Source organism: Genypterus blacodes, unplaced genomic scaffold (assembly GCF_046128005.1).
Source record: "Genypterus blacodes isolate CSIRO-AG114 ecotype Tasmania unplaced genomic scaffold, CSIRO-AGI_Gbla_v1 ptg000133l_1, whole genome shotgun sequence".
Lineage (NCBI taxonomy): Eukaryota > Metazoa > Chordata > Actinopteri > Ophidiiformes > Ophidiidae > Genypterus > Genypterus blacodes.
Window position 1 is genome coordinate 2,200,006 of NW_027466935.1, and position 71,428 is coordinate 2,271,433.

General features: G+C 44.1%; 4 protein-coding genes across 6 annotated transcripts in view; 2 read left to right on the forward strand and 2 right to left on the reverse strand.

Moving 5' to 3' along the window:
* The window catches only part of bmp10l (bone morphogenetic protein 10, like), a 2,010-nt gene extending 539 nt beyond the window's left edge, over nt 1-1,471 (forward strand). The window contains exon 2 of the mRNA XM_076164228.1: nt 414-1,471. Within this exon, the coding sequence (XP_076020343.1) occupies nt 414-1,471 (1,058 nt within the window). The remainder of the gene's footprint in view (nt 1-413) is intronic.
* A 2,749-nt stretch (nt 1,472-4,220) lies between these two features.
* smad4a (SMAD family member 4a) lies at nt 4,221-9,817 on the forward strand. Of its 3 annotated transcripts, none has more exons than XM_076163740.1 (11): nt 4,221-4,581; nt 5,099-5,452; nt 5,564-5,738; nt 5,857-5,886; nt 5,980-6,183; nt 6,410-6,517; nt 6,656-6,706; nt 6,818-7,001; nt 7,125-7,293; nt 7,476-7,614; nt 8,595-9,817. In XM_076163740.1, exons 2-11 carry the CDS (start codon nt 5,213-5,215, stop codon nt 8,804-8,806), a joined length of 1,512 nt encoding a protein of 503 aa, XP_076019855.1. In that variant the 5' UTR covers nt 4,221-4,581; nt 5,099-5,212; the 3' UTR covers nt 8,807-9,817. The 3 variants fall into 3 exon arrangements, with proteins under 3 accessions (XP_076019855.1, XP_076019856.1, XP_076019857.1); XM_076163741.1 differs by lacking the exon at nt 4,221-4,581 and adding an exon at nt 4,588-4,794; XM_076163742.1 differs by lacking the exon at nt 4,221-4,581 and adding an exon at nt 4,811-5,018.
* A 5,098-nt stretch (nt 9,818-14,915) lies between these two features.
* Nucleotides 14,916-27,970, reverse strand: rfx3 (regulatory factor X, 3 (influences HLA class II expression)). The gene is made up of 17 exons (XM_076163738.1): nt 27,853-27,970; nt 23,378-23,490; nt 23,201-23,289; nt 21,212-21,476; nt 20,023-20,097; nt 19,551-19,732; nt 19,308-19,427; nt 19,016-19,140; nt 18,316-18,431; nt 16,944-17,059; nt 16,663-16,817; nt 16,471-16,568; nt 16,196-16,345; nt 15,840-16,048; nt 15,597-15,750; nt 15,395-15,437; nt 14,916-15,223 (listed from the first exon to the last, which is right to left on the reverse strand). Exons 2-17 carry the CDS (start codon nt 23,483-23,485, stop codon nt 14,943-14,945), a joined length of 2,286 nt encoding a protein of 761 aa, XP_076019853.1. The 5' UTR covers nt 23,486-23,490; nt 27,853-27,970; the 3' UTR covers nt 14,916-14,942.
* A 1,883-nt stretch (nt 27,971-29,853) lies between these two features.
* glis3 (GLIS family zinc finger 3) lies at nt 29,854-42,642 on the reverse strand. The gene is made up of 11 exons (XM_076163565.1): nt 42,434-42,642; nt 41,562-42,024; nt 41,009-41,165; nt 39,773-40,892; nt 35,314-35,475; nt 35,100-35,210; nt 34,177-34,318; nt 33,951-34,023; nt 31,637-31,794; nt 30,891-31,061; nt 29,854-30,777 (listed from the first exon to the last, which is right to left on the reverse strand). Exons 2-11 carry the CDS (start codon nt 41,911-41,913, stop codon nt 30,656-30,658), a joined length of 2,568 nt encoding a protein of 855 aa, XP_076019680.1. The 5' UTR covers nt 41,914-42,024; nt 42,434-42,642; the 3' UTR covers nt 29,854-30,655.
* Between the last annotated feature and the right edge of the window lie 28,786 nt (nt 42,643-71,428).

The window sequence follows — 71,428 nt, forward strand, 5'->3', positions numbered from 1 at the left end:
TCTTAAAGCTGTAATGGCACCATTTTCTTATGAAGCCAAATTTGTTTTTTAAAAGCGTAATTTGGAACTTTTGTTTAGTAATACTTCATGAATATTTATCTATACTTCAGCAGCCATTTTTAAGCAAAAAGTTTAGGTTGTTAGATTTAATTTTTCTTGCTGCAGACTTTATGGATTATTATTTATTAAGAGTTTACAAACTACTGTCATTACCATTAATACTGAAGTTGATCTTATTGTTTATTGCTATAAACAGTGATAAACAAATGATTACCATTAATAAAGCCACAAACCCTTGATCAAATACAAGTGATGGCATAATAACAATACATAACATGTGCTCTCAAGTTTTCTTCATACAAACTTGTATGAAACAAAGAGGAAACCCTCACTTATATATATTTTAATTTCAGATTCCTCCCTCTACATTGTGACGGCCAGTGGTGTGAGGATACACCAGTTACTGTTCAACATCTCCATGCCCCACCATGAGCACATAACAATAGCGGAGCTCCGCCTCTACACCCTGGTCCAGAAAGCCCTAAGACCAAATGCTGGCCTTAACTGCAAGGTGACAATCTACAAATTACACGAGGGTACACTGTGGACAAATGAGGTGGGGGAGGAAGAGAGAAGGGGGGCCAGAGAGGAGGTGGTGGTGGAGACGAAGGATATGGAGCAAGTGGTGACAAAGCATATTCATGCCAAAGATAACAGCTGGGTGTCGTTTGACCTGACTCATGTGGTTACACTCTGGCGGAAGTCAGGGTGTGCAACTCAGAGATTGGAGGTTCACATTTCAAATCCAGGGACAGGAGAGGAAGAGGCCACACAAGAGGTCACAGAGGAAGGTGAACGTTTGGCTGGTGTTGACGTCGACAGGAGCTTGGAGGGGAAACACAACGCCGTGATAATCGTATTCTCAGACGATCAGAGTAGAAATCACAAACAGGATAAGCAAGAACTCAGCCAGAAGATTGAACATGAGAATGACCTTCTGGAAAACATGGGGCGGAGCCAGCAGGCTTTCTGGGAGCGCGTCAATCACAACACTGGCCGTGTTCACCATGAAGAGCTGGACAAACAGTCCCTCGCGCAACTGCAGTCCAACCTTATCTATGACACGCCTCCCCGAATCCGTCGCAATGTTAAGAGTGAGCTGTGCAAGAGGACCCCACTCTTTGTGGATTTTAAAGACATTGGCTGGGATACATGGATCATCCAGCCCTTGGGCTATGAAGCCTACGAGTGCAATGGCGTGTGCAACCCACCCATGACCTCTGAGGTCTCACCTACCAAACACGCCATAGTCCAGACTCTGCTGAGTGTGAAGAACCCAGAGAGAGCGTCGCGCGCCTGCTGTGTACCAACTAAGTTAGAGCCCATCTCACTGCTCTATCATGAAAACGAAGTGATCACCTTCAACCACAAGTATGAGGGAATGGTGGTGGCAGAGTGTGGCTGCAGATAGTCCTGAAACTGATGCAATTAGACAGGGTTAAATAAGGCCAGAGACTGTGGACTTCATCTCTCTCTCTCTCTCTCTCTCTCTCTCTCTCTCTCTCTCTCTCTCTCTCTCTCTCTCTCTCTCTCTCTCTCTCTCTACTATGTCTATGTATGGACTTAGTTGTGAAAAGAGATCACGTATCTGTGCTATGTGATGTAAATTTGCATTTGTATAGAGGTAAATGTTCAGTTATGGGGTTACAATGCTATTTAGCGTAGAACAAGGCTTTCAAGGTAATGCCAATTATTTAACAACCTTTTATTATATTTGTACTCCAACTTGGATTTTTCGGCGTGTGTTTTCAGAATGTGTTAAATGATGATGCAGGTCACAGTCTTGCACATGCAGCGTTTGCAAGCATATGGCCGATTGTACAGAGCAATAGAGGCGACGTAGTGAAAAGAATGTAAGTTGTGATACCAAACATTTGCACAAATGCATTTTTGTAAAAGGCGCAGTGCAATCTGTGAGAGATGAAGGCAGGTCCATATTATTAGGGACATCTGAAGTATTCATTTACACAGCACTGATATTACTTAAATAGTGACAAACTTCTGATTTAAATAGTTTGTATACGTGTGTGTGGGCTCTGTTGATGCAAAACTGGGATGTATCTTTAGGATAAGTTACAGATCTATTTTTACATACAGACTGGAAAATGCAAACATGATTTCGTATCAGCTGTTTATCCAGGCAAGCAAAAGTGGAAAGGGTTAAATTCTTCCAAAGCAAATGGAAAACAAAACTCAGTGTGAAGAGTAAATAACATCTCTGTCAGCCAAACTGCATGTGAAGTATGTGACATTGTATACATGCTGCTGATGTGTATCATTTGTTCATGACACACTGGCATAGACGCCACGGTGATGATTGCGATACATTTGTTGTTATTTGCACAACAATCTTGCAGGACTTTAGACCGCTTTAGCTTCATGGTATCTTGATCTGTTCTGGGTATTTCAGTAGCCAACTTCACCTCTTACCTACGTTTGGAATCAACTGCAATGACACCTTTCTTTGATACAGTTTTCATTAAACTTGTGTCTTGTTTTGATTCTGACACCAACTTTAATGTTACTATAGTTACAAAAATAAAATATCTGGAAACGACCTTTGAACTCTTGTTTTGTTATAAGGTAATCTCGCTGCTCTCCAGCGCTTAATCCCCCGTCTCTCTGCCGCCACATGCCTGTCGAGCCTCTCTATGCCCGTGTCCATGCCACAGTGATAACAAGGTGTCAGAGCCTGGAGTCTTGTAGACCGTCACTCAGGATGAGACGCCACTCCAAGTGGGCAGCTTTTGCGAGAAGGTGGTGTCAGATTCCTGGTCTCCAACACCAACACGCACTATTGACAATCCTGCCATCAGGTTGCTCGGTGCCCTCCCATTTCCTTTTTCTGACATGTTGACGCTCTTATCAAGGCCATAGCAACAGCGCGAAATGGAAAAGAAAATCATGTCACATCATCACCTAGCTTCTGCTGGAACAGTCGGAAGCAGATAACGATGATTGTCACACTGGAACTTTCTTAATAGGATCCTCGCTCGGCTCAGATTTGCAACGGCCAACTGTATGTGTCTCGCCTGTCAGCTAGGAGTTAACAAATTGATGACTCATCATGGAGCTTATGGAGCTTAGAAATGTTCGATATAAATGAAACATTTGCACAGACTGTGATATTATTTTTGAAAAGCTGACTTCAGTGGCCACATGGTGTGTTTCTGTGTAAGCTCAGCTGGTTAGCAGGGGGGGTCAGAGACTAATACACACACATGTAGTACACTTAACATGTTAAATCACTTTAGTAACATGCATGTGTACTGTAACTGTATACATTTCCTGAAAAATATATTAGATAAATTAGAAAGTTGTCATGTTTCAGCAAATACAAATACAATTTTTATTTGTGTGTGACCTTGTCCTGTACAAGTGTGTGAGCTGTAACCCTCTATGTAATTAAGATATTTATCAGTCTGGGTATTATTACTTTCAGGGTAGATCAATTTTACATAAAACTCATAAGCTTCCTACCTAAATAAATTATCTATCTGTCTCCAAAAGTCAATTGTATGTCAAATAAACACCTGAATACATTTGTGTGTTGGCTGAGAGGTCAGAGGAGGCCGGCCTGCATTCATACACAGAGTTTGCTGGGAGGCTTGTTGTTGTCATCAGCAACGATTATCCTAAGACTCAGACTTCTGGGACACAGGTGTTGTGCATATGTCCCTAATCATGTTGACCCAAGTAATCAATCAAAACCACATTATTAAGTTATGGATCTCCATGTAAACTGCTCTCTTGAATCCATCCAAACCTGGAAATGCATAAGTATCTCCTCTGAGTGTGTGAGACAGTGAGAGAGATAGTTCAGCACACACACACACACACACTCGACTGCACACATTGAACAAAAACACACATTTTGTACTACCGAATAAGAACATAACTATCTCAACTGTGTTTGTGTCTGTGTGAAAGAGATAGTTCAGTACACACACACGCACACGCACACACTCGATGAACAAAAACACACATATTCCTACTACCGAATAACAACTTAAGTATCTCGTCGTTGTCGTTATCTTTACGTAAAACTTTACGTAAAACCAGCGTATTTAGTCTCAAACAGACTTCGTTGTTATTTTTGACTCGTAGTAAAAATAAAGCCGCAAAGTCTCTGTTACGATTCCCCGTGCGCATGCGCAGTAGCAGCGTGGTGGGTGGGGAGGAATCTCTTGTTTATTTTCATGGCCAGCTAACCTGCAGCCGTGTTGTTGTTGTTCGCTTGTGTTACACTTTCTACCGAGGCGGAGGCTCACACGTCGATGCGTTCACGCCGGCAGCTAACATGCAATCACGTCTCCTCCTCGGCTAGTTGATCAGGCTTGCTTAATGGTCTATTTTGGCGTTAGCGAGCGAGCCTTAGCTGCTAGCTCTTTTGCTAACTAGCTAGCCTAAGTAACAATAACATTTCCGAACATTAGGGAGCGTGCAAATATTTTGGGAGTCGTCCAAGATTGCGCAGTCATCATCGCTGTTTCTAGCGTTACTGCGCGAAAAAAAATCACAGTGAGTATATGAGCCCGTGTGTGTTTGTTTCAGGTCATGTTAGGTGGCGGAGGTGTCCTCATTTAGCGAGCTGATGGTTTTTACCTTAAGATCAGGGAGGATGGACTCCACCAGAACCAACTGGGCAACATCGGCCACTTAAAGGCTTAATAATAACATGATTTCTGCATCGATTTTTGTTAACGTCCGTCAACTAGAGCGACAGATAACCAGGTAAGCTCAGTTCAGCGTAGATGAATGGCGGTGTAGTAACCGTGGCGTTGCTATTGTGCTTACGCAAGTAACGTTTCTATCCTCAATTACACGTTGAATTACTTAACATGTAAATTTTTTTAATCTTATTTTCTTTAAGTAAATGTTAATGCACTTTTTTTAATTGATTGTGATATTGTTGTTAATATGAGCTGAGCCTTTGTGTGAACGCAGCAGAAATAATGGTAGGACAGGAGGTTACACACTGAATTCATAGCTCAGCCTCTGAACTCAGCCGACTGACTGCTGCTTCTGTGTGTTTCAGGTTGGAGAGGCTTTGCTACATTCAGTATCGACAGCAGTGTGGCGTTAACACTCTATCTGGTAAAGACACAGAGGATATATAGCTGCAAGGGGGGGGGGGAGCTCCAGAATCAGGATGTCAATCACGAACACTCCCACTAGTAATGATGCCTGCCTGAGCATCGTGCACAGCCTGATGTGCCACAGACAGGGAGGAGAGAGTGAGAGCTTTGCCAAGCGAGCCATCGAAAGCCTGGTGAAGAAGCTGAAGGAGAAAAAAGACGAGCTGGATTCTCTTATCACTGCCATCACTACCAATGGAGCTCATCCCAGCAAGTGTGTGACCATACAGCGAACTCTGGATGGACGCCTGCAGGTACAGTGACTCACACAACTGGTAGAGAGACGAGAAGAGAAGATAAAATGGCCTACCAACTTGGAGATAAATGGATTTCTCTCTCATCACGTCGTCCTCTTTGTGTTTTAGGTTGCCGGGCGTAAAGGTTTCCCTCATGTCGTCTACGCCCGGCTGTGGCGGTGGCCTGATCTGCACAAGAACGAGTTAAAGCACGTGAAATACTGCCAGTACGCCTTTGACCTGAAGTGTGATAACGTCTGCGTCAACCCGTATCACTATGAGAGGGTCGTCTCCCCGGGCATCGGTGAGCAGACACCGCAGCTTTGTTTCGTCAGACGGGGTTAAAAATAGTCCCGTCTGTAATCACTTTCATAGATAATATTGATCAACCTTGGCTTTTGTTTTTGTGACTATCTCTGCAGACTTATCAGGGCTGACGCTCTCGGGCTCAGGTAAGGACGCGCCGCAGATCGTCTCTTTGTTTTGTTCTGCTGGTTGATAAAGACGTCCGCCTGTCTCATCGGTGTCTTGTCGTCTCCCGCCAGGCCCGCTTATGGTCAAGGACGAGTACGACTTTGACAACCAGCAGTCCCACTCCAGCTCCGAAAGCCACCTCCAGACCATCCAGCACCCCCCGTCCAGACCGGGCGCGCCGGACGGCTTCATCCCCCCGGCCCTGCTTCCCCCGTCGGACGGCAGCAGCTCGGCCTCCACCTCGGCTTTCTCCACAATCACCGCTGGACCCTCAAGTGAGACCGGACACAATCCTTCATTCCCCTTATTACCCTTCATTCAGAATGTAAACAAACACTCGGATATGTGCTTATCTTTGGTCCGTCAGCGTTAAAAGGATGATTTAATGGCAAAGATTCTAAATACTGGATTGCTTCTGTTAATGTGATTGACATGAATTGGACCGGTGTGCAAGCTTACTGGATTTTGGCAGCGAACCTGTTTTTAATTCATCATTCCCAGATCCTCCCCCTAACTGGAGCCGGAACAGCAACTTCCCCCCCTCGGTGCCGCAGCATCAGAATGGGCACCTACAGCACCACCCCGCCATGCCGCACACAGGCCATTACTGTGAGTGGATCCGGTCTATTGATCATATACTTTCCCTTATATCATAAATCATACTTTCAATATATTCACTTGTCTCCGCTCTTGCCAAGATGATGTCCTGTAAAGTGTGTGATTTTTACAAGTTTTTTCTTCTCGCAGGGCCTGTTACCAATGAAATCGCTTTCCAACCGCCCATATCCAATCATCCTGGTGAGGATCCAGATGTGCATTGTTGACAAATTGCACATTTATTCCTCATAAACCTAAGCTGTTCTGTTGGAGCCTTTTTTAAACTGAGGTTCCCTGTCGTTGTTGTTTTAGCTCCAGAATACTGGTGCTCTATCGCTTATTTTGAGATGGACGTCCAGGTCGGGGAGACATTTAAGGTGCCGTCTACGTGCCCCGTTGTGACGGTGGACGGGTATGTTGATCCCTCAGGAGGGGATCGATTTTGCTTGGGCCAGCTGAGCAACGTCCACAGGACAGAGAACATAGAGAGAGCCAGGTACTCTGCCCCATAGAGTAAGATCATCCCGTTCATGCTCGACGTATGTCTCCAAGTGTGATTTGAACAATAGCATAGTGAGTATCCTTCTTCTTCTCCTCATTCTCACCCCGCTGTCTTCAGGCTCCACATTGGCAAAGGCGTTCAGCTGGAGTGTAAAGGCGAAGGAGACGTGTGGGTGCGCTGTCTGAGCGATCACGCCGTCTTTGTGCAGAGCTACTACCTGGATCGAGAGGCGGGACGTGCCCCCGGAGACGCCGTGCACAAGATTTACCCCAGTGCTTACATCAAGGTGAGATCACAACACCGGCTCGGGTTCACATCCCCACCAATCAAACCAATCATTACAGAGCATTTTAGAAATAAATATGTATGACTGGAAAGGTTTCCTTGTATTAAAGCCTGTGACGCATGGAGAGGATGTGTTTTGGAACGTTTCCGCTCTGATGCTCTTGTGCCCCCCCCGCCCGCCAGGTGTTCGACCTGCGTCAGTGCCACAGGCAGATGCAGCAGCAGGCGGCGACAGCTCAGGCCGCCGCCGCGGCTCAGGCAGCCGCAGTGGCCGGAAACATTCCAGGTCCCGGCTCAGTGGGAGGCATCGCCCCGGCCATCAGTGAGTGTTCCCATCATACCTCTTACTACTGCGCTCGGGTTGAATACTATCATCGTCCTCACAGGCATATTCATTCCAAATTTAGCTTACCAGAATATGGCAGACTTGAGTGTTGATTTAGTTTCTTTTTGACAGACTAGAGAGATGCGTCATTGTTCTGGAGGCATTTAAATGAATGTGTCACAATGCTTTCTAACAGTGGATGAATCGCTGAGCAGCACAAACATGAATTGCAGCCGACACTTTCAGTTCATTCTGTCCGGTGGCGCTTTACGTTTGAAAGTGGTCACTTAGCCTCTATTGCAGTAACATTTTGCAGGTACAGAATGCATCTAAACAGCTGCCCTTTGTCCCCTCTGTTTTGTTGTTGTTGTGAATGAAGAGAGGTTGTACAAAGAGCCACTAAGCGCCTCTGCGTGTCCAAACGTCAGGCACAGTCACGGTGCATAATCGCTGCGATTTCAAATGTGTCACAGCAGTTAGAAGTGTTTCTGTTTTTAAGATGAACCGCCCTAAAAGCAAAATATTGAGGCAAAAAGTCAACGACAAAATGAAGAAGGGTGCAATTTATTTGTCAAAGCAATCATGCAATGAAGATGTTGTTGCTTTCATGTCAAATTACAGTCCTCTTGTGTGACATGTTTGGTGGGAGAAATTCTGATTTGTTTTCAGTCTCCTTTTGACACAAACACACAAAACACAAACTAACAGCAATCTGGTTGGTGCGATGTCATTTGACTACGCAAATATAGTGTTTAAGAGCGTTCTGGTGGCTCAGTGGCATAAACACACGCCATGTGAATCTGACATGCTTGCTTCTCGGTTGTCTCACACTTCATTCCCCTTTTTGCTTTCAAATCTCCCGTTAAATATCACAAAACGGTATATGAATGTAGATCAGTTTTAGTTAGAGCTTGTTTGAAGTGCATGTCTTTGACCTTCGGCACCACATCAATCTCCATCCTGCCCCCCCACCCTAGGTTTGTCGGCGGCCGCAGGCATCGGCGTGGACGACCTGCGCCGGCTGTGCATCCTGCGCATGAGCTTCGTCAAAGGCTGGGGGCCCGACTACCCGCGACAGAGCATCAAAGAGACGCCCTGCTGGATCGAGATCCACCTACACAGGGCCCTGCAGCTGCTGGACGAGGTGCTACACACCATGCCTATAGCCGACCCCCAGCCTCTCGACTGAGGCGACGGACACGGACTGCACCAGAAAAAAACAAAACACAGAAAAAGGGACAAAAAAAGAATAAAACTGTCTTTACAGGCCTGGAGAGGAAATGACTGAGTCATACTGAGACTCCCCGTCGTCAGCATTAGGTGCTTATGTGTTGCAGCGGTTAAATGCACGGCCAAAGCGTTCAGATGAATACCCACACTCGTATTATATCTGAGCGTTTGTCCTATATTAAACCATTAATCAGGTATTTCAATGAACCGCAGTGCTGCACACGTCAGTGAGTTGTTTGAATTGCCCCATTATCACCGTGGGGGGGCTCTCACACCTGATTCAAAGCCGCCACTTGTGTCGAGGCCAAATAGCAGGTGTGGAGGAGTTCTGCAGTCAGTGTGTGCTGTACTGGTCGGCTCCATCACCTCTCCCCCTCTCCCCGGGCTCCGCCCCCACAGATCAGGACTTTTATGTGAAATCACCTCATTTAGTATTTCCTGTACTCGTACCATGTAATCTTGAATTTTTTCAGCACCTTGCTGTTTTTCCTTTTTTCTTTCTATTCCTCCTTTGAATAGTTGTTTTTAACGACCTAATGAGCATTTCAAAAGCCCCTTTTTAAAAGACGGCAGTCTTTTCATGTGATTGTGATCACAAAATGTTCTTTGCTGAGGCATTTATCAGAAGATTTATATGAAGAAACGATGAAGAGAAATGCCCCGTGCATCTGCCAGATAGACGTTTTAATTAATTTTTTTTTCTACTTGGATATCCGTATAGTGTCCATTAGCACTATTCATTTTCTGAATCTCTTTACATATTATGTCTTGTTTCGTAGTCTCATGTGTGATTGCCTGTCGTATTCATATTATCATGTAGTGTAGAAGAAACTTTTTCATATATATATATCTATATATAGCAAACGGCACTGGTGAGATCTGAGGAAAATGTGGTCGGAGAAGCTTCACTGTCACTTAGATACTTAGAGAAAGAGAGGAGGTGTGAGGGGAAGTGTAAGCCATATCAATGCCCTTCCGGAATAGAGAGAAAATAAGAAATCGGACTTCTGCCATTTCAGTGTTTATACGTGCGTCACCTGTAAAAGCAGTTTTTGTTTTTAGTCTATCAACCGTCTGATTTTTAGTTTTTGCTCGGCCCTGTTGATCAAATGGGATTTTGGTATTTGAATCTCTTGTCTTGTTGCAGTATTTTCTACACTTTTTGCTACTTTTACAGTCATGAACATTATTTAAGGAAAAGTCAATGCTGTCAAAACCGTTCAGGAAATGCAACTTCTTACTCATCTTTATTACGATAACGTCATTCATTTTGCATCCAGACTGAGTTTGAATGATATTGGTGTTTATATGTATGACTATGGTTGAATAAAATTAAATGGGCACTATGAAATGTAGTTGTTGCTTTTGGGATAAAAAGACAGACAAAAAAAGACGCAGAGCTTGAACAAGAAAAAGTTTATTACTGCAAAGACGAGTCACAAATCTTAAGAAAACAACACTAAGAAGCTAGCCTGAGCTGAGGTCTGAAATATTCAGAAAACCAAACTACATGTGTCTTTAATAGTTTCTATATTCATCAATACGACACACTAAATGATAATGTCTTTATAAATATAAAAGTCCCCCAATTGTCCTCATTTTTTATGTAAAATTCACAATACAAATCACCCTACACGCATTGGTTTGCTTGCCAAATGCAGAAGATACAGTATATGAAGAGAACTGAACGGCACACAAAAAGAAAGTCACATGAAATTTGAGTGTATATATATTAGATACTATACATTATCCAAAAAGAGGAAAAAAAGAAGAGCACAAAAGCACTTTTAGCAAACGTATCTGATAAAATGTTCACCAAAAAAAACAATTAGGACACAAATAAATATACTTTTCAGTTTTTGATATATACATAACATGTTTTCATCTAGGGTGAAGAAAAAGAAAGACCTTCCCCAAATGCCACTGCCAAATGCTTGTGCTTGCATCAGAGCGTGCTACAGATGGCCACGACTCACGAGACTGTCAAATGGCACTTGAAACAATCCAGTTACGAATCTCAAACGGAAACGACGGCGTTCAGAAAACATCATAAGACCAAATAAAATCCCCTCCCCCAAAAAATGACTCTCGGCAAATGCTCCTTTGTCCTATACAGCCAAAACCTCCAGCAGGTGATCTATCACGTGTAAACTAGTCTGGTTAGGTGGGAGGAGGAGGGGGTGGTGGTCTGCGGCATTGAGTCGGTGGGGGGGAAACGGCTTCCATCCGTCTGAGGAGAAGGATCTTTTCAAGGTGTCTTCTTGGTGGCGTTTTTGCTGTGACAGCCTCAATCTGTAGCCACACCAGAGACCAACAGTCACTCAGGCCGTCTGCTCTGGCCAGGCTGGAATCAAAGGCACTCTGGGGTCTGCTATGGGTCATTGAAGCTGCCATACTGTCCAGCTGGAGAGGCATTTCTTAGCTTGTGTTTGTGTTTTTTTTTGTGTTTTCTTTTTTGATAAAGTTTTCTGTATGTCTTGGATAGAAACGGGCTTGTATGCAAAGGACTGTTACAAAAAACGAAGAGAGAGATAAAATACAATAGTGTTGGCAGCATTTACTTCAGTCCAGTGATGACCAGGCAGGCTTTGAGATGCAGAAAGCTAAATCGCCGTGGATACAACAAGGGAGGCCGGGAGGGAGAAAGGAGAGCACATAGGAGGCGTGCGAGACCAGAAAGCACTTATGATCCTAAAGCACATAATTAAGCATTAAAGGAAACATTTAATAAAAACAAAAAAAAGCCACTTTCACTCCAGGCACAACGTAACACGAGTAACATCTACAGTGTTGTAAGAGAGCTGAGATCCATATTTAACTTGGTGAGAAGAAATGGGCCGAAAAACTGCTAAAGGCGAGAAAACCCTGCAAAACAGTCATTCATAAGCGGTGCACAGAACTCAGAGATTTACAGCATATTTGCAATTTCTCCGTCACAGAGTAAACCGAGAGCCTCGCAGCCTCTTGGGGACAGGCCAGCTGATTTCTCTCTCTCTTCCTGCACTTGAAAAAAGGAAGGAAACGTTCTTTTTTCCTTCCCCCTTTCATTCATTTTTCTTTCCTCTTCTTCTTCTTTCATTGCTTTCTGACTCACCACAGTCACAGTCACACAGGCTTTCAGCGACCACACCCGTCCCCGTTGTCGTGAGGCCTTTTCTTGGGAGAAGTTGAACGGCGGCCACAGAGGTGCGGCCGAGTCACGTGTCTCGTTTGCCTCTCGAGTCCAAGTCCAAATCAAGTCTGAGATTCAAAACTTTGGTCCCGATTAAGTCATAATGTGCTCTGTAGCAACTGGGACACGGGTCAAATCAATCAGAATTTAAAACGATGACATTTTGAGACTTCACACAGACTTGTGACCCTTGACTTGGGACTCGCAGAATGAAGGCAAAAATGACTTTGTGACTCGGTTCCACCTCTGTGATCCGCTCTCCATATATTGTATATTCAGGTTTTGAACTGGTGGGGCCAGGAGGGTCGGGGAAAGCCTGGGGGAATTAAACCATCAGCCTTTTTCCAGGTGCAATCGATCGGATTCATTTACGTTTGACTACACAGGCACTCACTGGAGATTATGAACAAAATTCCCCTGTAAAACAAAATGAATGACGTGTGACCGAGCCTGAAGTAGTGACGGTCGTTACAATGAACAAATCAAACGTCAGCAGTCTCTCACATGAAGCAACCTACACACATACACACACACACACACACAAACAAACACAACTTTTCAAATAAACAAATCATCTTCCAGTCTTTCTCTTCTGTACAGTGGTATGATTCAAATATCCATCGCCTCTTACAACAACGAATGACAAATTTGAAGATACAGGTGCATAAGAGAAGCATCTATCATCGGAACAACAAAAACACAATAAATATCAATAAATAAATATTTATGCAGAGAGAGTGAGTCAGACGCACCTCCAAGAGAGCAAACCCAAATGAGAAAACAACTCATTAGTACCAAAGTGTTCCTATTTAGAGGATTAATCTCAAAGTCTTCACAACATAGAAGGCTATAACAGTTCAAGTATAGATGCTGTCTAATGAATCAGAAGTTAGTCCCCGTGCCTTTGCAATTTCACAGTCTATGAGCTAATTACAGAGGAGCTACCAAAAGAAACAATCACATAGAAACAATCAGATCAACCACATAGAAAGCAACAAATATATGTAGTGTTTCATTTATATATACTATATATATATTTATCTCTTTGAATATCAGAAAATATCTACTTTTGGTCCACTGTACAAACGTGATCTTTCAGCAGGGAACGAAAGGATGAAGCGTTTTATGGGATCCAACGGGGAAATGAAAACAGAGGTTTAGAGAAAAGCAATGCAGGTTTTTCTCTGTGGCATTGAGATTTGTGCAGTACAGTGGTGTGTGTGCAATAAGGTTTGGTGACTGTGCTGCACGAGTCAAAGGGGGGGCTGGCACCACTGGTTTGAGGTAGGGCGACTGATGGATGTGTTCCAACACACGCACACGTACAAGCACACGTACACGCAGACACACACACACACGGTTAACACAGGCAGATACACTTGTACACACGTGCACATCGAAAAAAGACACAGAGTGCAGAAACCCACGCGCAGCCGCACGTTTCACCGACCGCGCTTCACCCCGACGGCTAAAGACAAAATAATGCGAGAATTAGGCCTCAAGAGGGCAGCGGAGTGTGAGAGCAAAGGGAGGCGAGGCGAGAGAGGGACGGCGGGTTAAGCTGAAGCCGAGCTGATCCGGAGCCCATCGACAGATGTGTCTGTGCCTCTGCATCCGTTGGCCTCAACACTGATGAGCCAGCCCAAATCCAGCCGCGAGTCACCAGAAGAGCCCAAATCTGTGGCTGGGGAGAGGGGGGGGCAACACAGAGGGTCTGGGGGAGAGGGCGGGCTCTCTGGACCGCACAGTCTGGACTACAAGGACAGCTGCATTTTAAGGAATAAGGCACTATGATAAAGCCGAGGTACATTAAATCCCTGACATTCCTTTCTGCTCTGCAACATGGCACTGTGGGACAGGAAACGGCATGTCGAGCGGCCAAAATGGCTCCATCTCCTAGTTTCCTCTTGTTAAGTTTGTTTGTTATTTTTTGGTCCTTGGTGAACTAATAGAAATCCCAAATACAGACGAGAAACTGCAAACACACAGAGAGGAACAGAGTCCAGTTAAGTAGTTTTTCAAGATTATCGCGTTAACCACATAACAGAGCGTCTACAAAAGAAATGAACAAAGGCAAGCAGGACGTTATGCACGAGGGTGCATAGGGAAACTAGCCGAGTAAGTGGTTTAGCACAGCCTGTCATCTCAATCTCATCTCTATTTACACGAGTAGCAGCACAGACGATTCTTCACGGGGGGGAGAGGGGGGTGGGTTCTTACTCTGTGTGGCTAAAAGCTGTTAGTGGTTCAGTGGCTACGGCGTAAATCATCCAAACAGACGGGACAAAAACCGTCCCGTCATTCTTGTTTTTTTTTTTTTAAACCTCATACATACATTAGAAAGTCAATCCCTTTGTTTGTTAGCTACATACAATACTGAAAATAACTTGTTCAGCGAGAAGTCTATCAGCAGTGGGAACGCATGTTGGCATAAATCATACTCAACTAAAAAGAAGGGAGAGCCGGAGAAACGGAACAAAACACAATAGCACCATGAGTTTTGGGTAATACCAATTGAAAGTACAGCAAAACTATGTACACAAGACGACGCCGTCTTAGGTCCGGAGTCATTTTTTGAAAAAACTTTGCTCCAACTGGGACTAGTGACATGGATTTGAGCTTTTAGACATCAGTAGTGAAATAAAATTTCCCTTTCATGTGAAACCTGTCTGTACACACAAACAGAGAGGGAAATGGTTAAAACGGGTCGAACCACTCCTTCTCCTCCGGGGGCCGCCCACCCGTCAGCTGCCACGTCATAGTAAAGCACAGACGTTTGGGGATGACGCCTCACCCAGACCAATCTCGCCTAAAGTATCACCATTTGACGCCACTGACCGGACCGGAGGGAGAGAGTGGGAGGAGAGAAAGGTAGAGGGGGGTGGGGGAGGGGGCAGGCCAAGGGGGGATTATGGGCTGACGCTCAAACGGAGGCGTAGGTGTTGCCAGTGGCGCTGCAGTGGCGTATGGTGGGCGTGCCGGCAGAGGGGGCTAAGATGTGCTCGGCGTGGTCCTGAGGGGACTGGGGCAGCGAGTGGAGGACGCCTGGCTGGACGACCCCCACCACGGGGTGAGATCCGTCCTCCAGCGCCCCGACCTGGATCACCTGGATCACCTCGTGCTCCGACTTCTCCCGCTTGGCGAGTGGCTCCCCGGACTCCTCCATGTCATCCTCTAAGTCGCTGTCCAAGCCGCTTGTCTCATCTGAACCACAGGGAACAGCAGAGGTGTGAACAAACACCACGAGAGGCTTCAGCCTCATATTAATAGTAATATGAATATTTATAGCTTCGCACTGGATTTGTAACCAAACACTCAACAGCCAGATTGACCTCAGATTACAATTTAGAGTCCTTTGCGTTTTGTGCTACATACCTTTGTCAATGTTGGCGAGGGACAGAGTGTTGAGGCTGTCGAACTGGAAACAGAAAAATATGAATTAAGGGAGCCATTAGGGGTTCAGGGTAAAGCCAAAATATTCCAATTCTTACAAAAATGGACCAAACAGGCTTCATTCCTCATTCAATGTTTATGCCATATTTCACAGTTGTTCAACGCAGAAATGCCACTATCATACCTCTCCCATGACACCGATGGGTGTCTCTCCAGTAGCCTGGGCCACGCGATGCTCCACCAGGTAAAACATATACTCGTCATAGAGCAGGCGGATTAGGTGGAAAGAGCCGAAGCTGGCGGCGCTGCGCAGGGTCAAGTCCCTGATCACCATGGAACTGGAAACCACAAAACAAAACCACACACTGTTAGAAAGCTTTGATGATGATAACTCCACTTGTGTCAGTCAGTGAGTTCCTGTGCGCACCTGTAGAAGGACCACTTGAGCAGGAACTGTCGGGCGGCCCTGGGGAAACTGGGCCGGTGCTCGTAGGGCTTGAGCACCTGAGTGACCACGTTGTCCAGCCAGGCTGCCCACTGCTCCAGAGAGCTTTGCTGCTGTAATGTGGCCTTGAAGTCCTGCTCCAAGTGTTGAACCATTCCCTCCTCGCACTGGCACACCCATGACGCCTGCTCCTGTACAGCAGCAAGAAGAAAGAAGAAAAGAGAAGAAAAATAGGATGTGATGGATAATGATGGGTGGATAACAGAAATGCTACGGCCCAGTTTTAGCGACGAACCACCATGAAATGAACGATATTAAGTACAGAAAGCTCCTCTGACCTGTACATTTGCAAAGTCAACGCGGTTGAGATCACTCAGCATTTGGTTGATCTGTGAGGTGTTCTGCAGCACAGCACGTGCCGCCTGGGCCAGGTGGTTCAGAGATGTGTATCTGCGTAGTGTTTGCGCAAAGGCACTAACAGCGGCAATCTGGGGAAGAAAAGCATAGAAATGTATACCGAGAGCCTGTTTGAACTATTTGAATGTATTAATTATGTCTGTGGTTAAAAAGATTTCAGAGACAAAAGGCCTGGGGGAATGTTGCAGTGTTGCACCTTGGTCTGGATCATTCTTTGTGGAACGGCATTCATGGCATTATTTAGCCAACCTTCCAGGCTTTTGGCAAAGTTGCGGATGGCTTGAGTCAAGGCACCTGCACAGGACAAGACAGACGTGGATTGTGACGGTTGTGATGGTATGAACACAAATGAGTACACCTGAGTTGTCGTCGTGTAAGCGAGTCTCACTGGGAATGGGTCTCAGGACATCAGGGATGAGGATCTCAACAAGGGCCTGGTACATTAGATGGTCACAAGTACTCATCCATTTGAGTACAGCCTCGTTTCTGCACAGCGCCAGCAGCTGAGAACGCGGCAACCGTGCTTCAATTTCACTCACACCGCTGTGGGATGAACAAAACACACTTTCAAAGATGCACCCACATCTATCAAGTTATTCTTAAATCTATACTTTTAAATGTGTTAGGGGTAAATATCAGATTCCCCCATGCTGGTCAGCTTGATCTCACCTGTTTTCTGTTACAGTGGCTCCCTCTACAGAGTCGGGAGGAGAATAACGCCAGAATGTCTGCCACAGCTTCTCAATTAGACTGAACTGGAGATTGACGACCACATCCAGGATAGCCTAAAACATAAGAAAAAGACCGGGGGCATGAATCCACTTCGCTGGAATTGAATTGAATTTTAATTCCCACAAGAGAGGAGACAGGGAGCGTGGAAGAGAGGGATTAGAAAGGTTTATCTGAGATATAAACGTGGATTCACAGGAGTTCACATATTTTCTTAATCTGAGAAGTTAATAGTTAATGAGAGAAAATTACTTTTAAGAATTTAAGAATACATTATGAATTTAATGTAAACTTTGTGCTTCGTCTTTGTAACGCGCGATTTGAACATCTACCACGTGGGGGCGTAGTTTATCTCTTTGCTTATACACCTGCTAGGTTTACTACCTGTAGAAGAAGTAGATGATCCAAAAAGAAGCGATCGCCAGTGTGGGAGTGTGATTCCCTCAAAGCAGCAGAAACGAAGTGAGTAACCGAAGTAATATTGTTTTAAACATGTCAAAGCAAACGTCAGACCCTGTTAAACCGCTTTGGCGTCATAGAAAACCTGCCACACAAGACTATTTGAGGCCGTAGAAGCAGAAACAAGCTAGTCAGAGTGCGTCGCTCACATTCACTGACTGAAAGCCCATTTTAAAACAAACAAACAAACAAACAAACAAACAAACAAAACCAATTCGTGTTAGAAATAAGGCAAATTGCAATTGAACCAGCAGACTTTGTCAATAGATGACCAAGCAGCTAGAAGTCTGTGTTTGGTTTCCCTACATTTCACACACTATTAACCCAATATGACTTCCAAGCCTCAAAAGAATAATTTCAGTCTCTACATAAATTGAAAAAAGACAGAATGGGCCTATAAACGGTGTCTGCTTGGCTTCATGTATGTTGCCTCTGTTCAGTGACATTAACTGCTGCTATTGACATGTCTTGATCTAATCTTATCTCTATTCCTGGCTCTTATACACACTATAGATTTGCCCCAAGCTGAGAAATGACCTCCACAGCCCTCCACAGCTCTACTCAGCCCTCCACAGCCCTACAAAGCTCTACACAGAAGGTAAGTGGGTTGGATTTATATTCTAAAATGCTGCTGGTGAACGTCAGAATGTCTGGAATAGACCCATTGATTACGACGTCTCCGTGAATGCCACAGTATTGACGGGCGCGATGTCTGTCTGCGATCACCGAAGAAGGCCTTGCATCTCTGCCCTGCTGGAAAACGCACTCATGCGCCCGCAGTGTTACCGCGGCACTGACAGTTGTTTTTTTTTTGGCGATAGATAGGAAAGCGAAGCGTGATTAGAGCTCTGACCTCACAGTGCTCTCTGTAGAGGGACTGGAGAGCTTTCACATCCTCGGGGCTGATGTTCTCTGTATTGCTCTGTCCCAGGTCCAGCTCTATGAAGTCAGGGATTGCCCGTGATGCATCTATAGGGGGTTAGAAACAAGTAGAGGTCAGGAAAAAAGTTAAATAGCTGTGAAGTTGTGCTGCATACTTCAGTTTTTGCAGAAGGATCCAAACTAAAAAAGAATCATTGAAATATATTGAATCTATGCCGTGACCTTAAATGACCTAATTCTTCCAAATAGTTTTGAAAGCTGTTTCATCACTTCCATGGCATATTACAACTTCTTGACTCAATCCAACCAAAAAGTTACATCGGCAAAATCACTCGATATTTAAGCACAATAATACTGCAAGAAAATGCAAATCTAATGTGCTGGAGGTGTTTCAGACTAAGATTTTCTGCTGTGTGGCCTCCAGGAGAGCAAAGCCCCCTGGGACATGAGGCGTCACATAGTGTTTCACAGCGGACTTGTGACTTGTATGCTTGTGAGGAGGCCACAGGTGCTCCTCTCCATTTGATTTAGTTACCTAGTGAGGGTAAGCATTCCCAATGACTTTACTACGACACGAGCTCAATCTCAAACTGGTGTGTTTCTTTTACATTTGTTATGATTATTCACATTTCTAGCTATCTAGCAATCAGGTTTGGCAAAAGTGTAAAGACCTAGGAACTGCTGGTGGTGCTGGCTCTGTGCGATGACCGTCTGCTCCGCTGCGCTCGGTTGGTGCTGCCCTCCGCTCGGGTAGTTCTCCCCAGAGCTGCAGTCAAACTTCTGCACCGGCTTGAACCTGCAATCAAATGACTTCCCTCAGCATGCTTGTTAAAAACGTTGCATGGAAGTGTGTGTGTGTGTGTGTGTGTGTGTGTGTGTGTGTGTGTGTGTGTGTGTGTGTGTGTGTGTGTGTGTGTGTGTGTGTGTGTGTGTGTGTGTGTGTGTGTGTGTGTGTGTGTGTACCTCTGTTTCTGCTGAACAGGTTGCTGTCTGAGAGCCATATACTGCATGTCCTCTTGTAGTCTATTGAGAGGGGAATCTGGTTTCACTCGTATACCATAGTAATGATATTTGGAGTTCCCTCTGCAAGATGGAGGAAAAAGTGGACAGCCATGTAAGTTCTGAGGTGTCGAATCTTTATGCTGTTGTTAAGTCAGGCAACATTGCCGGCCCAAAGAGGATTGTGTAGTCTCAGCAGGACTGTACCTTGTGCCAAGGCGTCTTGTACGGAGTCCCATGAAGATGGAGCGGATGAGTTTGCCAAAAGATGCTGCATTGACAGGGTCCAGTTTCTGCTCCTGGCAGTGGCGCAGGTAATGATTGTAGAGAGTGGATCGTGGCAGACTTACACCCTCTGCTGTCTCGTAATTGTCCAACAGCCACTGGAGCTACAAGGAAACATGCTGATTCACACACCGCGTCCAGAAAAACTCTATGGTAACACCTCCAACCAGCGGTCGCAATCATACTGCCACCACACTGCAGCTCTGCAGAGGCACGACTAAAGCAGCCGATGAATTAAAGCAGTAATAACCATAATTGAAACAAGCACCAAACCAGCAGGCACCAGACTCAACTGAGATGTACAAACAGCTTAAAGTGGCTGAACAGCGAGAAAGAGCAAAGTTAAGCAGAAAGTGAGGTAAAGCACAGTCAAGCATTTATAAAAGCAACTTACATGGCTGTTGAGCAGCGAGCTTCTCTGACTGGATAAACCCTCAGATTTTTGGAGCGTCTCAATCGCCATTTCAATCTGACAAACCACGAAGCACAGGACAACAAAATGTAAGAGAGAGGGGAAAGAAAACCAAACTGTGGAAGAATAAAGTGCTGTAAAATAACACAATACTGGCAGCGAGCAAAACATAAAAAAGGGAGTGTAGGAGAGCTCCCGAAGCAAAGCACCACTAAACCCCAAGCACAGCAGAAGTACAAGGAAAAGACGCTACTGCCGCAGGGCCTCAGACCGGGCTGACAAACGGGAACAACTTAAAGAATAAATACCTGGCAGAACCCCAGCTTTTTTCGCTACTACAGCTCCACAAATATGTTAACGTTCAAAAAGCAGGACCTCCCCATTCATGAAATCAAATAAAGATGGTTTAAGGGAGCCGCAGCACTCTCACACATTTGGATCTTAAAGCTGATTCGCTGGCAGCAATCTAATAGACAGATTTGACACCGGTAAAGACCGTCCAAGTCCGTACGGAAGGGTCCAAGTTCAACTCTGCTTCCGATTACAACTCGGGAATAGAAAGAAATGCTTTTGTATTTGTAGTGAAGTGTTGAGCTGCGATTGTATTGTATTTACCTTTTGTATTCCCCTTGGTGAAATTAACATATTCTCCGCATATATGCAGCTTTAAACACGCGCAGCTTCGGTGCTCTTTAAATGGCTCGTGTGTGTGATTGTACCAGTGTGAGTCCTCTGCTGAGTGTGTGGATCTCTCCCAAGGCCGCCGTGTTTACACCCAAGGTAAAACCTGACTGAAGGTTTCTGTGCCTGCCACCACAGCCTCAGAATAGGAATAAGCAAGTACACGGCGGAGACACGACATCATCTGCTCTTCTGCTATTTAACTCATTTCTACTTTTTATTCTTTATACAGCGTTCATCTCCTCATTAAAAGCCACAATACTCTGCTTCTTCAGATGAATGCCATAAAAGAGTGTATAAGCATCACCTATTCATCAGCAAAAGCTTTTCCACGGTCCTTAATTGATCTTTAAAAGCGCTCAGCCGTGAGTCATCTTTGCACAGTGTAGCAGTAAATCAGTCAGGCAGTCAAATGTGACCATATGTATGTTAAATACCAATGAAAGACACAAAGGACTGTCTAATATAGTAACAAGAGGGGGTTCCGTACACTCACAGTGGCCGGGGACGCTCGCGCCGTCTGGGTGGCGGGGTGGGGTCCAGCGTTGTCCATGAGGTAGGCCCCGGAACTGCTGCTGATGACCTGGCCCCCCGCCAAGCCCATGCTCATCCCTCCGTTGCCCCCTCCTCCGTTGTTGGTCATGCCATGCGATGTCACTACGGTGGACACTTGCGACGAGCTGCCCTGCGTGTCAAAGTAGCTCCCCCCGCTATTCTGGCTGTACAGCTGCGGCTCCGAGTACGAGTAGGTTCTTCTGTTCAGAGGAGAGGTCAGGGGTGTTAGTCTGTGAGCCCCAAAGCAACTGGTTAGACATGAGAGAAGAAGAAGGAGTGGACATAGCTGCCATTTCCTTGTTGGTTTTGTGGATTACAGTAGATGTGTTTGTCCAATTACAGTTTCAGGACACGTCTGAGTCTTACAGCAGTAATAGACAGAGGCGATTATTTCTCACCCTGCGGCAGAATGTGACACAACAGGTATGAGGACAAGCGGTACCGTCGACTGTTTAAACAGTGACGACTACAGTAGATGCATGGAAACCACCTGTTTTCAACTGCCACACCACGCAAATCAGGGAGAAGAAACTCCGTAACCAAGATTAGAGTCGGAATTTAAAAAAACCCAAACATCTCGTGGGAATTATGGGCACATTTGTCTTGAATCTTTGACCCATCAGGCTGCCGGGGGAGGGTGACACTACCATCAATGAGCCTTTAACACATCGGCTGGTGAGACTGGGCAACGTTCCCAGCAAAGAGAGACAAAAATAACACAGAGGGCCACTACATGAGTAAGAGATGAACACTGAAGTAGCTCATTAGACCATGAATTGTCAGCAGTGTTTTCCAGGCAGTGATCTAATGCTGTCCAAAGTAAAATATTAGCACAGAAATCAGTTTTTTATTGTTTTTTTATAGCTTATTTTTCCCTTTTGTATGTATCTGCGTACTATTTCTAGTTCCCCACGTCTCTAAGAATTAATTTCAATGTTAAAACCTCGTAATTTACCTCCCAAACTAACTGTGACTATTTCCTGGCTGTGCCTTGTCCACACAAGAAGTCAGAGAACACACACGCTTGATAATACCATAAATGAGCTCAATACAAAATGACTTTGCTGACTTCCAAAAGGCGTGCTGATTTGAAATGGAAGACGGAGTGGAAGGTGTTGTGCGTGTGTGTTCTTAAAATAGATTGTTGCGAGTGTTAGCAACGAAATTACTGACATTATTATAAACCTTTAATCATAAATGGTGATGAATGATAGTGGTTTATTACGTTAAGCCTCAAATTAACTTTCTCAGGTCTCTTTTAATCAAGTCAATCTTTATTTAAACAAATGATCCCTTTAATTAAATTTTCCTTCAGTATTTTTATCTTCTCCGTGCCGTCTTTCAAGAGCACGCTTCTTCAAAGATCGTTGAGTTTATCTGAAAGTTTACTTGTTGCAAAATATATGTATTTATCGTGAACATTAGAATCACAATGTGCAGTATCCAGTCAGGTAAACACGTAATTGAGAATTGAGTATTAGTCATGGGAGTAGCTATTTGGAGTATGCAAGTCTCTGAACGGTCTGTCTAAGCGCTCTGTCAGGCAATATCCTTTACAAGAGTGTTTCCACCAGCAGCTGAGGTCACATTGTGTGTATTTGTGTGTGTGTCACAGTAGGACAAACACATCTCGGGCTTGTTAGCGGAGTGTGTGCGCCTAACCCCATTCCTCAGACCCCGGGGACCCTGGCGCAGCCTCGCCACTTAACAGACGGACCTACTTCTGGTCATGTTCAGGTGACTGAGCACAATCAAGCACAAAATCGCACACCCGCCCCAAAAAGACGCGCATCCCCACCGGCATCATGTGCTTGTGACATGAATGGTGCTTTGAAGAGGAGAAAGACGGGGCTGCAGGGATGAAGCGCTAATGCTGGTGAAGAGGCGTCAGAGCAGAGCAGAGCTGGTAAACAGACTGACTCACATGTTGCCATTGGTGTAGACGCCACTGTTTTCCTCCACATACTGCACCTGTGCTGGGTAAACATGCTGAACCTGTTGAACAGTCTGGGCCTGGGAAGACAAATTGGGAGAGTTTCAACATAATATTCCGCTCTTAACTTAACTTTACACTCAGTCACACAAAGAGGCTGAGGGGTACCTGCTGCTGGACAGGCACCTGCTGGGTGGAGCCGGTAGGCTGGACAGGCACAGTGGTCTGGAGAGGGACAGTGGAGGTGGAGTCAGCGCCTGCTTCGGGGGTCTGCATGGCGCCTGGAGAGCACAGATGGAGAGACGCTGTAAAGCTGCCGCAGTGTCCCAACAGGAGACGCAATGTCACATGGCTAGTGGACATGAAATAGTTAAGGTGGACCGGTCCATTGTCAGAGGTGATGAAAGAACTACTCAGAGAAGTGTGTCGAAGATTCATACCATGATTTTATAGACAGAATATTTACCTATATTATAGTGTAAACCACATTAATATTTGGTTAATCCAACAGACAAACGATCCATGAGCAACATAATATTGTAGACATAATACATGTTTTTGTGACAGGCTCGTCTGTCTGGCCCAAATCGGAGCTGCTAAAGCCGCTCTAGAGCAATTCCACCCCCGACACCTGTTTCTGCCTTGTGGTACTCAATGTACTGAGAGACTCATGCATCAGGAACACGTGGTCTTGTCTCCCTGATCACAGCTATAAAACCAGTTAATATTTAACAAACTCCAAATAGATGCTGTTTCTCTCTTTGCTCAGTCAGTGGCCACTTTTACAGCTTTTGCTTGACTTCAGATAGGCCTTCCCGAATCAATACTGCTGCCTGGCAAGTTCACTCATTTACAAGTGTCTTTACCTAATAACAATGTCCAGCACCGCGTCGTTACTACTGCTAATGAAGCTGAATTGTGCATTTGCGATTGAAGACTTGTTATTAACTATTTTAGGATTCACTTTAACAACAGGGATTGCGTTTGTGAAACTTCTGGTTGTTTTAATGACACTACGGTTATCAGCAACCATTTGTGCTTTGTCTGGTAGGGCTACCACCTCCTCTTCCTCCTCCTCCTCCTCCTCCTCATCATCGCAGTTTCCATGAACAAGCCTCTCTTGGTTAATTAAGCTGAGTCTCCTAACAACTGTGAGTCTCTCAAGGGAAAACCTGTCCCTTCCCTTTATCTTCAATATCATACAGGCTTTACTGTTAGGCTGAGGTTGAGAGGTGGTGCTTCATATTTTTGGTTAAATAGCATTAAATTGGACTGTAAAGCCAAGTCGGGCCACCCTGTTGTACAGAGAGCAAAGGGGGAAATAAGAAAATGAGCATTTGTGTTACATATACAAGGACATTGATATTAATCACACAATTACTTCTGCCTCCATCGTGACTATTTGGAACATCTTGCTGCGGCTTTAACACACCGGCTAGTAGAAAACTAAATCAATAGCCTGTTGAAATATTTATACACTGTGCGATTTTCAAAAGACACTATAAATAAAGATACATTTGGCGAAAGGGGTTTCACATGTCCCAAAAAATAGAAGCATAAAGTGTAAAAGCCACTGGACGCAGGCGACCACGCTGGTACAAATGTAATGACACGGCTCCGCGAGCTTCAAAAAGGACTCATGGAGATGGAAGAATGTACAGCAGACTTGTATACCACAGTGCAGCGTGAAAGCTCAAGTACACGGCCCCAAACTGAGTCAACCTCATCGAGGAATGAAAAAAGAAAAGCCCCTGCATCACAACACACTCTTAATGCATCACCCCAACCCCCTATACACACACACACACACACACACACGCGCACACACACACACACACACACACACACACACACACACACACACACACACACACACACACACACACACACACACACACACACACACACACACACACACACACACACACACACACACACACACACACACACACACCTCCTGCCTCACCATTCAGGCACTCCCTTGTGGCCCACTTAAACGCTGTGCTCCACTGAGCAAGTGCAAGCCCTACAAAGACACAGGAGGAACAAAAGCCACCAAGGAGGGCAACATTTTGCCTTGCATTTTCTCCCCTCAGTTCTACTTGCTAAAATTACATGTGGAAAATAAAGTAAAGTAAAGCATGTTCGGCGTGTGGGCTCCCGCAAAACACAATTACTAGAGAATGGCAGGCGTACTGCAGGCATAGATGGTGACGTACCAGGTAAAGACAGTGTCCTCACAGGTTGAAACATACGCCAAACACATGCTCAGGTGCGGGCAGATCAAAGGTAAAATAGGTTAAAGGGGGGATGTAACTGTGAGCTGAAGTGGGGGGAGCAAAGTACGTCTTCAAGACGAGGAAAGCAGTTTATGAGGAAAAATTAATGAAAACTCATTGATTTGGTTGACATGTCACCATGTTGATTTAAATGCCAAAGTCATTACATCAGAGTCTAGGCTTTATTGTTAAATCAATAATATCAAAATGAAAGCCAAGTTCAAGCAAAAAAGCTACTTTACCACAGACTCCTGAAAGCATCACTGAAACTACTACAGCCCCTGCAAAATGTACCCCTAAAATCAGCAGATGTAGATTTAATTATTACTCAAAAGATGATGACCTTTAAGTCGCCTCTTACATTAACAATATACATCATTTCTAGCAAGCTGGGGTGAATAACAACCCAAACATGCAGTATTCTGCTAAGCCATGAAAATGGATGAGTGAATAATTGAATTAATCAGCCCCTCTTTAAGTGATTGGAAATGCAACAGGATCCAGGGGGCAGGTGGCATGGTACTATTTCTGCCCGAGCAGACTACAGGTAAGTGGTAACATGATCTGATAACTAGCAGTTCCCAACATTGGTGTTTGTGTGTGTGTGTTTGTTGAATATGTAACATATGCTGAGGTGACTAGATGGGAATAAAATGCAAAAAAAACCAAAGATCAATATATTTCAGATTTGTTTCATTCAGCTTGTAAAATGTGCAATTGTCCACTTTGAATTGGTTTGAATTGTTCCAGCAAATCATCTTATGCAACAGACTTGCATCGCAATGGAGATGGATTTAGAAAGAAAAGGATGTTTGAGGTAATGGTGGTCGAGACTGAGTTTATTTACTGAATAACGCACGCACAGATACGCGCACGCACGCGCACACGCACACACACACACACACACACACACACACACACACACACACACACACACACACACACACACACACACACACACACACACACACACACACACACACAGGTCTGAATGGTCCGGATGATGAGCGCTTGTCCGTCCGCCCACCTGTCAACACGCACCTGTGTTCTCTCCTAACGGGAATCACAGGCGGCAGCTGCGCAGGAGACAAAGTAGATCCAAGAATGACTGTGATGCAACGTGAAGTAATCAAGCGTTATTATCATTGACCCGCCCACGGGATTCACAAACAGGGGGACGATCATTTTCTTTACCAACACACTCACACATGTGTCGCTGAATCAAAGTTTTTCCTACATCCATTTTTCACAATACATTGACTTACTACAAAGCAACCCCCCCGCCCCCCCATACACACACACACACACACACACACAGACACACAAACCAGTAGTGTCATGCTGGCTTGAAAACACCTCTCGCTCTCTTTCATGCACCCATACACGCACGCACGCGCGCGCATGCGAAATCAACGCAACATCACGTATTAAAAACACAATCAAAACGTTTTATAGCCATAGTTCGTTTATTCTGCATTCGGTCAAACGTGGATGATAAATGTGGTGAATAAACGCTTATAAACAAGCTCAGTTTGCTATAACCGTGCAGAAATTTGAATATCGAAACCAAACTAAAACGGCTAATAATGTTTAAACATTTGCATCCCGGCAGGTGTTATGTTAGAAGTGAGCAGTAGAAAGAGAAGTTATCTTTGTGATGTGATGTCTGTGATCACAACCTTATGATTCCACAAAGAGGGCAGATGGGCAGCTAGCGCAGCTCCCCGCTTAAGACAAAAGGGAAAGTAATGGCTTAGCTTTCGTCAATAGCGATTACTGTGTGAGAAATCAAGCAACAACACTTTCCATTTCAGATCGCACTTATTGGGTTCATGTTCCGAACATGGTGCGAACGTCCCGAAATTCAAAACTTGCATTATAAACGCAACATTAGCCCCCCAAAAAGATACAACCATCGCGCATTGTGAGAAGGCAACGCTGGCGTTAGCAACCTAGCAACAACAGACACCTGCTCCTGCTCCAGCTGACCAGCTAGCATCAGTGACTAGCACAGACCTGTGTTGCTAACACTCGGGCGTCGGTGTGTGTTAAACAGATACACAATGAAGCGTTATTCTATCAGAGTGACCGTATCTGGGTTACTTTAGTGTGAGCGGCTCCTCCACAGCTGTGTGTGCGTGCGTGTGTGCGTGTGTGTGTCTACAGGCGGCGTTAGCTAGCAGGCTAACACGTTACAAAGAAACACCCAGGCTAGCAAAGTGCCCAGCCGTCCACCGAGCCTGGATCCAAGCAAGCAGGCAGAAATAAACTCACACATTACGGCTTCACCGACACACAAATACACCCCGCACAGAGGAAGAGACTTTAGATAGAGGCGAAAAAAATAATAAAAGGTTTCCAAACCTGGGCTGTGGACTGGTTGATGAGGATGAGGATGGTGGAGGAGGTGGTAATGATGGAGAGAGAGGTTGTTGTTGGTGGGTTACAGTCGCCAGGACTACGGTGACTATGGCGCTGCCTCACCGGGCAACAGTTGCTATAAAACTCAACCTAACCTGCCTGGTGGGAGGAGATTAAAGCCCCTCCAAGCTGCCTGTGGGCTACAAGAAATAAGAATAAAACCTAAGCGCGTCTCTGAATAGGAAAACAATCTGCAGCCTCGGTTCATTTCCCCAATTGTCCTCTTCAGTCAACTTCCAATTTAAACTGTGGCTAAATTATGAAGTGTTTTTTCCCTTATAATAACCGCATATATATGACGTATATACGCATATTAAGCGAAGTCTCCATCACAACAAGCTTTCTTATTTGACAGTTCAAGACTCACAAAGCATTATGTATATCACATAACTAAATAACCTTCAAAAGCAGAAGAATCAATGGGAATTAAAATCCCCCATACAAGCAAATTCACACTTAAGCTATATTGATGATGAGATAATATTAGGTACTTTTTGGTGGTCATTTTTGATAATCAATGTTATTTCCTTGGTTTAGTGTTACTCCAGTACCACACATATGTCTTATTCGAGTTGTGTTCAATGCCTCAAGGTTTTTTGTATCAACACTTTCTTACACTGTATCAAGGACGCCAACCAATTCATGAATGTACATTTTCTGTTAACTGTTATGTTGAATATTAGGTTTGATGCATCAAAAGAGATACCAGGCTATAATGGCTATAACCCCCAAAAAAGCTGTCAGAGAGCTGCTGTATATCAATGAACCCCGGTGCTATAACGTTAGGGTCATTGCTGTATTAAACATAATATCTTTGCTGGTGGTTCAATTATCTGACCTTCATAGCACAAGGAGGACTGGAAGCATGGATAACTTTCCCAATGAAAATGCCCAATCGCCCAAACAAAGCCAGAATTTCCAAAAGGCTTCCAGTCACCTGTATCCACATCACTTTTTTTGTTAGCAGTACAAAACAGATGCTTTTAGTAAAAGCTGTTGTTGTTGCCTAGCGACTACTAAAACTCCATCTTAAGCATGATACTCTTTCCTAAAACAACAATTCACAGCTAACAGTTTGTCCTTTCTATTTAAAAACAAGGACAATCCACTGCTGTGACGACTTTCATACCTGCCGGACATATGGAGTCTTTTTTATACTGTCCAAGTCCATTTCAGAGTTAAATTGGGTATTTGATAATTGATTTTCAGTGTTTAAATTGATCCATGTTTTCACTGCAAAGTAATAACTTATTTTCCCGTCTGTGTTATAATAACTTCATAAGGTTGCCTCAGACATATGGTCACCAGCATTCATGTCTAGTGCATAGATCTTGTAGATATTAGAGTCTGATGTACAGGTCCATTTGTTAAAGCATTCAGTTACCCAGAAGAAAGACTTACAGGGGGTGATGCCAGCAAGACCATTTGCTGCTTTATGTTTTGGAGCTGTAAATACAGTCTCTCAAAAACTAGCAGGCTTTGCCCTTGCATTCCTCTTTTCACTGTCACATTTGAAAGAAGTTGATGTTGATATCATGCAGATCTTTATATTTTAGTATGAACTATGATCCGGATGCTGGCAGTGCAGTTTGTTGCTTTATTTTTTAGAACTGCTAATACAGTATACCAGCCAGTCAAAGCAAATAATGCACTGCACTGGGAATCCTCTTCTCATATGGCCAGCAGCTTTTTCTTGCACTATAACTTTCAATTACTAATGCGTCCTCACATATGTTTGACAGGCTGTACGTAAATGGAAGGTATATGTCAGGTGCATGTTGATATCATTACTTGTAGGCGTGGCGAGTGTGACAAAGTAAATGAAGCAACCACGATCTGAACTACAGAGAGAACTACAGAGAGGTCTAGCATATTTTCCCTTTGTTGAGAAAGACATGATGCAACACACACAGCACACAAGATATGATGTTTTAGAAACAGGGCTGCAAGTGATTTACTTCTTGATGCATCCTATATACAGTATATACCATATTCTTTACATTACTGCTGACCATTGACTGAATGTAGCTTAAAAGTCCAGTAGATACTTGAAACCTGTTTGTGTTAAATCTATCAGGACCATCATGTTTACCCTTACTTTTCCTCATTAGTGCCTTACTATAGTGTGTGTTGTGCATTTTATTTGAAAAGTCTACAATGCATTACCACACAAAGACACAACTTTGGCAAAAATGTGACACATGAATTCAATGGCGACTTGGAAGGTAGGAAACAATTTGATTCAATGAAAGTAAAGTACTAGAATATGTCACAGTATACAAACAGAAGCTAAAGGTTACATAGCAATGCTGCCCTGTTAGTATAGCTACAATGCCTCAATTCTGACAGCAGCATATTAAAATCATATTATGCATACTTTTCTTTGATTGCATTGTTGAAAGCTGTTCAAAATGTCACTCTAAACTACCTGCATTACTTAAATGTACTTACATGGTGAGCTACAAGCAGTAAGAACCATGGCAACTGAGCAAGTCAACATATAATCCTGTAGGCACTGTGATTATGGAGACAGAGGCCAGTGTATCGACATTTATAGAGATTTAGTGGACAAAAACTTGTGTGGGGAATGAAAAGCAACAACTTCTTTCTATTTCTGACCATTCAACCAAACTCAACTCCAATCCACGTCAGACCGCCGCATCGGTTCCAGCGATGTTTATGTACAGGTACAAAATAGTGCAAAGGAAAGACGGCGATGCTGCAAGTCTCCCACAGCCGTGTCGTGTCACGTTTCTGTATAAATGCGGGAAATCTTGCTCGCACAGTGTTCCAGCACACTGAAGAACTCCTCCCTGTCCAGTTCTTGAACAGTACCCACATCCTGTGCTCGGCTGTTGACATCAAATCCTGCGGACACACACGGAAAAAAATTTATGTAATGAAGCTCGACAGGAATAAATGATGCAAAATGTGCCCATCATATAACTGTATTGTTATTGTCGTGACTGTATTTTCATTACCTGTAATGGCAGGAAGAGCTGTTTGTGAAGCGGCAACCCCATTGGGATTATTGACTGCTGAAGCAAAGCTCTCACCAAAGGCATCAACTTGCATCAGGTGACACGAGCTGGTCTGTGTAGTGATCCCATCATACGGGGATGAACACAGTATCTTCATCTGACCTGAGAAGTCTACACAGGAAGTGAAATGATTTTTTTTCATCCTATTGTAAAGAAGAACTCAGGTACGGTTAACAGTTCTTGCCTTAAATGAGCCCTTACTGTGTCAGGCTTTAAAAGCAACAGTATACTGCACAAACGAAGAGGGAAAAAAACATGTTTTGATTCCTTTCATGCCTCGTCTTAATTTCAGCATGTTGAAAGTGTTTCTGAACACCTTGTCAACATCACAGCGGCTGTCAAGTGTGGGGGGAAAGGGTGATGTCTATTTAAAGGCGCAGAGTGGAGCTGCTTTATTCTGTCTAACTCAGAAAAATCAGCTGCAACCTGCAGCACATCATAACGATAAGGCGTGATCCACGTGTATGTGTGGAAATGTGTTCAAACAGATTGTCAAGCCCACCCACACATTTGCTAATAGACCCTTCAGATGAGAAACTTGCACTATAAATCTTTTTCCGAAGAACCTCAAAAAAAGAAGTTTGTATTTTCCTGTAAGGTATTTTTTGTCCTTGTTGAGACTAAGATGTCTTCGTTGTAGCTGTATTCAAACTAAAGGAGTAGCTAAAGCCTGGCGATGAACGCACCTGGGGTGTGTTCCAGTAGTTTAGAAGGCTGGCTGGGCTGTTTCACGTCTCGATTGCTCTGCAGAGGCGTCCCATTGGGAGTTTGCGGGAGGCAGGTGGAAGAACAAGGCCCACACTGGTCCCCGGGGAAAAGCTGGTAAGGGGAAGGATCAACAAACCTGAAATATTTCAGACTCAAGTAAATAGACTTGCTTGGTGAATACATGTAAATCACGTGCATTTTAATTAATTAATTAATTCTGTTTAAAAATACAGAATAATTACATTTATCTGCAATTGTGCATCCTTATTATCTGTGCTATTACTTCAACAGCGTTAAGATAGGGGTGATGAACACAACAATAAAAGCTATAACATATAATAGAAATCAATAAAAGCTTTGAGAGGATCATTTAAAAGCCAGTGGACCTTGTAAGTCAATGCCAAATATTCCCAGAATGCTCTGACTCACAGAACAACAACGCCAGTGACCTTGCTGGAGTGTTGCCTTAAAAGTATGCAAAGCAGTGGGCCCTAACAAGATGCTCCACTGATCGTTTGGAATGTGAGTAGAGGAAGGGAACCAGCTTCTATTGAGCCATACATGGAGGCATCCCTGGTCACACTTGAGCGTTCCACCACACGCAAAATCCCAGCCTAGGTACTGCTGTCCCCCTCGAGTACAACAATTCTAATGTGACACAAACGAGGGCAAGTATATAGAAATGCATCCGCTGAACCATCCAGAACCGCCCTGAAAGCTTTGTTTATGAGTCCTAACACCTGATACACACCTGGTTAGATACACCCACGGAGTACAAGGCCTGGGGCCCATGGCAGTGTTGATGAGCAGTGTAGTGTGACTTAATCTAGCACCTCCAAATGCAAAGGCCACAATAAAGTAACACAGTGAGACTCTGAGTGTGAGTACCATTAGACAGAAATAATGTAATGTCAGCAGAATCCTGAGAAACTTTAAAGGCACTAGAGATGCTACTTGATGTAATGTACCCTATATGTCCTGTCTTTACGCACAATAGCAGGTCTATGCCATGGTTTCAAGCATTCATTCATTCCTTTATGCGCTCTTTCTATGGATAATTGGTCAAGATTGCTAATTGTTCCTTCCTTCATTGAAATCATCTAAAAGAGGACACGGACCTCAGCTTCTTTTACTTCATTTAACACAATGTTTTGTCTTATTTTCCACCATTTCTACAGCCCAGGGGGAAAGAAAGCTCATATCCACAATCTAGCCGCACTGACGTCACCAAATCTTTTTTTTTTATCTCAGCTCTTACCAAAAGCACAATTATTAAAGGAGCCAAAGTTCGCTGGTAATATTGTATGCGACCACAGAGACAGAAACATAAAAAGGTCATTTGGATGTCTAAAATAATAATGCCATCAATTTTCTTCTCGAGGACTTGAATGGATCGGAAAAAAAATTATAATCCACTTATTGAATTCCTTTAACTCTGGTGGTGGCCATAGCATCCATCAATAGTGGCGGCTGAGACCAATGAGCTAAGGCGAGTCCCCCTTTCACAGCCAATTGTCTATCCAGGATCCTGCGGTGAATGCTTTACCCTACCGCTGATATGGGAACAATCGCAGCCAGTTAGGAGCTGTGAGCATCTGGCTGCTCTCAACCACAGAAATTCTTTATCTTGTGCTGTAAGGCGTATAGATGAAGGGATATTTTCATGTGGCTTGACTGTGAAAATGTGTTCCCATCCCTAAAAACCTGTAAAACCACTTCACAGAGAGAAACTTTCTGGATCTTTTGCCAGGGTAGAAAATGATGCTTTCTTTGGCAGGTTATTCTAATTATGAGCTTGAATCATGCAGCCATGACAACCATTATTGGATTTGATTGTTTCAGGTCCTCAACAATCTTGAAGGTTACAGTAAATGACCAAGTAGCTCACTGAGAACACCAACCGCTACCTTAGTTTGGTTTTTATTTATTTTAATTCCATACTTTTCACAGAAGAATATCACAAAAACTGCTCTTTTGTATCAGGAAACAACAAAACTTCAGGAGTCTAGATAACATTAAAGACAAAATTGTGCTGCCAAATATAAAGCCATTGAAACTCTATTATCCCCATATCCTTGAATGCTTCTATTAACAGCAAATGTTTTTTTCAGTGTCAAGTTGATTCGTGACACTTCAAAAACTACAGTTGAAAGTTTTCTTTGTTTTTGGGGAAAGAATTGAAGTCAAAGTCAAAAGGTGCAGTTGTATTTCATTAACTACTGTATTCAAAATCATGAGTCACTAGTCGATCATTAGTCAGACCTGATAGAATAAGACAAATCGCCTCAGTACCTGTAATGATCTTGAAAGGAGCACGACAATGCCAGGTGAGGCGTGCTGGAGGAGTCTGGTCCCTGTGGAGCAGCTGAGGAACAGGGAAGACAGATACTTCCTAAATCTTAATGGATAGACCTGCTAGATGTACATGGTTGGAGTATTGCTTGTGCCTTTTAGTTTTTCAGTTTTTATAACAATCATATTCTCGGAAAACTAAGAGCCCGAACACAAAAACACGTACTGGAGTAGGACTCGTGGGACGTGCCGGGGGATGGGTTCAAGTTGGTGTCTGTCCTTGCCAGAGGAGAGAGGGTTGGCTGCAGAGGGTGGATGGTCAAACAGTCCGTCAGTGTGTCCAGGGTTAAATCCACACAGGATTTCATCTAGAGACACGCATTATAGGAAAAAAGTTATCAGTGCTGAAATACATACCAAGTAATTCTATTTTGGTTTCATAAAAGTAGAGTAGTAGCAGCATAGGGGGAGTTGCAGCAGCAGCAGCATTGATTGTGGAATAATCACATAAAATTACTGACAAGGAAAATTGGATTTGTTTTTTTTTTTAGTTTGAAAAAAAAAGTCTGCGTGGGAGACTTAAATGTCACTTTTTTTTAGCAACCACCTCCTGTGGCTGTATCTATGGTGACATAACCTTCACTATGACATGAGAGAAAGAGTACGAATTCCAGGCGGGTTCTAGTCTGAATTGCAACTACTGTATGATAGATTCTATATTAGAACCGGGGCAAAACAGGTGGTATTAAATATAGAATAGGATAGATAGACACGGGCATGTGTTTCAGTATGACGCAGCAACAGTATGTTTGTGCTAACGTGAGTAAATGTGTGAAAAATATTCATCCGACAGCTTTACCACATGGACGTTTGGGCGTACAGTGACCTTGCAGAGTGTTACAATGTGGGATGGAGTGTTGATCAGTGCACAGCAAACACAATCCTTTCATCCAATTAGGGACGAAACGCAGTGGAATCAAAGGAGATATTTCTCTGTAATATTTGCTGTTTCAGTTTGTATGAATCACTAATGAGACTTCAAGTGCTCAAGTCAAGACTTCCAAGTTAAAGTTAAAGTTATCATGAATTATACAAAATATTGTCCAAAATCTTCACGTAGAAGCTGCAGTTATGATGTTTGGTGTTTACCTTCTTCGGTAACTGTCTTTCTTTACTCGAGTGGGATTTGACGTGTTTCCTCAAGGAGCTGGGATCTGTGTAGCGCTTGGTACACCCATGGACCTGACATGCATATGGCTTCTGTACAAAGATGTAGGCGGTTACATATGAAAAACACATGTACAGGTCAGATACAAACACTACATACATGCACAGGGGTATCTATTCTGTTTTGCTCACTCACTGTGTCCAGGTGTGTTCGCTGGTGTTTAGCTCGGTCACTGGAGTTGCTGAAGGCCTTGTGGCATCCTGGGTGCTGACACAGATAAGGTTTCTCACCCGTATGGCTGCGCAGGTGGATCTTGAGGTTTTCCAGTCGAGAGAAAGCCTTCTTGCATCCCTCAAACTGCAACATGAATACAGTAGAATGAGTTCAATGAGTTCAAGTTCAATGTTGGCAGGTTGGAGCCGCAATAGCAGTATTTCCTCAGTGTACAACCACAGAACCCAGAAGGCATTATTATTCAAAAAACGCTTTGTTTTGGAAGTTGGCTCCATCCTTCTGCAAAACCTGAGAACACCCCTGAGCTGATTGTGCTCATACATACCTGGCGCTAGTTGAACTTATTGGCTGGAGCCCGCCACAGATAAATGTGTAGGAGGTGGTGGCGGAGAAATATGGAATACCATAAGAAAGGCTAAAATGACTGCCACTTAGTCTGAAGTGACACTCAGGTAAGCACTAACTGCTTGTTATGTGTCTGACAGGCAGACAGCTGTGAAGCAGTGCCGAGAGGGACAAACATTAAGACTGTCGGCTCCGAGGGGAGAGACGGATACATTAGGATTGGAAACATTTCTGTTCAGTTATTTGTTCACAATAGGATAGCCTGGAGCCTTTTGTTCAGAGGGGAGTTTCTATGTATTTCATTGGATCGACATTGTTGGCAGTATTAATAGAAGAGAATATATGTGTATTAAAAATGTCACATCACTTAACATTGCTCATCTTAAGGTGGATTTGTATTCCTGCACAAACTTTAAATACTCTATCATACTCATACAATTACTGTGATATTGAGCAGATATTGTGAGTATATGTCAAGTCCTTTAGAGACGAGGACGCACACAGCACAACACAATGATTATCTAAGATTTAATTTCTCTAAGATAAAGTCTTCACTGCAAGATTTACAAGTGATCTTTGAGTCATAAATTCGAATATAAATATATATTGTACATATATTTATAAACATATATTTATATATATTTCAAGTGCTACAATTACACCTGATGACTGGCGGTCTCACCAGCAGGTGTCAGTGTTTCTACACACATCACCTCATTGGCGTTTTTGTGTTTTCAGTCTTTTATCTTGCATCACCTTGACAGCGGTTGGTAGCTATCAGTAACAAAAACTTCTTCTTGTAACACTCACAGCGAAGCTCAGACTGAAGAATGAACTCAAATATATCACACACTAATTCACACACCATCTGGAAAATGCAGAGCAGGACTCATTTTGTAGCATCCTGCGATAAAAATGACTTCACTGCTTTGATATGTGAATCAACATGTTTCTGTTGTAACCCTCAAAACGTCGCTCTGCCTCTCTTAAGTTACTTTGGAATGTGCTTACTAAGCTTTACACGGACGACAACCAGACCATGTCCAATTTCTGTTATTCTTCCTCCATGAGTGGATTCCTCGCATAGTGACGATACCACTCAGCCTTCAACGCCAACTCCAAGTGAGAAACTTAAGGCTTTGGTCCCCATTAATAATTCACTTATCACATTTGTCTACATTCCACACAGAAATACTTGGCATTCTTTCACACCAGGTCAGTGCTGCGTCCTGACAACATCTAATAAGACCATAACAAGCCTATTTAGATTTAGAATACAAAAGTTTAAACCCTGTTCTCTATGTTAAATCTATGATTGCAGTCTACAATTGCAAACAATGCCAGCTAAGCTCATCAACCAGACACGCTTTCTTAAGGTCTGACTTAAGGTAAATGCTCTAAATTGGAATCCAAAGAGCAGAGAGAATGAAATGGTAGACCAGCACAAAGTAAGAAAGACAATATCTTTTTAAGATCCCTTCCCACGCACGAGAATAAATCTTCCTCAGGCACTCTTTTCCACTGCAAATACATGCACACGCAGAAGAAAATACACTTGCAAGGATCACTTCTAAATATTATATAAAGACAAAGGGATTAACATTTGACTCAGCGGACACGATAACACAAATGCAGAGTAGCCAGAGACTGCATGATAAATGGTCATTCAGAGGCAAAGTGGGCAGACCAATGAAGATCGACATCAGGTAAAACACTGCCAGCAGCCTGGGGTGGCCGAGGGAAACTCTCTCTCTCTCTCTCTCTCTCTCTCTTTCTCTTTCTCTCTCTTTCCCTTTTTAGCTGTTAGGTCTGGAAGGAAAGCAACACAGCTCTGCGGCGTAGATCAGTGCTGCAGCCAGCGTCTGACGACTCCTGGCTTGTAACTGTTCCCTGGCTGAACAATGGGAGCGGCTGCCTGTGCCAGCTTGGGTCTGTCTGCTGCCCAGGCTCGGTCTGAGGTCAGCTCACTCAGAACTCCATTTTTCTGTCGCAACAATGACTTTTCTACCATCGATGCTGGTTTGCGAATGTGCAATACTGCAAGTAGATTTGTGACAGAAAATAAGATCTAGTTACCGATTTACTGACACACACTGGTTGAGAACTCTTATTGGTTAGAAGACAAGCTTCCATAACAACAATTTGATAGAGACAGAGAGCACTATGTGAGACATAAAGGAGGAAGTACTTCAGGATTCTGGATCAATAAATGGCTCCAGCTATGTGATCATGAGCATGTGGATCGTTGTGATTGATCTGAGCAATAATCATGATTCATTCTAGAATTAAAAGTAAACTATAAAGCAAGTGGATTTGTTTAGCGATGCAGGTTAACTAGAGTAAAAATGTATTTCAAGTACCGAAAAATGTTGCTTCTGGTGACAAAAATCTAATTAGTTCCCACCAAACGACTCAATAGATGGCGGGAAAAAAGGTTGTCAGACCTGTAATCATCACACGACCTTCAGTGGCAATAGAAAGGCTTGAATTACGAGCCGGTGATGCAGGGTTAACAAAGAACTGAATTTCACCGGGAGGGCATGATTGTTTAACTAAATGACTCCAAATGTGAATAAATTCCGAGTACAAAATAATTGGATGCAATCGTTTAACCACCTGCCACCGTCTTGACTGGATATGTGCACAGCTGAACCCTAACTGAAAGGTCATTTAAAGTGTTAAATCGGTAGAAGAATAACACCAAGAGCGGCAAGTTGCAATTCATTATTTAGCTGCTAATAACAGGAGCAAATGCAAATGCTGCATATCGAACAATCACAATAAGTATAACATTTCATCATTTCACGGTTGGTGGTGCTGACTCACAGCGGCTGTAGTAATCTGGGACGTGGGTTGTATACGTTATGTTTCAGGGGCCCGTATGTTAATGACAGACACAAAACGCACAGGTGAGTGAAGCATATGTTAACGAGCCGCTCCGTCATCATAAAACCGGTTGTGAAATGACAGGAACATGTCCGCGCTTGCCCTATATGTTCACAGTGTAACGAGAGCCGCCTCATTGTTCTGCTGCTGGCTCACACCTCATTTAGCAGCCATCACTGCATTCACCCGTCAATCAAAATGGACTACACACACACACACACACACACACACACACACACACACACACACACACACACACACACTGCATCGTCTCATTTGTATGATGGATTCTATGAAAAACCTGCTGCACGCTTGTTAACATTTGTCAATCATACAGAGACAAACTGTCAATTTTGAAGTGGTGGACCACATGTTCAGACGTTCTCTCTCCGCTCTGAATCAGAGTCAGTGAGTCATACTAAATACCCTATAAACTAAAGTAACTTGGTATCGATTCCTTTTTTTGGCAACAGGTCATAACTGCAAACACTTTCCTCATTATGAGTTATTATACAGTACAAAAACACATCCAACAAAAGCAGCCCCATGGCAACAGAGCCAGCTCCAGCTAATAAGTAAGTATTTTGGTACAAAAGGTCGACTGCAGGTATGCAAGCAGTTAATTATTGACTTGCTGAAAGCAGCGACGCGGCCACTGGGCTCGTCTATTACTCATCTAGTTCTCGAGTGTTTTCCCGGCGGGAGTGTTGTGACGACTGAGCCGTTTACATCATTTGTCTGCATTCTTGACCTTTTTTATATTTAAAATAAGATACGGAAAGCTCCAGAGTCTCATTACACAGCGACATATGGCTCATCTGTGTGAGAAAGCAGGGGAACATCTCTATTCAGGCCGGTGGACACAGCTTCATTTAACCAGCCAGAGGCAGGCAGACGAACAGGGCATCACCTTCCCAACACCGTGGCCAAGTTTGTCAACATGACGGCCTGGCAAACCTCCGGCTGCTGCCAGGCCCTCGAGAGACGTATAAAGTGTGTGCGATCACCTTTAATAGCTACACAACTGAGTCAAAGTCAATTCACACAGAGCTCCACTTAAACGCTCCAGTTAAAAGAAGAGCGAGGACACGAGGCCCCAAAGCACTCGGAACAGGTTTCGAGCATTTTGCATCAGTGATGCGTGCATGAAGAAAAGAAAACATTTGCTTGGTTTGTTTGTTTGATGTACCGTGCATTTGTTGGGTTTCTCCCCTGAATGGACCCTCATGTGGATAAGGAGCTTGTATCGGGCATTGAAGGGCTTGAACGTGCGCGGACACCCGGCCCAGTAACATGTGAAGTCCTCCGCCTTGCGCTGGTCCACATGTTGCTTCTCTATGTGCCTCACCAGCTCCTCCTTTTGGTCGTACATCACACTGCAGTCCAACCACCTGCAGCAATGCCCCCCGATGTCTTCCGTCTCTCCCTCTTCTTCCTCCAGCATGGGCACCTGGGGCAGAAAGCTCACCCCGTGCCTGGGAGGAGCGGCGGGGCCCTGACAGAGAGCGTCCCAGTGAGGGGGCTTTATCTGAAAGTGACGTCTGCGGAGGTGGACGTGCTGGTGGGAGTGGTAGGGCGGCGGGGGCTCCTGCGGCGTGGCAGCTGCTTGGAGAGCATTCAACAGCGCTGGCGGTAAATGCAGAGATTGTAGCAGGGTGTTGCTGTGTTGGCTGCCATTATCTACAATCTTCTCCAGTGCGCCTCCTTCCTCGGGGAGGCAAGGCTGCTCCACCGCCATGTTCGCCATCTGGCTCTCCAGACCTCCTCCCTCTGCCAGACTCTGCATACGGCCGCACTCGGTCAGAGGGGCCAGAGCTTGGGAAGAGCCTGGCACGGTGAAGGGACTGACGTGAGGGATACAGTGTCCTCTCACACCCAGGAAGTGACCGTATCCCTCGGGCTGAAGCGGAGAGAGAGTGGGGTGGGAGGACGGCGAGCTGCGGGAGCCGTTGATGTACGCCACCAGAGAGGTAGGCGAGGTGCGTATGATGGAGTTGAAATCGATGCCCATGACGTCGGACAGAGGGGACAGGGAGAGCGCTCGCTTCTTGGAGTGAGACTGCTTGGGGCTCCCGGCTTCGCCCGTGAAGAGGTACGAGGGCAGGGAGGTCGACGTGCTCGTGGTGCCGGACAAGGCCGTGCCAGAGCAGCCGCTGCCCTGCTCACTGGCCTGGGCGGAGCACTGAGGCGGACACAGCGGGGGAAGGATGCGGTAACCGTAGGGCCACTCGTGTCTGCCACTGAACATGGACTGCGTCTCAGACAGACTGAGGGTCGTGGACGCCAGGGACTCTCTGGACAGCAACGACCTGGAACACAGTTTAACCATATCAATCTAACCGTAACAGCTTTTAGGAGAGCTTGTTGTCATGTGATGTCATTGCTGCTGCGCCCCCCCCCCCCCCCCCCCCCCCCCCACACACACCTTGCTTCAGTATAGGGAACCAGAGCATTCTGTGGGTGCGCCACTGCAGGACCTGAGACTGGACCCAGCTTCTCTACAGTAATGGGACAACTGGTCACTGTCAGGTTTGCACCCGTTGGCTGGCCAAGAACCTCCATAGGTCCAGACACAGAGCAACCTGTTGGACACAAAGCATCAAAAAGACCATTCAATACTTATTAATTCTTTAAGTATTTGTTTTACTACAGGTATAACTTGCCAATCCCAATTTGGTCTAGTTTAATAGAGGCCTACATAAAGTGGAATTCCCCCCCTGCCATCCACTTTCTGCTCTGTTAAACACTAATGAGCTTTTCAACTCCTTTTCCTTGGTTGAAAGTTTAAGGACAAGCTCTCCGCCTCGTTAATTATCAATAAATAAGAGACCAGGGCGGGAGGGAGAGGCCGCCTGTATGAAGATGTGCACGTAAATGAATTGTGGTTTGGGTTAGATGAAGTCATTTCATAACAACGGCCATGTTATGTTGTGGTAAACAATCTCGGTGGTCAAATGTGTTCCTCTTGCCGTTGTTACCTTTGAAGCTGCTGTTAGAGGAGGACAAGCCCGTCTGCGTGGTGGCCAGATGATGTGGAGCCACGTTCAGCTGCTTCCCGCTGGTCAGCACCTGCCTGCGGAGGCTCAGGGTCGGGAGGAACACAGGGTTCCCGCTCTGTTTCCCAGAATTGAAAGAGTGCTGGATGCCTCTTTTCACCTTCTCCATGGGCGACGACAACGAGGGGTTAAAACTGGCCCGTTGTTGGGGGGAAACACTGGCCCGCATGGGTAACCTGACGGATGACGGGGACCTCTGGTGTCCTCTGATCATGCTGAGAGACGGGGACGCGCTGCAAGGAGACACCAGGAGCTGACTGCCCTTTGCATTCATGGCTCAAAAACTCCACACTCATGAGGAGGAGAGGCGGGGCGATGCAGGGGCATTGCTCATTATTGTGTTTGTGTAAAATCTGATTTACACAACAAAGTCCACTGATCATACCTGAGAAACCAGACAAACACATAAACACCTCAAATATAATGAGAACGATTCAGGAAAAGCACTTGTAGCAACTTAGCAGTGAGGACATGATGACCTCAGAGGGACATCATCTACTTTGAAGGAATTCCATCATTGAGGAGTATAATTAGGTTATTGCCATCATATTGAATACTGAGATTTTGAACAAACTTAGACTTTCATTTTCTATCGCAAACAACGCAAAAGGAGCTTATACAGTAAAGCTACATTCAGCACAACATTAGGAGCGCCCCGCTGTTTTCCAAATCGTCCGGGCGGATTAAGTTGATGTTTTGACATATATGCGTAAAAACGGCGCAATCGCCAGAATCTTCGCAAGTTGCGTTTTTCGGCAAAACAAAAAAAAAGTGTCAAAGTATGTTGGACTCACCTGTTTCCGTCGTGGCGACTCACTTTCTCCCTTCTTTAAAGTGTGAACCTGTCAGGATGAATGGCGGATCCAAGGTGTCCGGCAGTGACATGGAGGCAGGGGAGGATCTGCGCACTTAGAGTCTGGGACATTTGCGCAGAGGAGGATCTGATCTGCTTCTGGTCCCTCCTCACTCAGTCACTCACTCTGAGCTCATCGCTTCTTGAACTTTGCTCTTCTCTTCTCTTTGCCCCTTTTTGCCCTTCAAAGGCTTTCCCCCCTTTCTTCTTCCCTCTGTTGGACGCGCGTCCACGTTTACGCATAAATCCCAGCGTTCCTGTGCGTATGATTGTTTTTACGCCTGCTTTTTTTTTTTTTTTTTTATAGCGTCAATCGTAGTGAGCTTCAGTATAAAACTAATCATAATTATTAGCTTGTAAAATAAATGACTTCTTACCCTTAATTGCAGGAATATATAATGAGTAATATTTGTCTTTGTACTATTCAGTATTTTTTTTTTTACAGCTGCTTTATACTTTGAGAGATTCTATTTGAACCTTCGTTAAGTTGGGAATGTGTGAACTTGACCTATGAAGAATGACATTAATTCATTTCTGAGGAGTGTTGCAGCTCTTAACCAACGAATCCACACACACACACACCCTCTATTCTCTTCAGCTTTTAAGGCAAGAATTTAAAACTTGGACACATCTTTTATTCTGTAAAATCACCATGGGTGTCTTACCTCTGACCTTGCATGAATCTGCTACCTGCTCATTTCCTCACAACCCTCCGCTCCTCCTCTCTCCACCTCTGCTAGAGCCTCATTGTTTGGCACTTTTCTCCAGCCTGCTGGAGTGTTTGCACTGTGGATCCTTGCTCCAGGTTGGCATGGAAACCGTGGTGTTTATAGGAGGAGGAGGAAGGTGGCTGTAAGCTCTGAGAACATGCAAGACGAAGGGACTCCACAGTGCTCCACAGTCTGCTATAGTGCACTGGCAGACAGAGAAGAAAGCCACATAATGAAAACACAAATGGACATATAGGCTCAGCTGAGTCATGTGTGCTCAGCTGGGATTGATAAAGCATTGATAAGTCAGGCATTGATCCGATTGATGTATTGTGGCAGCATTAGGTGCAGGAATTTCTCCTCCCCCCCCTCAATTTATTTATATATATGCTCTTTCAGTCAATAGACCGGGGGGAAATATGGACTTCAGTTTGTGCCTTTATAAAAAGATACATAGATACAGATGATTGATTAGTGAGTTTGAATATTTACAGCATTAAACAAACCCATAATCACACATGGTTCACTTCCTAATGTCCAAATCTTTGATCGAATAAATTGAGATCTTGAATAAAGTAGTTACCTCTGGTGGTTCCAAATAGACATTTATTTACAGTGATACACTTAAATATGTCATTCTTGTTGGCTCAGTCGCTGTTTCCAGTATGTTAGGTCATTATAATATCAATGAACTATGAATCAATATAGTATTATCCCCTTATTTTCCCTGTTTTGCTCTGAATATGTAGCAAAACATCATTATTGTGTTCTATCAAAGAAAGAAGTGCTGCATTTCCCCTGCGTAAATATTCTTGTATGAAATGTTCTCTCTTCTGCCAGCAGGGGGTACTATTGCTACACCATTGAATTGAACAGGAGGGGGGCACAGATTTCCTTGCAGATAAACGAATAACAAAACAAGGCATGTAAATGTTTAGGAAAGGACCACAGTGCGATGCATGTGGAGGTGGCACAGATGAGAGCGCTCCGTGTTTACATGATTACAGGGAGCGGCGTGCAGCTTCGGTGGGATCTGTTTACCTCAAGCGGTGACCCGCTGATCCGCTGATCCGAGTGTGATTTGGCTTCATCTCTTGGCCGAGTCGGTCACAGTGTGTTTCCAAATGTCAGAGTGTATCAGGACGCAAAAAAGCAGCTGAGCTGGAGGCAGAGCAACAGCGCAAGATGCTCGCTGTTCCTCTCCATGACACACACACACGCGCGCACGTGACACACGCAGCAACTCTTTCATCTTTATCATCTTAAACTGTTTTATTACCATCTAGGTCAAACTTAAGATGTTTTTTTTCTTAAGATTACTGCAGTTCAGATCCTTTCCTTTGAGTCTTTCTACACCGAAGTATTGTGCTGACGGATGTGATGAAAGAATTTCTAAAAAAAAAAAACCTGGAAAAGAGGGAGAGGAGTGAAGTGAAGCCAGGAGCGGAGGAGTGCAAAAAAAGGACTTGATGGAGGAGGGAGGGCAGGGGGGGGGGGGGATAGATAGCAGTGTTAACCATTTCTGAAGAGCTCCATTTGTAGCTGTGTTAATGCTCTAATAGACTCTCCGCCACTTACAGGATCCATTTCCCACTCTTGATGACAGCCTCAGCACTCCTGGAAGTGGCAAAGCATTCATTCTGGTGTCAAGATGAGAGATCGTTGGTGATTTCTCTTGAAGTTATGCTGCAATAGTCACTTAAGGTAATGCACACCCCCACGGACCTGTGATTAATTAATCCGCTTTTGATTTGCTAATGTCAGATCGAGTCAAACACAAGGTTAGTTGAGGCTGAGTCAATCCTTTTACTGCGGAAAGAAGTGCGGTGACTGGGAGATATTAATTTATTGGTATCATCCCTCATTATAACAGCTCCTATTGGCCTGAGGCGCCACACATGCACTCACACGCAGCGTATTAATACACACAAAAAAAAACATTTTTACACACGTGCCGATAAGTGAGATTGCAAAGTTTCCCAGCAACATCAAAATCGGTCATGTTGTTGCATAGTCGATAGTGTTAAAGTGCAGCGTAATAACTTCTGAACTCCACACGCATTAGCCTCCCCCGAGTCGCACGAGACAGGACAGGAAGGAGAAAAGAGCCATTCATTCATCTAATTCCTCTGCTCCTCCACTGTCAGCGCCAACACCCAGATGAAGATGAGTGTGAGAGAGATGGGCTTCTGAGCAGCTCCCACCTTCATCCATCAGTCGCTTTTGACTTCTCTAATAACCTTTAGGAGAAGTGATGTCTAATGAAAAAGAAAGGACAGCAGGGAGCGATGGATCCAGGTCTTCTCCGGGGCGCTATATGGTCTCCTCGCTGTTATCGTTCTGAACGGGAAGACTCTAATAAAAGATTGCTGACACGACGTGTTCAAAAACAGCTGCGAGGCCACGGGCTTGTTTTTAATTTGAGCACACATTCAGGGCGAAGCCTAAGGGTGTAAGTGCTGCAAGCGCCCTCTCTCTCTCTTTCTCTCTCTCTCGCTCGCTGCTTTTTTGGATGTTATTAACACCGCCGCTCTGCAATCTCGTCTGCGATGATGTCTAAATGCTGGAGTGTAATCAGAGTGCAGAGTGTGACAGCCATTAGACACATTTCCCAGGGCTCCAGTGTGAAAACGGCGAGTGTGAACTTGTGAGACTATAGAGAGTTGAGGATTTAAAGGGTCTCATTCAGCCTCTGGGTCAATCAGGAAAGGACTGACTCGCCTTGGTGGACATTTTGTAACTTTCTAGAGTTTATTAAGAGCACTTTTCAAACCATCTCTATGGATTTATCAGTTATTTCTACTTGAATATAAAGTTGCGCTCATCTTTCCAATGTATAGAATAACAACAGCGTGTTTCATATCGCTTGAGCACGGTTTTAATTTCCCACGTTGCAAAAGTAAAATAGAGTAAATAATCTCATCAAGCACAATTCATCAAGTCTCTTTTTAAAGTAATGAGTCTTAGTAGTGTGGTGTTTATTTTCAGTTAGAGATGACACGTGAGATTGAATGCTTTGACACGTTAATGGTGTAAACATCATTATGATTAAAGATAAGAGGAGTCTTCATTACTCACGATTCAGTTTAGGTGTGAAATATGTTTGAGCAGGGAGATTCAGTCGTAGTTCAGTGTGTTGTAGTTCAGCCGGTCCGTTTGAAAGAAGTCCGACTAAGGCAGATTGTTGTTTAAGAGTGAACTTAATCTCACGTGATCCATCTTTGACCCGAGTCCAAAACATGCAGGAACAGACGCAGCGATCACGTTGTTCTAAAGACGTGAACCCCTAAAAATGAGCTGAATCGGGATACAAATCACCAAATCTCAACTACCTTTAACTTCTTAATGTCAGAGATTTCATTGCAGATATAAAACTTAACAATCCTAAAACTGAATGATTCATTATTAGCTTTACGGTCGGATCGTGATCTGTTGTTGATTTCCTCACTACTTTTAGAAACCTTGTTGCACAGCTGTAGTTATCATAATTCATGTACATTGTGTGTGCGTGTGTTCGCGCACGTTTGTGTGTGTGTCCTTTGATCGTAGAGGTCCAGCTCCACAAACAAGACATCCTGGAAGGTCCAGACATGGGAGGGCGTGTCATTAGACCCCTGCCTGGAGCCCCCTGGTCAGCCCCTTCCAACATCTGTCTTCATTAAAAAAAGCTTTCTCTCTGAGCAGATGGTCATTAATAGCGCCCCCCCCTCCTCGCACACACACACACACACACACACACACACTCACACACTCTCTTCTTAGTCCTGCACCCTTGTTGCATTAGGACACTACCTAGAGGACACCCAGCGCCCCTCTAGGAGCCCCAGTGAACCCCAGAGAAGAAGAAGAAGAGGAAGGAGGCCCTGTAAGGCTACCTGGTAATGATCACTCTAAGGGCCTCGTAAATCTTCCATCGGAAACCTTCCAGAACAACAGTGTGACGTATGGAGATGCTCCGTGTCCTGTGGTTATCAATACATCAAATCGCGTGTCAATCGTTAGGATAGTCTGGCACAGGTGATACAAATGGCTCCCTAGAACTTCTCTCCTCCGCCTTTCTGACCTGACCGCTCACTGGTTCTTGTTGATTCTGCGTGTCGGGGAAAAGTTCAGATTCAGATTCTTCCAGTTTTCTGTATCCATAGCAACTATGATTGAGAACGTGGTTGTTCACAGCGGTGCATCTTGGGGATAAATAAGGAAACGGTCCGGTTATTAGAGATAGCTGGGGTCAATAAAACAGATGCTTAGGTGATTAGATCTCCATCCTGTCACCCTATGCTGGTCAAAACACAATCCATCTTATTGTTCTCCGTTTTATAACAATGCTTTATACTTTCTAGTAATTAAACAAAACAGCGATACACTAAGATTCCAGCTGAACAGACAAGGTCACAGACTTAACGACTGGGCTGTCAGGGGTGATCTGTAAAGCTGTGCTTCTCCCATCTAATAGGGAGATGAGAAGCGTCAGTGTTATGTACGTTTTGGTAGAGATGGTCTCATCGCCCCAAACCTCCAGCGGCAGCCACCACGGATCCCAATTATAGCGGTAATCACTCCCTAGCTGAGCGAGGTTTCAGACAGGGTAAAGTATTATCCATCTTCATCATATTCATTATCAAGCTGCAGACGCAGGTGTCCCGGCCTCCCACTGCTACACACCATTAGTGAGTGATAGACGGTGTGACTAACGCCTTTATGCTACAGGACACACGTAGGCACGGTACAGGGAGAGGAACAATATAAATACGTGTGCATCTTTGTGTCTGTTTTGCTGAGATGTGGTCATTAATGTCAGAGGAATCAAGTCGTCTGCAGTATGTGTCGATGTCAAAGGTCACGCCAGGCGCTTCACAATACGTCATTTGTGCTGTATTGATTGTGTTCTGCTGCGTCTCTAACAAGTAGACAACTCTATCAGCGTGACAGACAGATGTTATGTAGTCTCAGACAAAGACGGGACGAGGAAAGGGGCACGGCGGAGTGGCAGGTAGGGATGCCATTCATCCGTCCGTCCGTCTATCCGTCCGTCTGTCTGCCTTCCACCCACAGGAACACTTAGGGTGAAAGTGCAGCTTGTTCCCCCCAGCTGGAGGCGACACCGTCCGGTCACCCTGCTCACACTGTAGGGGGTGCTGTGCTCACATCAATCACCTCAATTACCTTCTTCTCTTTCGGGTTGTTGTAGCTTCGAAACCTGTCGCTCAGTTACTGTAAAAGCTCGTGAGATTTCAAAAAAAATTCCTGAATGCATTACGGGGGGGCGGGCCGGCGCTCGTATCCTCTGGCACCTGGTCCAGGTCGTTCTATTAGGCGGATCCATTTACATATAAATTGAACACGCCGTAATAGGGCACCTCCTTAAACTCATCTGTCTCACTGCTCTATCCCATTATCTGTCTTGCATACTTCAATAAGCATTTAATTTCTGCCTTTAACGCCGTCTTATGTTTCATTATGTTTTCCATTGTTATTTATTAAAAGCTGTTAACTGATAACGCCCACGCGCGCCGCCCCCTTTTTCTGTGCGACACACCTATTCCGCTGCGTTCTGGGCGGCGGTGTAACCGGAGGTAAAATGGGAAATGTTGAAAATTCACCGGAATATGAAAAGCAATCATATTTTCTGTATCAGTAAGCAGGTCTGTGCTAGCTGGGGGTCATTCTTGCTCTCTGCTGTTGCTTCGGGAGGCATTTTGTAAGAAAGCCCAAGGCTCACCTAGTTAATTAAGTTTTTTCCGCCATTAGAGGGATGAAACTTGTGATTTTGCTCCTCCGCAATGCTAATTCTGCATCAGAGGTCGACGCTGCGTGACGCCCCGGTAAGAGGGTTGATTGATAAGTTCAGAGAGAGAGAGAAAAAAAAGAATCAAACTCTGATGTGTTGCAGTTATTTATTCTTTCAGCGTAATCTCCTTCCAGCTCGACGCGCTGCCAATGGTGCTGGCAGGATCTTAACGCAGTCCATTTCTTGGCTGTCCAAAAAAATCTTCTAGAAGCTTATGTGACATCATCATCTGAGGCACACAAGAAAAAAAAAAGGGTTCCAGCTTAAGATGCTTTCATGTTTAGGAAGGGGCGAGAGTCTGCGGGGGCAAATCAGGTGAGGATAGTCTCTGCATGTTGGCCTAGTTAGTCCATCTTATAACTCACAGACTCTGGAGTGCCTCTGGAATTTGTATGTTATGCTCATGAAGCTCCAGTGAATATAGCTGATATGCAAATAAGCCAATAAATTATATTGCTTCCAGAATTATGGTAGGAATATAAGTCCCTACCTCTCTTACATACAGTATGTGTCAGGTTCAGAACATATCAATCATGCAACAAAGGGTATATAATAGTGATAATTAAAGGTATAGACGCGGTGTGAGTAATATGTGGGTTATTGTTATGGGTAATGTAAATGGCCCTTCTGTCATTCAAAAGTAACAATATGAAAGTATGGAAAGTAGCTGAGAGAAAGTTCTTGCAGCACTTGAACTGTGCGGAAATCCAGATATAGAAACACGTGGGCGTTCGTTTGTGCCTTTAACCGCTGTAAAGGAGGTAAATTAAGAGGTAACACTGGCAAAGGTGAGATCCTTATACCAACGCTGAAAGAAAATCGATCCCAATCCTATACGGGAAAATGTGGCCGGAGAGTCGTCCCCCCCCCCCCCCTGACTTCCCAAATCTACTGTTATATTTTTTGCTCTTGCCTGAGTGAGAATTTCCTGAAAAATTGACACGTTATTCAATATTTATCATTCAAAAGGCGAGAAGTTTGGCCTGGCAACTGAGCGCTGGAGAGACACCACCTGTCTGGAAAACACTTCAAGGCATTTAGAAAGCATCCATCTGCAGGGGCCAGCGTGTTTGAATAGATTTAGAGCACACAGCCCGAATTGAACCGCTTAAAAATGCATCGTATTATTATTTTGGTTCAAATAAAGCAACAAAAGATGAAATCAAATTTTAGGATAAATGTGTTTTGTGTGATTATGCACACGCACACGCACACAATGCGCGTATTGATCCAAAAAAGGAGAAAATTCCACAGTTAAGGTTAGAAAAGGAACAAATCCAGACTCAAAAGCAGAGAAACTAAAACACACATGAGTCCAATAGATTTAAATGAGTTCTGAAGATGCAGCGACTTGAATTACATGGCAAAAACCTCCTCCCACAAGTCTACGGAACACATGTAGATAAGCCGGGAAGAATCACACAAACCCTCCAGCGCCTCTGCAAGGGTAAAAAAGCAGACGCAGTATTTCATGACAAAGGAGACGGGATCTGCATTTTCTCTCCTGAATACGAGGCTTAGAAAAAAAAAATGGCTGAACTCATTTCTCAGCTCCCCCAGACAGCTGGAGATACTGTAGTTGACTTTCAGCCCAGGAAGAGACATGTTTCTAGGTGAGACGTCTGTCCTCCCTGCAGGGGTATTTACAGGAGACTATGACTCGTCCTTCGTCTGGCCCCTTTTTTCCCGGGGCCAAGGAGGCGTAATGCTCCAGACAACGCAGCTCCCAGGGTCACGGGCACACGCAGACCCCTCTACCACAACACGAAGGCTGCTTACCTACCGTGGAAGCACCTGAACACATCTCAAGGCTCACTTTTCCCTCCGCAGGCAGTATTTAAGCATTTCGTCACAACAAATGAGACTTTTTGAGCTTGAATCTGTTTGATGTAAATCCAGGCTTTGGTTGAGCATGGAAGCACAGCAGTGATAATTTATAAATGCAAGGATGAATACAAAAGATGCAACAACACGATAAGCAATAATACACACACGTAGACAAGCGGAACTGATCGGCATCCAAATGTGTATTTTAGATCTTCTGATTCTCTTTTTTCCTCTTTGCAAATAACTGATTGTAATAAACAAAATATGTTATTGTATTGTTTAACTGTAGGAGTTAACAGGTTTGAATATCAGGTTTGCATTCGCACCATTTAGATTTTACATGTGTGTAATTAGGAAACAGAGAACAGAGATGATGATGATGATGATGATGTCGATGTCGTCCTTAGTTGTTACAAGGCTGTGCACACGTTTAGGTGTTTCCTGGAAGAGAAAGCTATTGCATCAAATGACGCAACGCTCAATTATTCCCAAACGAGGTGGTGCATCTTTATATCATATCTTCTTTTGTATCGTACTCATGAGTCACCCATGTGCATTCTGGCCTACAATTATGGTTCTGCACAGCTCACTGAGAGGATCTGACCTCAGGGGTCAAAGGGAGCGACATTATAATGCTGCTTTAATGATCTTTGCACACCAGATTGACAGTGAACGGTTGTGTTAACTGTGTCATACTTGTTAACAGAGCAGGGAGGCCTCATTATCCCACCTGACTCACCGTTACAGAGAAAAGAGCCACAGCAGAATAATCATGATGATAATGAACATTTAAGTGTTAAAAACTACTGGCTACAGTTTGAAAAATAGAAGTTCGCTACGTCAAATTCTATAGACGTCAAACTGCATCCTCAAGCAGCAACAGGAAGTAACCCGTCTGATGTCTTTGAGGCCCTTTTCCTTGTCACTACATTTCCCTCTACATCCATTTTCACATGCTAAATATCGCTCCCCGAGAGCAATAAACTGAATTTAATGTGCAAAGTTGATGGCGTCCCCATTTAAATGAATGTATGACGCAAACTGAATGTCATGACAAGCGTCTTATGAACCGATACAGTGATGGACAGGCTATCGTGTTGTTTCGGGGGAGGCCAATAATGCGGCGCTACCGGCGGAGAAAACTCCCCTGCACTTTATGAAACTCATATATCAGAGATAATAGCTTGTAAAAACCTTCCTAGCTCCGCTCGTCCTTTTTTTGTATGCAAAATGAAATTAATACGCAAAAAAAAAAGCAGAACGGTGAATAATCACTTGGCCGTCCTTGAGAAACACACAAACCCAGGGAAGTTTTTTTTTGAACAATACTCGCCAGCTTTGTTAATCTACAACCCACTAATGGACGGACAAATTTGCATGCATGCATACACACACACACGTGCACAGCTGCACACGCACGCCCACACACACACTCGCGCATTCGTAGTGTTAGAGAAGTGGCGGGGAGAGCTGTTGATCAGTACCACGGATGAGAGTAATAGATCCGTTTAGCGTTAATCAATGTCGCTCACAGGCTCATTGAGCAGTGCACTCACCATAGCCTGCATCCTGCTTTTGTGTCAGCGAGCCTTTTAATCTAATTGGACATTAAACTCCTGTCATTATTCCTCAAGCCCTGAGACTTATTTATGGCTCCTCTGCTTGCTTGTCTTTACCTTTTCATTACAGCATGCCAGTCTGCATCAGCAAACTCATTAAAGCAAATGAATCAAAGGAGAAAGCTGATGTGTGGCTGAAAAGTGTAATTTAATAAATGTGTGTTGGGCTGCGCCACTCAGCACATCATTCATGTTGTTTACGGGCTGTAATGTCTTAGCAGGTGAGGGCACTTTAATAATAACAGCCTCTCACAAAGGCAAACATCTCCGCTGCATTTGAATACGCCGACCTGAAGGAAGCCGCAGGATTATCAATGGCAAACACAGGCGGCGGAGAAGCTCGCTCTTATTATGAAGCTTTCACATGTCTCTGTTCTTTTGTTCATGTATCAGCTAGTGTGGAGAATCTACATGATGTGTGAAAGTTGATTCTTGGGATGAACTTCACCAGGAGGACATCTCTCTCTCTCTCTCTCTCTCTCTCTCCCTCTCTCTCTCTCTCTCTCTCTCTCTCTCTCTCTCTCTCTCTCTCTCCCCTCCCCCCCCCCCCCCAAGGTAAACTCCAATATCTCTAATGACCAGAATGCCACAATAGTCATCAGTAAAACACAACCTGGCTTAATTTAACTTAAAAATACAGACAAAATAAATAAAAATAATAATGCAGTCCTCAAGCATCCTGATGTGTACAGAAACTAATTACATGAATATGAATACATACACTTGAGTCTTGATTCATTATCCTTGGTGAAGAAGCTTGTTTGATTCCATCAGCCGTAAAGTGCCACTGCTGATTTCAATTTGATCCCAATGTTTACATGATATTTCGAAAATTATTATTATTATTATTATTATTATTATTTTTATTTGCTCCATCTGAAATTTGCATTTGCATAGACATAATAAATAAGTTATGAGGCAGCGTTCTGAGAGATTAATGGTGACAGTGTGACAGTGTGCTCTGACGCGTCCACTTCAGATGGCTGCTATTGATTGATTCGTGTTTGAGCAACATTCGGTGTAGACGTTTAGGTTCTTTTTTTACAACATAAAGTGTGATTAGAGTCTTCAGGCCGTTCTTGGGGCGCCCCTTTCCCACAGTAAATCTCTGAAAATGTACTTCTTCTATACGAAAATGTCCTTCTGCTGTACTTCTACTCCTAACTGCGTGTCCAGGGACCGGCTGGCCATTAGGCAGAGCCCCTCAAAGACACGCCGCATATTGTTTTGAGGCTCCGACAGACGAAGTGGCGAGCGCACGGAGCAAAAAAAGTGAGAATTGCATGGCTCGGGGTCTGCGGAGACTCCCCAGTCGTGACTGTGAGCATGGCCACAAAAGGACACCTCTTCATGGGTGTTTAAGCAAGCACTTTAAATGGAAATGTACTTGACACGTTAAGCGATGTAATCATTGGGCATTAGAATTCAGCTCGGTTCCTTTTTTAATGTCTCTCTCAGGCTGGAAGTCTTAGAGTCTTTCTCACCTTTCCTTTTCTCTCTTACCACCCACTCGTTACCTCTGAATTATTTGTGTTCTGTACTTTATCTTTGCGTCTGATGATCTGTTAGTGTTGTTCTTCATCTGCGTTCATTTCTCAAGGAGGGAGCTGTCAAAGGGTGTGTGGGCGGCATCTGCTCGCGTCGGAGGAGCTGAGATTATTTCTTGAATAATTTCAACAGCTTGGAACAGGTGAATGTAGATATTTCTCCAAGTTGTGAATCAAAGTGAGAATATCCTTCCCTTCATACAAAAGAAAATGAGAGAAAACACTGAAAGGTCTCCATTGGAAACTAGAATCCATTCCGGTTTCCTCCATCTTGCGACCACTGTTGGCCCCCACTGTCCTCTCATTACAACAATTACAGCCTGTGAACATTTCATTAGGCTAATATGTCTTGGCTGTGACATGTTGTGATTGTGCTGATCCTACTCTTTTCATCACGCTCTCATTGCACTAGCTCCGCCCCCCTCCCCTCCCGCCGCTCCCGCTGACCTCGTCCCTGGCTGTCAAATGAAAAGCGACAAAATGAATAGTGTGTTTGTGTCATACTTAGTAGTTTACAGCTGAAATACTGCCTGAGAGCTTTCCTGTCTGCTCGCTGGAGATAGATGTCGCTGCTTTTGACCTCTTCCACCCAAAATCTCTGTCATCAGTATGCAGTGTTAGTGTTACATGCAAGCCAGTGAGGTCACCTTGTGTATCCAACATGCTGAATGAAGTCTAAGTTGACCATTTCAGGAAAAAGGTAACTAAAAAAAGCTAACTAAACCTCAATAACAAACTCTGACCTTTTTTTCTTACATACTATACTACCAAATCATATTGTTCAAGCTTGTTTAGCTGTAAGTAAGCAGCAGTTCATGTTTTGTCTTATAAGTCCACCCACTGGAGGGACACGAATGCTGCATCAGTTGTTTGTGATGGAAACGTTGAAAGTGTGAAACAAAGCTGTGGAGGAAGAACAGAAAGCAGACTGGCACACACTTCCTGTCCAATTCCCCAAAGAGTCTGTTAAGGCTGGACACACACCTCCCCTGATCTCTGTCTGCTGCCTTTCATTCCCCGCCTCTGTCAGAAACACGGCCAGCGACGCTCTGCTGCTGCTGCTGCTGCTGCTGCTGCTTTGTTCTTCCCCTGTGATGGCTCGTCATGTGGACACGCATTGCTGCGACCAGTCTGCTCCGCATTAACTGCCTGAGAGGTCAAACCAGCTTGATCATTAGCGCCCACAATCAGCCGACTCTCACACACACCCCCTCCCCTCACACACACACGCACACACAGGTTTATTTTAAAGTGCTTTACACATTTCTGCGCTCTAAAAAACGCTCACATTAGCAAGATTTTCCATCAACAAGGCATCTCTTTTTAATCAAATTACAATAACTCCTGTTTATGGTCATTGTAATGATATAGCAATTAAATGTTACATATTTCACTCTTTATGTAATGAAAATGGTCGATCATCTTAAATAATGCTATTATCATTATTACTCTTGTTCTTATATCTTAGCCGTTCATAAATCCTGCAGTATAGCTCACAGCCTTCTGTTTTCTCCTCCTCTGGCAAATGGAGCCAGCTGCCTCTGCTCCCTGTGCATGGTCAATCATACACACTTTCCATGGGAAATTAATTCCATTATTAAACATGCCGCACTTCAGAAATTTCAATTACTCAAGGCAGCACGAGGCAGAGACAGAAAGTAATGCATGCCTCCTCTAATGCATGAATATTGTATTAGGCCCAGAGAGTAATCACGGCCAATAGCTGAAGAAGTCAAGTGTCTGGAGGTCCATTTATATACATGACTTCAGGCCAGATGGTCACCGCAGACAACAGGTTTGTTTATGAAATCTATTTATGCAGCCATCAAGAATTAAAATGTATTAAAGTGGTCAAGGATGCAAACACGGGGGAACTCCTAAACAAGATGGCCACTCTATTTAATGGGGTTGAGATGGTAAATGCTACATGAGTGGGCAGCTCACTTGCTCCCTGAATTAACATCGCTGACCTGTTTGCTTGTTATAGCAAGAAATTTTTGATACAGAGCATTTCTCGGATTCGCACCGGCCATTATCCTGCATGAGGTAATTTTCAATTTGCTTCCAGAACACAAAATGTTGCAATAAATGCTCAAGGTTTCTTAGATGTCTTTGGGGAAATCGGCAAAAGCATAAACACAAGGGAGCAGAGTGGTGTGTTTTGACCCCGTAGAGGACAAACACTTACCACTGTTAATTTCCTCACTTGCCATTTCCCCGTGTTTTGCGGACTTGAGCACTCTTTCCAGTTGGGTAAAATGTCCCCGGTTGCTATCGAGCCAGGGAGTCTGAGAGGAAAAAAGGTCAAAGCAATTTATATGTGACACATAGAGTTTGATCGCTTTGTCATCGCCTCGGGGGCCAAACCTGCCGCTCTCAGAAGTACAGCCCGTACACACACGCAGGCAGGCAGGCAGGCAGGCACACAGACACACACACAACCACATACACGCACGTAACAACAACTGCCATCTGCATGAGAATTGCAGAAACTAATGTAGGTTCAGCCTGGCTGCTTGCCTTTACTCTGTCTTTGTGTAAAGCCAAAGCAACACTGCATGAGGGGGAAACAGCAGACTGACTGTTGGTTAACACACCACATACACACATTTAGTCACTGAACTATTTGAGTTTGTAAGATATTGTTGTTGTTGTTGTTTTATATAATTATGAACGGTTAAACGTGTACACAATATTTTGCATGAAACATGAAAACCTAAGCAGAATCACATCAGCGTTGACTGAGACGGCTCAGTGTGTGTGTGTGTGTGTGTGTAGGTACTTTTTAGATACAGTATAGATTATATATACAGTATATTCAAAGTTAAAGCTGTATTACTTGATTTTTCACCACCAGGTGGCACTGAAACAAGCTGAGTGACATTCTACGATCTTTTCCAAGTTCTGCCTAATATGTAAGCAAATAGTCACAACCATCATCTCACAGCCACATTAGCATCAGATTTAATGCTAATGGCTGGGGAGAACCATAAGCACATACTTACATGCACTCAGGAGTGTTTGTCTGCTGCAATTAAGGCAAACATGCAAATCAGACAAATATACATAATAGTAAATATAATGTTAACGCTTCTGAGTAAAACGCATAATCAAGTTCTCTTATTTTCGAGTGAGGTTGTGGCAATTTTATGCTCATCAATCATATCCCGGTTGTCAAGAGACAAGTATAATGGAAGTATTATCAGCGTGTCTGCAGCTTTAAATTCTGTTCTAATTCTCTGTGTGTCCATCACTGAGTGACCCTTTGACATTTCACTGAACTATATGACTGATTGATGATGTAATAGTGTAGTTAGCATAGTAAGGCTGGCTCACAGTTTTGTCTTTAACAGAATCGTGACCATAGTAATGTTTTCCGGTTTTGCATCAGGAGCAAACAAGGTGATTAGTTTCCAAACAAGATATTGGATGTATTTCACTTGCACATAGTAGTTTTGTGTAAGTGGTAAACATTTTGTGCTCTACAATATATTCATATATCAGTTTTATATGAGGTAGTTTTGTGAAGAACTGACTTCATAAAAGTGTTCTTGGTTTAGATGAAACTGAGCCGTTGTTAGTGTTGGACTGCTGTTTGTAGATTATCAGCAGGTTTCATAAAGCCACATTTTAGATTATAGTCTTTCCCATTGTTTTCACGTTACCTGAGAGAAATGTGGATCTGCGTCCATAAACCAACAACACACAGAAACACACACAAAGCCATTATTTGCACATTAACTACACCATAAAAGATGTTGATACGTTTAAGGATTTGCACTTAAATAGTTTATTATAATTCATTTTCAACCATTTTTTTCCAGCCTCTGCCGGTATTGAGGCTGTAGCACCTGGCATGATTGAAGGACATCCACTGAAATGTCTGCACAGTGGACTGGAGAGAAAGACATCATGTAGGACGGCAGGATGGTGGCCATGTTACACCTCATCCCAGCGTAATAGATGAAATTGTCCTGATGTGTCATTATTTATTGTACACATCTGCTTCCCTTATGGGAGACAAGGAGAGGAAGGGGGAGTGGGAAAGACTGGGAGGCAGTTTGCTGCCTCCATGAATACCCATCATGCCAATTCCACAGTGATTTATGGAAACTCTTGCCAAAGCAGGGGACAAATGACCTTCACACTCTGTTATCAGAGGAAGATATCAGTGGACAGGGATATCCGTACCACATCCCTCTTTCACCCCCAGGACCCTCATGCAAACTCTGTGTGTGTGTGTGTGTGTGTGTGTGTGTGTGTGTGTGTGTGTGTGTTTGTGTGTGCGCGTGTGTGCGTGTGCGTGTGTGCGCGTTCAGTACAAATAGTTTTCAGAGGGGGAGGAGCCCCGCTGGTTGTGGCCAGCGTGTGTGTGTGTGTGTGTGTGTCTGTGTCTGTGTCTGTGTAAGTCCTTGCGGGAGTGTTAGAGGAAGTGTTTATGTTGTGACAATTACAGATGAGGGTCTCACCCACTAACAACACATTGTAGAATTCTGAGTGGCACTGCAAAACAGACTTGATTTTCCTCCGACAAGAATCATAATTTGGAGTCATAATCACACCGAGAGATGAATTAATCATTCTCACACAGTCTGCTCTCTGTGAGGGTGTTATTTACATTATTTACAAAGGCTGGACATAAGCTTTTATTTCATGTCTGACGCCAATAACAATCTACTAACACTTGGTTGCATGCACAGAATCCTATTTGTAAAAGATACACTCCCTACTTTTACTATCAAGTTTCCTCTCATCTTACTGAGGTTCTAAATCTTAAATTTGATCTGTGCCACAACAAAATCATCAGAGAGCGTGTGTATCACTAAACAGGTTTCAGGTCAGCTATGATTGAGTATTTACCCATTTATCCAGACTGTTGGCCAAGCCCACACCCACAAATCCTCTTTCCAGCAGCTAAATCTGTCTCATTTAAACATTTCACTTGTTCCTGTTGACCTCTCGGGCCCTTGTCAGAGACTTTTAGCAGGCTGGCTGCTCTTTCCAAGATTATTAAGTCCAGCTGAGAGTCTCCGCTGAGCCAGGCTTGGCTTTGGCTCGTGCTGGTTGAGGAAAATCCTTTACGGGCTCCAACTGGGAGTCAGAATCCGGAATTTCCACTATCAAAGATACATCAGCTCTGACCGGAGAGATTTCACAGCAGTAATCTCAAAGTGTGTGAAGTAATAAATCCAGACGCCCCCCATCACAAATCAGAGTTGTCCTCATTCATCATATGGAAGTCAGTTTGACGTGCCATGGGCTCGGAATAAAATACTGCACCGCACTAATTCCACAGTGTGCCAGAGCTCCATGTTGAGCCCCAGTGAGAGGTGAGAAGTTACCTGAGGGTTATGTTTCTCTTCCTGCGAGCCAAGGCTTCGTTTACAAAGGCAGATTATTCTCTTTTTTTTAACCGTAAAGGAAATTCACATCAGGAGCAGTTAGGGGTTTACTGTCTTGCTCAACAGCACTTTGACAGGCTCTCCTGTTGGAGCCTGGAATCTGTGAGAAACGGAGCAAAATACCATGAATATTGATACCACATTTCACGGCAGTCTGACCTGTAGTTTTTGAAATACCTCGTCGTGAACCCAAATATAGGTCAAGGGGAAATTGTAACCTCTCTGTGGTGAGAGATGAAAGGTCAGCAGGTCACCAAAATCATTAGGAATCCTCCTTTGGGGCTTTTAATATTAATACAGCATTTCCCGGCAACCTACAGCGTTAGAATTGGAGCAAAAGGTTGTTGACTGCGCTGAAGCTCCTCCATCACTTCAGACGAAAAAGCTCAAACTCTTAAGTTTACGTCGATGCAGAGCATTTCCTGGCTCGCCCACCAGCCTCTCTCACAGCTGAGCCTGAGCAGGAGGAGAACCTGAGGGGCTCTTTGCTGAGATCAGTCTGAATCGCTTGGCTGCACAGAATCACGAGCCTTAATTGCGCTGCTGGTCTGTGACAAAGATCTAAAGCTGCTTGTTGTGTCCACATAATCAGAACACAATCGCAGCTTCTGTTTGTCACTACGACGGGGGGATTTAATCTGTTTGTGTGTTTTCGTCAGAGTCAAAGCTCCACCAGCGCGGAGAAAGAGAATAATGCTGACACATTGTTTATGTTCCAAGCGGTGGAAGTGAACAGGGCTTAGATGCAAACAGGCAGAGATCAGATGGAAAGAATCAGCGTGGGTGGAAAGTAGTGGTGGAAATCAGATTATAAAAATTGCATTTGCCGTGTGCAAACACTGTGGGTTAAATGTTATTAGTTACTGGGAGGAATTTGCATTTTCTCCCCGTCTGTCGCCTTTATTTACTTTCACTCAGCGTTGACACATCCTGAGCTTTCCTCACCATTACGTAACCTTGTTTACTGTAAACTGCAGGCAAGTTTATTGCAACGGGAAACATAGGAAGGTCGCTTTGGGCGCTAAAATCAAAGTGATGTGTGTTAGTGCAGATCTGGTCTCATTTCCATTATAAACTCAGATGTCAATCACCGAGCTGCTTTGGTTGGATGTTAGAGTTTATATATATTTTGAAGCCGGGGCTCATTTTATACATTTATTTTCGAAAATAAGAACACATTAATAATATAAAAGCAAAAACAAAGGTGAAGAGAGAGAGGATGAAAATCAATAATTCATTCCAACAAATGGGAAACAGTTTAACCGTCTTGGGTCGTCCCTTTGGTTCCGCTGTGTGATCCTCCTATGGCACCGTTTTCCTGGCACCGACTCCATCCTTCTCCAGACACCTCCAATATTTTCTCAATCTTTATAATAGTGTTAAATGGTGCTGGAAAATCTGTGACTCGTTTGTCAAGACCTTTTTACTGGAGGCTCCTGACACCCGGGTCTACAGATCGTGAACCCAATTAAAGCGGGCAATTTGTGTTAAATTTATTATGACGAGGCTGTGGCGCTATTGGCTCAGAGCTCGTCAGGCCCTCACCTTTATCGCCCTGGGCAGTGCGGCGTGGGGCCCCCTGAGAGGTCTCTGGTCATTTTTGTTATTGTCCCACTGATTTATATCCCTCGTAGTGCAGACAACTTAGCCACAGACTACCCCCACTGCCCACTGAGAGGAAACTCAACTACGGCGCCATTATGAGCTCTCTTATCCAACTCATGACAGCATTATGAAAGAGATATACAAGCTCATTCAAGTGTCAAATCCCCGTTTCCACTAATTTGGCAGCAAACTTCCGCGATAAAAGTGTCAGACAATAAACGTAGGGTTTTTATCTCTCTCCCATAATGTGCAATATGCTGTCATCGCATAAATTAATCCATGATAACTTCATTTCTTCTGTCAGAGTGTAAATACATCATCCAGCTCGTACATGAATTTATAGATTTAGAAAATAAGAGAGCGTGCCGATCTTAGATGCTTGTTATGTGATATATAAGGGACCAGTGTCCCCCCCCCCCCCCCCCCCCCCCGAAATGAGTTCATTAGCAGTAATTATTCACACTCCTTTTGATTGCCATAGGACGGCTTTGGAAACACTGCTTGGAAGCAATCTCATGAATATAAGAGTTACTTAACAAATACTAAAACAGTGTGCAGCCCAGGAGGGGAGGGGACCGTGGCATTGTTCCATTTCAGGCCTGTCACTCTGACTGATGACTTGAGGGCCTCACATCATTCCTCTCTCTCTCTTTTCATTGTATTTATGATTTGAGGAAGAGGAATTACAACACAGAGGGTCGGTAGAGTCTCCTGCATTTATTTCAAATCCTCCTTTGACTGTCACTTGTACTTTCTGGTCTCTAAAGGTCGAATACATAAAAGGCTATGGCATTATTTGTGCTTTATTTCATTTACTCTCCACTTAACGCCACATCCGGCCCCATTTCTACCAGTGGAACCTCCGGGCAGTCGTTGGTTTTCACATATTTCACCGAGTTAAGAAAGCTTCCATTACTTGAAACTTGCTCATGATTGCCAATCAATCACAGTGACATTTGTAGAATATCTGCTCTTATGTTTGTCCAAGATACTTTATGGTGCATGTGTCAGATTTGATCAAACCTTGTGATTCCAAAGAGGATATCGTTAAAGACAAAGACATAGAAGTCACTTAATGGAACAATAATGACAATAACTACCAATAACTTCCTATACAGCCCGTTTAATTCAAATCATTTCCTGTGCTCTGTCTTTGTCTTTTAGCAACACTCTTCATTACAGTCATACCTAAATGCTCCCAAAGTCACTTAGTCCCACTATAGACACATGGCACATATTGCCTTTGCTTATTAATTTCTCCCCAGACAACATTAATAGGATGTGATGGTCCATTGCTTCTTGTCCTTCTAATTGTCTCTCAGGGTTCTGCCCCTGCAAGCTTAACTCTCTGTCATTCATTCTGAGGGGAAGCTTCATTAGTTTCATTAAAGCAGTAATTAGCTGGTGGAAGGTAAAGGAATTTGTTTATAGACCAGTATGAATTCACAAGGAGAGACTATCATAAACCCTGCTGTGTTGACAAATTTGTGTCTTTGTGTGTGTGTCTCTCTGTGTGTGTGTGTGTGTGTGTGTGAATCAAATGTAAATGTAAACTTTAGCACTGGCACACATGAAATCGCAAAGGAAATCGAAGCAATCACTGCACTCACAGGGGAGCCATGTCTTCTATATGGCGCTGTCAAGTGAATGATCGCACATGAACACACACATTCACTCTTTTATTGGCTAAATAAATAGAAGATGTTAAGTCATTTTTGCATGCATGCATGTACACCAACATGTGTGTGCACCCGCCCACCCACCTGCCCAAGCGTATACACACACACACACACACACACACACACACACACACACACACACACACACACTCGAAGGCATTGCATTAAAGGCGAGACCCATCTGGTAGCAGTGCAAGTGTAGCACTCAGCGGACCCTGATTTCATTATCTCAGCGTGTTCTCCGTGACCCAGAGAAAAGTGACATCTGATTTACCTCAAGATCAATTTGTATGTAAATCAGTAAGGAACTGGAGGGCAATGAAGGGGTGGCATAACAAAAGCTGTTTTTGAATCTATGAGCAGGTTTGTGAGTTTGGTGGAGTAGAAGGACCGGTCCCCACAGAGACACTAATAGAGCTCATTTAAGTAATAGGACCCTTTGGTCCACGGGGCAGAGACGCCTGCATGGACTCATACCTTCACACCATTCTCCTGTCAAAGAGATGTTATTTTCCATTAACAGTTTCGCCTAGGCTCTTATGTTAAGGCCTTAATGGAACCAGTTAACACATTAAATGGGTCTAAATGGTAATAATCAGCATTTTACCAGAGGCTACTGCTGTGCTTGTTTTTGCGCATAATCCTGTATTTTCACATCTTGGAAAAAGATCTAATAAAACCTGATTTAATTTGTTCAGCTTCCTCAAAAATAAAGCCATCACTTCCTTCGCACGCCGGCGCCGCTTCTCCATTGTTCCAGCTGCCTAGTGAACCTGACTTTGTCCCCGTAAAGCTGTAAAATATTACAGCCATATAGAGGGAACACATTTTATCTGCAGATGATGAATGCCTCTGCCTCACAGATATTCTGCTCAATTTTCTCCCCTTTGATTTGAGACCAAAGCGGACTCTCCTGAACTTTAATGGATCACACAGTAAGTGTCAGTCAGTGCCTGGGGGCTCTAACCCCTCTGCAGGCGGAGCAGCAAGCTTTACCCTCATTACGAGTTCATTCGGGCCCCGTATGTGGCAATAACACACGCCGATCATTTAAAACACTGACACGGAATTCAGATGTATTTCTCTTGACGGAGTAAGTGCCTGTTTGTCTTCTGCCGTTTGCCCTTTTTTCATCATTACGACTGAGCCCACAGAGATCTACATTATCATGAACGATGTTACTAAAAGTCTCAGTAATGCTTAAAAATGGCCTTTTATTTGATTTGTGTTGAGATAATGTGTCTTTTGGGTGGATAGTGAGTGGGAGGGGAGGGGCCTGGGCCTGCTGGTTGATGTGGGGGTCACTAATTTGAGGACTGATTGCTGGGGACTGATACAGTTTGATCTCTAGAATCTAAAATCAATAGATCACTATATCAAATTACTTAAGTTCAATAAGGATAAATTGTTTTAATATGTGTAATTATAAGCTATATACTGTTGTTTGGGTCCAGATAGGACAAGGGAGGTTTAGGTTGCTTCATTTTTCTCACACATGGCAGTTACAGCTGAAGTTCATTTCAATTTGTTACGCTTGTATATTTGGATGTGCAAGAGCAAACACACACACACACACACACACACACACACACACACACACACACACACACACACACACACACACACACACACACACACACACACAAAAACAGACATACACCAGACACATACACACACTCGTCTTCAAATTGTCATATCAAATGTGAGCTCGGGTCTGTCCTGCAAAATTGCATCTATAAATTATGTTGGCGATGGTTTAATTTTATCGGTAAACTGAAATGGTTCGGGGGTGGGGGGGCAATCAGAGGCTGCCAATCCCAGTGACACAGTCGTATAAAAGCTCTCTGTGTTATTAAATGGGTATATCATCTCCGGCTGACGCTGCTGGTTTGGATGACAATGGCCCGGTTAGTCAGGGAAAAAAAAAACACCTTTCATTTGTGAGTGAGGACGGTTTGACTTCCCTCCGCTTGCTGTCGCTTCCCCTTCTTCTTCTTCTTTCTTTTTTTTTGATGAATAAGCTATCAAAGGCATTGGGCTGAATGACTGTTGTGCTGTGGGGATTAGTCAGAACAGAGGACTCATCTTTTTAGCAGAATGGAGATTATTATCGTTTCTTCCCGCTATTATGAATGTTTATTATAAGGGAAATAAAAAGCGTCTTGCATCTGTGCCGTGTAGATTGGGGCCCACTCACCGGCTGGAAGGGATTGTAAGAGAGGAGGAAGTGACGGTTTGGTTGGTTAATTTCTTCAAGAGAGCATTTTATTCCGTGGAAAGCGTATTGCTGCACAACCGTACGGTGTTTCATTTGAATATCTACTAACGATGCTCGTGTAGAGCCTTACTGCACAGGTTTCCAGGTCATAAATGATGTCACAGTCTCCTTCCTCCATATTGTATCCTACAGAGCCTGAACACAACACTGGCATGGTGGACCGTGTCCTCCTCAGGCCATTTAACTCTTCGTGTGCCGCTCAGTTTCCGCACCTCAGGGAACGCACCGCTGCCCACCAGCCTTCCCCCAGCTGAATCAGACACACACCTACACACACACACCTACACACACACACACACACTCCCTCTCACAGGGAAAGGACTGAACACTGATGATGACCTATTTCACTTTATACCTCGCCTATAAATTACTGCATTAACACTGCAGTCGTAAAAGCTCCGTTAAAGGCTAAAGGAGGATTGGACTGAAACACGGGGACATCTGCTTCCCCAGGACCATCGGAGCAGACGGGTTCTGGTCCATCACTCCAGAACACTACTGCAGGTGTTTTAGACCCCCTCTGCAGTTTATTATCTCGACTGGAGTGTGAGCTGTGTGTGTGATGGACAGGGAGAGTTGGCAGTATTCATGCAAACCCAACAGAGCAGAATCCACCAGGAGAGTCCATATTAAATTACCAAAACTCATTTTAAAGATACAATCATTGATTTTTCTTACCGAAAGGTGCAGAAAAACACACCCAGCCCCGATGCACCTTTCAGGTTCATATGTTTAATGCATGAATAAACAAGTGCGTACTTACACATCCAGGAGACTCTAAGCAATATTATCCGCACACACGAGTTATATTTGATGAATCTAAGTCCAATATTTCTCTCTGCTTTTGGTGTTGAAGTGCTCTCCACAGACCCTGAGAATTTCGTCCTTTGCTCTCCTAGATGCTTTATTTTGTTTACAAGTCAAAAGTTAACCTTCTCCCATTGGCCCGTCTCATTTTGTTGCTGTTTTGTTGCTGCCTGTGCTTTTATATCTACGGCTGCTGACAGCTGACGAGAGGCGACCGTGCTGTGTAGCCTTTTTGTGGCTGAAGTAGCAAAACAATGGTTGTATTTTTTAAAGCGGATGTAGCCCTTTTTTTTGAAATGTATACGTCTCATTTTGGAAGGGAAAACCACAGAACAAAGAACAAAGAGGAGAAACAAAAAGGACTTGTATGTATCTTTTTCCTCCTCCACGCCAAGGAATTAATCTCTCAAACAGTTTTGACAAGTGACCCTGTGGGGGGTCGCTAATGTTATGGCAGGGGACTCCATTTAAGTAGCCCACGTCTTCACCCCCCCCACCCTACCACCCCCCCTCCAAAGTGAGTGATCTAATTATTGCATGTTAAATGGGCATCTGGTAAATGGTGCGTATAATGATGCGCTTCCACAGAATTAAGTGCCTGCCCGTCCTGCTGCCGGGGCTCAACGCACAAATTGGCCTTCTCCTGTTCTTTCCGTCGCCTTTTCTTCCTCCTCCCATTTCTCATGTGGGTGCTGGGGTGGCGGAGGGGGGGGGACCCTCTCACAGAGACATGCCTCAGGTTCCTGGATGGATTAATGACAGCCGGATGAGGGGATGTTGCCCTGTAACACGTCACTGCTGCCACGGCGCCAAGGGAGAAAGGGCAACCTGCTCCTCTTTCAAAGCCAAAATCAATGTCATTCATATTTATCGTTTTATTTTTACGTAGCCCACTGCGGCTTTCATTTCCTGCCTGACATATTGTGAAAACGCTTAACAATGTCATAGTTTTAGGCGATTGGCACTCGGCCCGTCTCAAATATGGGGATGCATAGCTGGACAATAATGACTGAAGACTGATTTGTCAGTGAGCTATTTCTCCCCTATCCGTCTGTCCATCTGTCCATCCGTCCATACCGCCATCCGTCCATCCATCCATCCATGCGTCTGTCCGTCCGTCTGTCCCACCCATCCATCCATCCATCCATCCATCCATCCATCCATCCATCCATCTATCCATCCATCCATCCATCCATCCATCCATACATCCATCGTCCCACCCACCCACCCACCCATCCACCCATCCATCCATCCATCCATCCATCCATCCATCCATCCATCCACCCACCCACCCACCCACCCATACATCCATCGTCCCATCCACCCATCCATTATCCATCCATCCATCCATCCATCCATCCATCCATCCATCCGTCCTCTCCCTCTCCCCCCCCCCCCCCCCCCCCCTCCCCTGCTGTGTAAATATCAGCAGGCAGCATCATGTCTGCCCTATTTCAGTAAAGCCTCAGCTATGTTGCTGACATTTATCTATATCTGCTGCCAGAGAATAACCTTTGTGAGTTATGAGAGGCTGTCCTGCCCCTGCCTGTTTAAATGTCGTGACACGGAGGTTCATTATCAAAACTCAAGGGATCAGACTTAAAGATGATCAAATGTCAAGTTTCTTTAAGTTGGAGTTGATATCCGGTGTACAGAAACAAAGCTGGGGTCTTAGACGCGTAATGATAATAATGTTGGGGCGTGTGCATCATTATTATTTGAAAGGCTCATGAATGAAGTCAAAAAGTCAAAACCTACCAGAAGAATTAATCATGCTATCAAATACTGCTTATAGTTAGTGTATGCTTACTTTTTACTCCCTTGTATTTAGTTCTATTTATCATTAACAGCAGATGGGCAACATATATCAATATTTAATAAACCGTGTCATGGAATAAAGCAAACTTTGACTATGCATGCTCTTTGTTCTTGAAAATCACATGACGAAATTAATACTCTCAGATCCGGTGTGTTTTGTCCCTTCCATGTAAATTCCTTTCCATGCCTTGTTGTACCTTCAGGGGGCGCTATTTTACACTAATTCAACCCCTTGTGTGGAGAGGAGGCGTTGCTTTGGGGGGTTCTCTGTTTTCCAGACAAAAGCCCCAAATCACACAGCAGCTCTCTGATAGATGACACGTTCAGCGACACTGCGTATGCTTTCTGTCTCATTAATGGACGTATTCATTAGGCGAAGGTCACATGCCGAAATTAGACCTCATTAACTGCGACAAGATTAGGGGATGAGGAAGTTTTTGTGTAAGAGTGTGTAAGAACATTCACTGGCGTCTGTTTTTAAATGAGCTTTCCTGAGAGAGATTACAGATTACAACTGCATACAAATTTGGGGAAATTACAGCCTCTGATCCATGAAACGCAAACAATGACAAAATAATTACGTTATAACAACTGAGCCATTAATTATATTTCAATAAGAGTTTTGTACATATTAGTAAATTCAAGCTCTTAACAACTGTGCCTAAGGCAGATGGGCAATAAAACCTCCCATAAAGCATGAAGCATACTATAAAATGTTCACAGTTGTGTTTCTTAACCCCCAGTCTGCTTCGGTCATAACTGTGAGCTCTCATTCTGTCAGCAACTTCCACACTGATCACTTTATTAGCGAGAGTTGCACTTTGACACCAGACAGCATGACATCTGAAAACCAGATCAGAGACCTAAAATGACATCTACTTAATATTTCATCGCAAAAACAAGAGCAGGTCTAGTTTTTGAACAAAAGCAAGAGCAGGGTGACGGAGCCTGAGTAGATCTTCTGGCTCGGTGCTCAGGCCGGTGTGGTGAGCCTGGGAGCGACTGGGACACCAGTGAGTCTGAGGAGCAGCAGACTGGAGCTGTACACTCCACTGCCTCTGCATGCTGGGGACAGCTGACACACGCTGCTGTACAGACAGACACATCAACGGTCCAAAGTTGCAGAGGGCTTCGCCTGTTCCAGAAACCCGCCTGTCCCCACTACATGTCTCACCTGTCTCCCATATATGCAGCCAAGTCTCCTGGCAGCATTCAAGAGGGCCTCACATGAACATGCATAAGTGCACAAAGACAAAAGGACAGGGGTCATTCCTGCAACACACAGCCTTCTGGGTGTGGAAGCTTCCTGGAAAATACATAAATAAATAGATACATATTTCATGATCTTGACATTTTATTCAATGTGGGAGAAGAAAAGTCAAATTAATGTTGTGTCCTCAACTGACCAAAGGAGTATGAAATTGTAGTATTGCACTAAATACATTTCTATTGTATCAAGTAATTGCAACCCTATCTCTATCAGATTCTTCCAGATTTTCCCGACCCATTGTATTAACCCTTCCCTGCAAATAACCCCATATTTGCACGTTACAATGAAACATGTGTAAATTAAAGTAAATGCAGTATTTGTGAGGATTTCTAACTGGAAATGCGTGTTAGACTTTAGATTTATGGATGTACTAAAAGGAAATTGTTATTGTGTCTAAAATTCACACATCACACATCATGAGTCAGTTTAATGTTGTTCCAAAAGCCTTTTAGAGTTAGTATTGATGGCCATTCTGCAGAAAATGTCGAATAATATGTCACGGGGACGTCAAACTGCCCTTTATTTTGGGAACGCGGGCTCAAAAACATACTCACGAGCACAAAGCCACACACACACACACGTACACACAGAAATCTGTACTATTCCAGTGTACACCAAAGACACGATTGCAGAGAGTCTGTTAGTCATGGTCCAGCAGCACTCTTGTCTTGACCACATGTTCTGACTACACGTATTGACCATTTCTGTTGACCTGAAGTGGCGCTTACACGGGGTTTACCGACTGTGCTGCCACACTGGAATGGATTAGCAGACAGCAGGCCTAACAGCTTGCTTCGGTGCTGTCCTGCATGGCTGCCATCCTGCCTTGAGCGCTGCAGATGCCACCTCACTAGTGGGTGCAGGGAATGTGCTGTGAAAGGCGATACTTCACTAGGTAGCTGCGATCGGCTTTGAAATAAATTTTAACTGTTCACAATAGTCATTTTATGAGGGTACTAACTTTGGTGGAAAGCAAAGGGTATCCGCACTCTGGATTACAACACCTACAAAGTTTAATCATCTAGAAGGCAATGTTTCTCCCCAAATGGTCTTCATCAAACAAATGATTAAGTTGACACATACCAGGGGACATGTGATGAGAAGACTGGTTAGAAGACAAAACACAGAGGTCAGGGTCAACCAATTACTCACTCAGAGATCAGTATCACAAACTTGCCGGACAACATTTATGGAGGAATGCTGCACTGGATAAAGTCGAACCTATACGGCCAGCGCCAGTGAAATGTTTAGGATGTAAACAAGGGAAGGACATTTACAAAAAAAAAAGGGGTTTAATATCAAAATTCTCATCGTGACCATTGGGAGGTGAGGTATTAAAAGAATAAATCTAAAAACTTACGAGTTAGAGTAACTTTTATACATAACCTCTACCTCTGTTTGGAGGTTCATTATAGGCTGTAGGTTCAGCCAAACATCTGTCACTGCACTATGCTGTCATACTGCTATGAATGATGCTTAGAGGTATAAGCTAAAAAGGGTCAAACAATCATTTGTACAGTAAAAATCCAGTTTATACACCATCATCCAATGACACATCTTTTATTATCCAACAACAGAAAATGTACAGATCACAAAGGCCCAGTGTTTTTGCCGGCTGTTATTGCACAGCCGTTACAGTCCACCAGGGAAAGTCTTATGGAGGAATTCACAGCTCAAGGTCGTTCAGGTTTACAGCATCCACAACAATATCCCACAACAAACAAACAAGTCTGACATGGAAACCAGTGCTCCCCTCCCTCCTTTAATACTTCCTCGTGGGAGTCTGTATATTTGCACGCGCGACTGGTAAAGATGCCTTGGCTGTGAAGGTCACCTTGGCCGGCTTCCCCAGGTTTTTTACCTGCACTCCACTCGTGAACATGAAATCCATCACCTGGCACCACCATGGTAATGGACTCATTTTTTCTGGCTGCTGGTTGTCGGAGAGATTCACGAGGGACACAGGTGTGGTTCCTGTGCAGTGAATAATTGACCCGATGCCAGGGGGGGAACGTGGAGGTCATGGCTGCCAATGACAAAGAGGACGCCCCAGAGCCTGGACCTTACAAGGTCTCTGTGAGTGAGGGAAAGATTCAGGAGGGTGTCGGCCAGCGAGATTGAGAGGCAGAGGGATCATTAGAGTTAGAGAGAGGAAAACAAAAGAGGCAGAGAATGAGAGAGAGGAAACTAAAAACATAAGAGATTAATGTAATGGTTGTGTGAATGGGCAGAATTATTTTGGGAAGACTTTATGGCTACCACCATGATGTCTTATTTAATTGTTATTATAGTAAACTGACTGCAGAGTTTTATGGGTATTAAATTTGTGGCTATTTTTGGTAGGTAATTTGTAATGCCAGCAATCATGAAGACAGAAGGCGCTGTCTTCGCTTGCCAGAGGGCTGTACTTGATGAAATCTGGAAAACATCCATTATGTGTTTTATTTAGAACAAAGACTTATGGTTCTGTTGGTGTGTGAAATATCAGCCTGATGCAAGTATTGAGTTTAACCTACGAGTATAAAAATCCAGATCATGACATCTGGTTGGCACATTCTGCTTATATACTGGCTGGACATGTTT

Excerpts from the sequence above, each read along its gene's own strand:
- glis3 (XM_076163565.1), bottom strand. The coding sequence starts at position 41,913 with ATGAATGCAAAGGGCAGTCAGCTCCTGGTGTCTCCTTGCAGCGCGTCC. Across the intron at positions 35,211-35,313 it reads AGCGAACACACCTGGACACA|AAGCCATATGCATGTCAGGT; the intron begins GTGAGTGAGCAA and ends ATCTTTGTACAG. Across the intron at positions 30,778-30,890 it reads AGCTCTTCCTGCCATTACAG|GATTTGATGTCAACAGCCGA; the intron begins GTAATGAAAATA and ends GTGTGTCCGCAG.
- rfx3 (XM_076163738.1), bottom strand. The coding sequence starts at position 23,485 with ATGCAGACCCCCGAAGCAGGCGCTGACTCCACCTCCACTGTCCCTCTC. Across the intron at positions 20,098-21,211 it reads CGTCCCCGGCCACTGTGAGT|ATTGAAATGGCGATTGAGAC; the intron begins GTACGGAACCCC and ends GTGGTTTGTCAG. Across the intron at positions 15,438-15,596 it reads CCATCGGTGTCATGGGAGAG|TTCGACAGCCTCAACACTCT; the intron begins GTATGATAGTGG and ends TTCTGTTTCCAG.
- smad4a (XM_076163740.1), top strand. The coding sequence starts at position 5,213 with ATGTCAATCACGAACACTCCCACTAGTAATGATGCCTGCCTGAGCATC. Across the intron at positions 6,184-6,409 it reads AATCACCGCTGGACCCTCAA|ATCCTCCCCCTAACTGGAGC; the intron begins GTGAGACCGGAC and ends CATCATTCCCAG. Across the intron at positions 6,518-6,655 it reads GCCGCACACAGGCCATTACT|GGCCTGTTACCAATGAAATC; the intron begins GTGAGTGGATCC and ends TTCTTCTCGCAG.